General features: G+C 43.5%; 2 protein-coding genes and 1 long non-coding RNA gene across 3 annotated transcripts; all 3 read left to right on the top strand.

The window, feature by feature from the left end:
- The first annotated feature begins 4974 nt into the window (after positions 1–4974).
- Positions 4975–9367, top strand: LOC118093810 (TLR adapter interacting with SLC15A4 on the lysosome-like). Its single transcript, XM_035133542.3, has 2 exons — positions 4975–5249; positions 8084–9367. Exon 2 carries the CDS (start codon positions 8135–8137, stop codon positions 9047–9049), a length of 915 nt encoding a protein of 304 aa, XP_034989433.1. The 5' UTR covers positions 4975–5249; positions 8084–8134; the 3' UTR covers positions 9050–9367.
- An 11243-nt stretch (positions 9368–20610) lies between these two features.
- Positions 20611–26333, top strand: LOC132591495 (uncharacterized). The gene is made up of 2 exons (XR_015948663.1): positions 20611–21381; positions 23625–26333. It is a non-coding gene; the product is annotated as an uncharacterized LOC132591495 (long non-coding RNA).
- Positions 26334–34348: 8015 nt separating this feature from the next.
- On the top strand, positions 34349–64312 carry LOC118084295 (sodium/hydrogen exchanger 2-like). Its single transcript, XM_035113670.3, has 12 exons — positions 34349–34730; positions 38490–38953; positions 41204–41454; positions 43092–43309; positions 45051–45247; positions 47126–47215; positions 48616–48686; positions 51643–51807; positions 53992–54103; positions 54950–55084; positions 61943–62009; positions 62980–64312. The coding sequence occupies exons 1-12, from the start codon at positions 34469–34471 to the stop codon at positions 63117–63119; spliced, it is 2172 nt and encodes a 723-aa protein (XP_034969561.3). The 5' UTR covers positions 34349–34468; the 3' UTR covers positions 63120–64312.
- Positions 64313–64515: the final 203 nt, after the last annotated feature.

The raw sequence follows: 64515 nt of genomic DNA, 5'->3' as shown, positions 1-64515 counted from the left end.
CAATAAATGCCCAGTATTCATTCTCTCTCTCATCCAACTAATCTGAATTCTCCAATGCAACCCTGCCCCTGGATGTCTCACCTTTCATGAAAGTTGAGGGTACTTACGGTAGCATTGATGCCAACAGTGGAAAGGAGAAGAAAGTAAGACAATATCTGTGGGATCAGGCCGGAGACCCACTATTATCGAGTGGCTAATCAGATGTCTGTAGGAAATCTGAAAACAGAACTCAAGTGCAACAACACCCCCTCCCATTTGATTTCTAACATAGCCATTGTTGCTAGTAACTACGGATAGTTTTATCCTCTATATAATATCTCTTCCCTTGGGTGAGTGAATCCAGGTGGAGCAAACAACAGCACTCATAAGAGAAATCATATTCAAGCAAAGCCCAAGAGCTTCAGTGGAAATTAGAGTGATCACAGTGCTAGTTCAAGAGAAGCCCAAAGGAGGGTCATTGGAAAGTAAGATGAGATCCTTCCTGAGGAACCTTCTGCAAGGGATTAAAAGTGACCTGGAATCCCAGCTACAAGTGGGGTTAGTAAAGAATCAGTGTGGATGGACACCTGGCTACCTTGGACTCTAGAGTCTTTCAGTTAGTATCTGGAATCAAAAGGCTTTGGCTAACCCAAAACAGAAAAACAGACAGTAAAAAGATATCAGGAAAAGAAACTGCAAGTAGTAACAGTCAACACAAAGTGGTAACTTGGGGTGGGGCCAGCTGCAATCTGGTGAGGGAAAACTTCTTACTATGCAAACTGATGCATTCAGAAGACATTCTCCATGTGTTCAGGGGAGCTTACTACCAGACCCAGTGCAGGATTACAGACTTGTAGACTGTTTGATCCTGTGTTCACATTGTAAAGACCTTAATAGGAGGAAGCTAGGCATTGCAGTTTGTTTAGCCTGGAGATGCAGCTTTTTCAGAATGCAAAATAGAGGTATAGAATGGGAGACACTCTTGTTGACTCAACTAGCTGCATTTCAGGACTAGCCCGGGTAGTACTGGAGAACATATTCCCCACACAAGAGACAAACCCCGTTTTGGTGACAGCCAGTACTGTATAATATGGAATAGTGGGTTAGTTGGTGAGGCTCAGTTCAGAAGTCATGGGAGAATACTGTTGTAATGGAGCATTTAGTTGATCTGAAAAGGAAACAGCTCCCTGGGAGTGAATAACATCTAGAAAATGAGGGAAGCATTACCTTGCGAAAATGAGCCTCGGCTAGAAGGAAATGGGAGAGCCTCATAATCAGAATGGAAACCTCAACTCTATTACTACCTATCTGTGACTAAATATCCAAGTTTTAAAATAGCTTCAAGCCAGTCATCTTGATTTAGGAACACAAGTGATCAAAGTTCCTCCTTTTCTACATCCTCAGGATGATACAGGGAACTGGCAGTATTCAAGAGCACTAACAATGCCCTTGCCCACATCCTAAATAAATAGTACTCACTGCCAGGATGAGTTTTTGCTGCATAACGTGGAGCCCAAATCTTTCCACCTACACAAGCAAAAGTCTTGCTGTACTGTTCAGGTACCAATTTGCGCCTTCATCTATTTTGCTGCCCCCTCCACTCCGCACCAATCATGCTTACTGTTTCCCCCTGCTTCATGGTAGGCAGTGGAGGCTGGTCCTTTTAGGGCAGATAGGGTACTGCCCTGTCCCCCTCAACCTGCCTTCTTACTTGCAAGCTGTCCAGGAGGTGTTCTGTGTGCCACCTTCCTCCTCCTCCATCTCAGTGCTGCCTTCATAAAACCCAACAGGGAGGAGGAGGGGAAAGCTAGAACTCTTTGGCTCTGGCTCCACCTACTGTTGGCCTCCCTGCCTTCCATTCTACCAACCCCACTGGGCACCAGCCACAATTAGTGGTAGGGCTGCCACTGGTAGTACTGCAGCAGAAACATCCCAAGTAAAGCCATTCTCCATTTGCTGATTCTTATGCAATAAAAACAGCAGCATCTACATGCAAGAGGGAACTATTCACAGGCTTGCTACGGGAGTTATAAGATTTGCAGCAGGCCTTTTTTCTTTTTGGAAGGAGGAACCCCACCCCCCAACCAAACAGCCCAGACTGAGCATACTCAGTGGGCATTGAATTGACTGTTGAGAGGAAGAAAATGGAAAAGGGAGCAGGGAATGGAGTTTCCTGGAAAAGGATTAGAAACCTGAAAAGGAGCATTGTATGCAGCAACATTTTATTGCAGAGCCCACCTGCAAACACGATAGACAATTACCACTCTCTTTCCCTGTCACAATAATCCAGTCACAGCAGGTATATAAGCAACACATCCCAGCAGCAATTCCCACTTTGCATATAAGAAACACATTGTACTGAGAAGAGTGAAGTGTAACTATTGTTTCAGCAGTCTTCTGTATTCTGCACAGGGCAAAGACAAAAGAACTGGGCACAAATCCAATATGAGAAACAGCAATGCTCAGAAACCGGTGGAAGAATATGACTTCAAAGAGAGACTCCAACATGTAAAGGCTGAATTCATCAAGAAGTTCAGTTCTATCATCTGTGGCCTACATCAAGAAAACAAGTTTTTATTCTACTACAGGTATTAATTGACTAGTTAGAATGCATGAGCATCCACACTGCTTTGTGACTGACCATTGTCTTTATTTTGCAAATACATAAGCTTTAATTTTAGTCAAAACTTTGTGCAGAATCCTGTGGGCGATTCAGTATGAACCTGGCTATGGGCCCCTCTAGACATCCTTTTCGTTGCACATTCATGATGCTTTGTGCTCATGATGCTATTGGGTCAGTCATAAGCGATCCTGTTTTCAGTACTGTTTGTGCTTGCAAGGGTTTTGGGCCAGTCACACTGCTTCGTTTCCAATCAGTGCATATCCTGTAACCTGCTGAAATGTAACTTTTTATACAAATGTTGTGCTTTATTTTAGTTTCGTTTTTGTTGTATAGCTCTTCCAGACGGCAATAATGTGGTAAAAATAACATACAGTATTCCTCAATAATGAGAAAGCATCGCAGAACAAACTAAAGCAGAACGTGTTTGCAACTAATGCATGATTATTCTGCCAAAAATATGTTGCAGAGTATACCCCCAAAAAAGCACCCGTGTGGACAGGCTCTGAGACTAACTTTAATTGTCATAATCTGCAGTTCTTGCAGTTCATATTCCTCTGACCTCACTGCTTATTCACTCTCTCTGCTGACTTAGCATTCCTTGCATCTGACAAATTAGACCTAGTTCACTAAAACTTCTGTCACAATAGATCTGTTGGTGCTCAAGGTGCCACAAGCTCCTTTGACGTATTTGCTGGAACAAACTAGGCACAGCTACCCCTCTGAAAACAGGAACTGCAGACATTGAGAAATAAAAGATTCTACATCTGAATCCATTGAATTTGGAAGTGGCTGAGTGAACTACCAAGGTTCTTGGTCACTGAGTTTGTACACAGTTCACAGCCCCATAGAAAACATCCATGCGGACCATGTAACAGAGATAAATGAGATTTTAGACATTTGTGGTAAAGAGCAAAAATGAAGGATGTAAGAAATATGCAGATATGAAATAGAACTAACTTAACTTGTGTTAAGAACATGTTCAGCTAAGTCATCTGATTCAGGTGTTATATTTTTAAACTAGGTCTAGACGTGGGAAAGATGCACAGATGCTCCAAAAGCTGGATTTATTAAGGAAAAGCTTGGAACTAAAGATCAATCAAAGTAAGGAAAAGGCAAGCAAGAAAAGATGAAATATGAAGTTGTCCTCCAAGCTCCGGTGCTTAAGTAAAAATCTAATAAGCAACTCTTCCATTATACAGTAGTAATGAATTCTACAGACAGGATATTTATTAATAACTTATTATGAAGAAGATTGTGCATAAACCATACACATAGAAATGTTAATAAACATTTTCCTTACTAACTAGGTTTTTCAAATATGCAATTTCATTGTGTAATTTATATTTAGTTATTAGTTTTATGCATTTCTCTAAAAACAAACATCCATTCATATCAGGAGTGGCTATACATTGGGTATTTACATTCAATTGGGTATTTACATAGCAACTTGGGAGGTGGGGAAGGGAGAGAGGCGATAACTTCACTAAAATGCTACAATGGCATATTTAACACAGTAGATATACTTTGTACCTTTATGTGTCCATATTGAATACCCACAGTTAAGAACTACGGTGGTACCTTGGTTCTCAAACGCCTTGGTACTCAAAATGCCGAAAACCCGGAAGTACCGGAAGTATTCCGGTTTTTGATCAATTTTCAGAAGCCGAACATCAGATGAGGCTGTTGGCTATTTTTTCCAGGGCACCTGCACCAATCAGAAGCTGTGCCTTGGTTTTCGAACATTTCAGAAGTCAAACGGACTTCCAGAATGGATTAAATTTGGCGCTTTAGTTTTTGCTATTTATTTTGCTTTTTTGTTTTTGAGGCTTTTTCAGTTAATTTGTTTTTGTGACTGTGTGGAACCCAGTTCAGCTACTGATTGATTGACTGTGTGACTGTGGAAATGGATAAAAGCCCCCCATCTAAGCAATGACTATAATCAGTGCAGGTAAGATTTAATTTTTTTTTTTAAAAAAATCTACAATACTGTCTTATTTATTTTATAGTACAGTACATTGATTATTGCTTTCATTTTATGGATCAATGGTCTCGTTAGATAGTAAAATTCATGTCAAATTGCTGTTTTAGGGGTTGTTTTTAAAAGTCTGGAACAGATTAATTCATTTTGCATTGCTTTCTATGGGAAAGCACGCCTTGGTTTTGGAATGCTTTGGTTTTGGAACAGACTTCCAGAACGGATTAAGTTTGAGAACCAAGGTACGTACCACTGTACTACTGCACATTGGGCTTGCAGGTCCAGCTTCTTGTAGAGCAGAGCAATGAACTCAGTTCACTTTCGTTATTGTCTGGTTCCCATTTCCATGGACTTACGAAATTACTCAAGTAGCAACCGTCACTTGGAGAATATGAGTTTTGTTTGACTTGTTGCCCAATACAGTAGTCCTTTGCTTTAAATAATAATAATCATATCCTCTTTGGGGTATGTTGTCACTGGAGGTTAGAGCACATATTTTTCCATGTGGGTTGCATTCTATAGAAAGAAAAGGAGAACAGGATAGCTCACTAGACAGTTAGTACTCAGAGGATCTTTGAAGAAGGTAGAGATTAAGGAATCCTCTGCCTCCAGCTTTGCTTCTGTTTACATTACTGATTTTACAGAGCATGTAATTTTCGCCTTCTTGCAAAGGTATGTTGTGTACTTTTATCACTATTTATTCTATTTAAAACAAAACAAAACAAAAAAACATTTATTGTACTTACAGTACAACACTTCTGTTTGGAAGAATGTCCCACCTTTTCCAATGGATTTTACTCTCTGGCCATTTGATTTAGTTTGGTAATTTCATCTGCTAAACTGTGTTTATGTTTGTACCTTTGTACACAAATTGCAGTGGCAAATGGCTGATGCATATGTGTGTGTGTGTGTGATTTTTTTTCCTGAAAAGTGTGTTTAGGACGGCAGCTTTCAACATCTCAAGGTTGTGATTCTATGCTCATTTCTAATTTTGAGCATAAGTACTGCTTCATTATTTTTAATATTCATTTGTCGACGTGTAACTGTATCGCAGGAGTATGAATTAGTTTGATTTGCAGCTAAGATTCAGTTTGGAGCTAAGATTGTTGCTTCTTATGTTCATCAATGAGAATCTTTTTCTTTCCTTTGGCTTTGCATGCATATTTTAAAATGTATACATACTTTTAAGGAATCCTGGGAACTGTAGTTTCTTATGGGTGCTAAGAGATGTTTGGAGACCCCTGTCCCCCTCAGAGAGCTACAATTCCCAGAGTTCCCTGGCAGTGGGATTGATAGTTAACCCTCTCTGGGAATTGTCGCTCTGTGAGGGGAACAGTTGTGCTTTAACAAACTCCCAGTTCCAGTTCCCTTAACAAACCACAGTTCCCGGGATTCTTTGGGGGAAGCCATGACGGTTTAACATGGCAAGATACTAATTTAAATATATAGTGTAGATGGGGCTTAAAAGTATTTTTATTTAAGGATGAGAAACTGGGCAGAATCTGACGTTTCATGTATTTATTTAGTTGCTTATATTTTTATATCCCACCTTTCTTCCATTCATTTAACAAGGATGTGAGAAGCCCAAGTTCAGGTCCTGCCATGGCCCACAGTGTGGTTTAGGCAAACTGAATATTTCTGGCCTCAGTTTCCACAGCTGATTTCTTTTTAAGGGAACTATTGTGACTTACCTTGCAGGGCTGTGGTAAAGGTGAAAAAGACAGCAGTTGTGATATTTGCACTGATGGTTCCCCCCTAGTTTGCTTCACTGTTTTTAAGGTTTACACTTGACCAACAGTAGGGTAAAGGGGGACCCCTGACCATTAGGTCCAGTCATGACTGACTTGGGGGTTGCGGTGCTCATCTCGCATTATTGGCCGAGGGAGCCAGTGTACAGCTTCTGGGTCATGTGGCCAGCATGGCAAAGCTGCTTCTGGCGAACCAGAGCAGCGCACGGAAACACCATTTATCTTCCCCCTATTTATCTACTTGCACTTTGACGTGCTTTCGAACTGCTAGGTTGGCAGGATTGACCAACAGTAGCTGGGTATAAAGGCTGCAATCCTTTACCTACTTTAATGGGAGTAAGCCCCATTGAACTCAGCGAGACTTACTTCTGAGTCCACATGTATAGTGTCACACTGTAAACTATTGTAAGATCCAGTTGAAGTCTACTGCTGTTTCCCCGGAGGTGTTAAGAAGATCACAGGGAAAATACTGGAGGGTATCTGCCAATTGTTCTGGGCAGAAAGAGTTGGGGGAAAGTGACCTTTTCAAATGAAAGAGAGTATTGGATGAGTGTTATTTAGTACCAGGCAAACTAAGTAGTAGAGCTGTAGCTCAATTTCTATAGAAGTAAAAAGGCAACAGCTTAGGGCAGGTTTCCTCAAACCGGATGCTCTCCAGTTGAAGAACCACTCTCACAACCCCTGATTATTTGGCTGTTCTGGCTGGACCTGATAGGAATGCAACAACATCTGGGGGGCACCCAGTTGAGGAAGGGTAGCCTAGCATGCAAAGCAATTTTCTCCAACCTGGCAACCTGCCCCAAAGTTTTGGGACAGGAGCTATTGTCAGCCCCATCCAGCACGGCCAATGCTTAGCTTAGAGGTAATGTGAGTCAGAGCCCAACAACATTTAGGAAGCAAGTGGGTTAGGGAAAGCTGCTGTAGAGCATTTTGCTGCTTGACTTCACCTGTGTGCTGCAGGACTGGGGAAAATGTTTGTTTTATATTTATTGAAAAATAAAAAGTACATAATCACAAGTACACAGAGTAAGATAAGATACAAAGAAGAAGAAGAAGAAATAGTACCCATGTAAAAACAGAACAGAAAAAGAAAGAAATTGTATAAATTACAAAAATAAAAAAAATAAAAAAATGTTATTGTAGTTAACCAGACCTTAACCTAATATGGTATTTATAAAAATGAATTCCAAGTACTGTATCATTAAATTTGTCCATGGCAAGTCTATGTTTGTTTGCAACTTGTTCATAGGTAGTGAGTACCTTTAATCCAATCATGGAAAGGAACCACATTTTTGTTTCCCCCCCAGTTCACCAATACCTGTCTTTTTGCTGTAGCAAGGGCACAGAGAGTCCATTCATATTGTCCCTTTGTTAGATTCCATGTATTGGGTATATAATTCAAAAGGATATTTTCCGATTATTCTGTACAGTCACGTTGATTTTCTCTTATTACCTTCCGCCAAAAAATTATCAATATAGGACATTGTACAAACATATGTTTTAGTGAAGCATTATCCCTGTTACATCTCCTGGAGCTATATGTTTTAGATAGTCCTTTCATAAACAAGTGTAATGGAGTCGAATCCAGTAAGTTGTTGTTGTTGTTCTTCTTCTTCTTCTCCTTCTTCTTCTTCTTCTTCTTCTTCTTCTTCTTCTTCTTCTTCTTCTTCTTCTTCTTCTTCTTCTTCTTCTGCATGAGTCTTAATTTCCAAAATGACTTCATCTGCCACTCACTTTTTTCTTTTCTTTTTAAAAAAGGAATATTATCTATACTACGAATTTGACAGCCTGCCTCAATTCTCAGCCAGAATGCTAGCAGAAAGCATCCTCATCAATGTTGCCTACCAAGAGGAATGGCGAAACAAGTCCCACCAGTCCCAGGCACTAAGAGAAGTTGGAGAAGACCCCTGGCAAAAGCAGTTTAAAGATACAGATGCAAACGGAGACTTTTGCACAGAATTCAAGAAGCAGTCTGCTGAGAAGGTGGCATTGATGTGCTGCGACAAGGAAAGAGGCCAAGAGGTTCCCCAGCAGAATTCTCTACAAAAGCCACCTGCAAAAGGATGCAACAATATCCCCCAGTCAACTCCTCAGTGCATACCAAGACAGGAGCAACACTGTGAAAATGAGCTGGATTTGTATAGATCTTGGTCATGCGAAAGCCTTTACCAGAATTATCCTGATCTGCATATTGGAGGAGATCACATAGCTGACCATACATGTGATTCAGGTTGCATCATGGACCAAACCTATGATGGATCGTCTGCTGGCCCTGTTTTGTTCTCAAACGATATCCCATTAGGACATTCCCCTCTAACTGAACCTGTGTTGAAATTCAAGTCTGTCAAGTTCTGGCATGGAGAAGACATTGGGGAGAAAAGCATGACTTTCCACAAGCAGCCTCTTTCAAACTCCTTACTCAACAACTACATGGAGGCAAAAGTCCAGGAACTCTATAAGCAGTTTTTGGAAGAAAAGCTGACCAGGTGCAGTTCTCTAACTCACTTCCTGACATCAAATATGCTGGTGAATAACATCAGTGAGGTGAACCTCCAGCTGCCTCATGAAAAACATGGTGAAGCATCCAAAGCAACACAAACTCTCTTCCAATCCTTAGCTCGGCTTGGTTTGCAAAACACTGGCAGTGGAAACAGCAGTGAATTTAGCACTCCAAATTTACAAATATCAACACCACATTGCAGAAGGAAGCCCTCTGTGGTGTAGTACCGGTATGCATCATGACAGAAATACATGGTAGAACTGTTGATTTGTAAATACCGTTTGGTTTAAACAAATTAGCCTTTAAGGTAGCAGAGGGCTCTTGCAACAAAACCAGCAACAGGCTGACAATCACTGCCTGTTTGGTGCTGAATCTCCAACCATTTGTACCCTGGCCATTGAAGATGAGCTTGTGATACATGCAGAAACTAGTTACACTACTGGAGTTTTCAAACAAAACATATTAAAACCTCTGCTTAGCCTATTAATGGTTGATTGTGAGCTGCTATGGAATTTCAGTGCTATTAAACATCTGCTTTATACCATTTATTGTTATCCAACTGAGGTTTCTTATAAAACCCAATAGGTTGAAATGGCACAAAATCCAGCTTCTAACATTCTGTTTTCATGTTGCTTCTGTCTATGATAGTGATTTATAAAGGGCCCCTCCAGACATCCTTTTTTTGCCCTTTCAAGATGGTACCAGGGCAGTTATGTTTAACCCTACTTTCAATATTGTTAGTGCCTGCAAAAGTTTTTGGGAGGACATACTGCTTTGTTTCCAACTGGTGCATATCTTCTAACTTTCTGCTGAAATCCTGTATTTTTTTCTCCTACCACAAATGATCCAGTTTATTCTTTGTCCTGCTTTTCTTAGGCTATAGTGTAAGAATACCCCTCCAGATAGAGGAAAGATCGCAGAACAGCTTATAAAGTGGAATGAGGTGTTGATGGTCCAGTATAAATCTACCACTAGTGCACTATTGTATCACTGTCATGCTTCAGAATGCATCCTTAAGAAATACTAGTCTTTAGGAGCCCTTGTAATGTGCATGGTGTTTTGAAGAATACAATAAAACAGGGTCCTGCCCTGAAGTATCTACAATCTAAAATTCAACATAGGAAAGACAACAAAAAGAAGGGAAAGGCAATGGAGGCAGGGGTAAATGTGTATTGGTTCACTTCAGTTACGGATACTCACATCATTATAGACTGAGAGTCTGTGCTACAGGAAGGCTCATTCAAATAATACTTCTAGATGTAAATGTTTTACTAAGGATACCCCAGCAGGTTGATTGGGTGAGTTTCCCAGGTTTTTTTTAATGGATGGCAGATAGGACACCCTTCCACTCATAGATCTTTTTCTGCCCTCTGCAAACCTCTCCTGCAGCTGCTTGGTGTGTGGCAGGGAAGTGATTTCAGTTCAGTAGGTTTTAAAAACAGCCTTGCTTAGGGCATCTGGATTTGAGGGAGATGATTCTAGGTGGACTTTGGAAGCAGTCATTGCTGCCAGTTTCCACTTAATTTGTGTTATGTAAAGTAATAATGGAACTTTCCCAAGAAGCCCCAATGTGCTTACAAATAAATAAATCCGAATTGTTCTACTGAAATATGCATGCTTCCCCATCATGACATGTTCACATATATATTTATGGAACAATTGGACTGCTTAAGGTCTTGTGATCTTTACAGAAAGACAGAGGAACAGAAACAAACCAGGACTTCTCCTTTCCATAGCTGATTTTGACATGCCATTTTCTTGTCACTGTGGAAATCCTTTTTTAATATATAATTATTTTTATTAAAGATTTTCTTAGGTTACAAAGGTAGTGCAATGTCTCATTATTTTTTTCATGCATCATTTTTACACATCAATTTTACTTGTTGAGACATTATGAGGAAGGGGAGGAAAGAGGTAGATGGAAATCCTTTTAATAGAGCTCTTCTGCTCTTGAAATGCAAACCTTTTTCTCCAGTGGGCAGTATTTAGTAAGGATGTAATCTTTCTGGGCACTGTGACAAAACAGCAGCTGGGAAGTGTTGTAGGTTAGTGTAGCAGAGGTGAATTTAGGGCAGCACGACCAGGGCACTGTGCTGAGGGAGAGCCTTCCTGTCTCCTTCCCAAAGCCCCATAAGCGCTTGCCCAGCTTTAGGGAGAAGACAGGAGGACCAGAGCCTCCTTCCCCAAACCCAGCACCTTGCTTACCTGGTAGGGCTAGGTGATATCTGGTTTTCAACTTGGCAATATATCACCAGCTAAACATTGTGATATACCAATATATTACAATGTCTGAAATAAGGATGGAGACATCGGCTGGCTCCACGGTTTTCCCCGCATTGTGATTTTGGCATACACACATCATGATTCACAGTATAGTGCCAGGTCAAAAATTATGAAACAGATATTATGATATGGACTTCAAACCAGTTTTGGACTGTTAACAGGGGCGTCGCAATGGGGGCAATGGGGGTGGTCTGCCCTGGGTTCCACTCTGGGGGGGGGTGCCACTTGGCGCCTCCACCCCCACGACTCCCAAGCCAAGCCTCCAGCCTCCCAGTAAAAAGTCTGCTCGGGAGCGGGCTTTCTACCTGGAGTTTGTAGCTGGAGGTGCACGGCTTTTGAGTTGCCGGGCGGCGGCGGCAATACCCTGCTATGTAAGACGCATAAAGCCGCGTAACTACGTAACATGCAAAGCCGCGCGCCTCCACCTACAAACTCCAGGTAAAAAGCCTGCTTGGGCTTTTTACCTGGAGTTTGTAGCTGGAGGTGCGTGGCCTTGGAGGTGCGGGGTGGGGTGGGGGTGGCGATACCCCACCATGTAACGATGCATGTGTCGTTACGTAGTGACGCCGCGCCCCCCGGGTGCATGGCAATTTGCCACCCCAGGTGTCGCGGTGGCTCGCTACACCGCTATTGGACAATATATTGTATATTGCCTAGCCCTATTATCTGGTTTTGGGAAGATAAGAGGTAGAGGTGTGTGTAAAATTTTGGCTTTGCACAGGGCGCCATATTACCAAGGTCAGCCGCTGGTGCTAGAGATCATTTGCTTTGCAATTGCCTGAGGTTCATTCTTCTGCATTTCTTGATAGGGGTGGAAATGTCCCCTGTCCAAAATCCCGGAGAGCAGCTGTCAATCACTGTAGACTATACTGAGCTAGATGGACATTACTGGACTTGGTATAATGCAGCTTCCTATATTCCTAGCTGGTATTCTGATTGTGCATCCAACAAATTGATCTATGGTTGGATGATGCACTTCTGGCCATATGTTTTAAAGGGGAGGACCATAGATCCTTATAAAGTTTTTAGCACAGGTTTGGGAGAATTTTAAGAAACATACAGTACAAGAACTGCAAAATTGAATAATTCCTGATCTTAATGGATGAAAGAATGTTGAGCATGTTAAAGAGAGAATGGAAGTTCCATAAGGACCGATTCAATAACCAAGAAACCACATTTAAGAGTCACAAGTTATAGAAGAAAAGTAGGTTTTAAAAAGTTTTATTTTATTAATTTCTTCATTCAAAATATTGATTAAATGGACTTTAGCAGGTAGATGATACAAAATATACCCCTACCTCAGAGTAAGCCTCAATAAACCCATTGACCCTTGTTTCCTTCTAGATTTCCAATCTGGCTGAGATTTATTTACTTACTTAATGTATTTGTATATCGCTTTTCAGGCAGACCTCACAAAGTGGTTCCACGCTCCAAATAGAGGTGGATGGTCACTTGTAAAGTAGGTGAGGAGGTTACTACCTTATGCCGTCCTTTGTACGTGGCTGGAATTACTACTGATCCTAGACTGGTAAACTTTCTCTGGTTTAAATAATTAATTTCACTGTTTTCATGGCCGATGAACTTTGGCCTCCTCTGTGTTGTTGATCTCTCCATTGATGAGTGTAACAGAAGTCCCCGTATCTATTTCCATGGCTACTGGATGATTATTGGACAAAACAACTATTTTATAAGGCTCCACTATTTTTTCCTTTACACCAGGGGTTCCCAACAAAAATTTCTCGAGGACCCCTCATCGAGCCGCTATTGTGACAAGGACCCCCATTAATTCCTAATCCTAAAATTAAAAAGTGAGAGCCAAATTAAGAGTCTTTTTATATTTTATATTTATACGTTTTTTACAGTTACAACAGAGTACTCCATCAGTATACAGTTAGTTTTAATTTTCAGTTCTTAATGAGATGAACCACTTTTTAACCAACGGTCCATTTTTAACTACACGAACTGTAGCTTCCGCGAAAAACAACGCTTTGTTTACAAACATTACTGTTTTGCAAAGAGGCAGCGTGCGCCAGGGAGGAGGGAGGGGAATGGAGAAGACAGGGTACCTGCGCAGTAGCGCACAAATGAAGCCGACGCGCGCAAAGCATCTTGGGGAAGTGAGCGTTAGTAGAATGCGCGCGCTGCCTCTTTGCAAAACAGTAATGTTTGTAAAGCGCCACCTAACGGCATACAGCAGAACTACTGCCTCTATCTAATTCTAGTTTTGCGCTAGACTCTGCTCATGCAGGAAGCGGCCAAAACAAAAAATCTGTTATCATACGAAATATATTTAATATATTTTTTATTCTAATAGCATCTTGCGGACCCCTCTGGCATAGCTCGCGGACCCCTGGGGGTCCGCGGACCACCTGTTGGGAACCACTGCTTTACACAGTAAACAGTGTGCTTCCTCTCCCTCTTCCTCCTATAAATGATAGGATTTTTGTTTTCTTGCATGTCTCTTGCCCTGACTTGGTTGTGCAATCAAATGTCTGCCTTGATTGTGCAACCAGATATTTCTCTTGCTAAATGCCCAGTTTTCCTGCATTTCTATCACTGGGACATTTTGTGTCTCTAGAGGATGAATGCATTCCACAATGACAACACCACTCCAGCTCTCTGTGCTTTCTGTTAAGGTCTGTGCACTTGGTTTATAGACTCATTTTGAGAGCCTTTATTTTCAAGATCCGAGTATTGCAAAAACCTCACTGATGCATCCATGGCTCTTGCCACCTTATAGCTTTGTCCCAGGTCAGATCCCAAATCAGCCTATCATTGCTTTTGAATTTAAATATCTCCAATCTGACACACAAATCTCACCCTCTCCTCCAGAACATCCCCCAAAGTAGCGTCCAGTAAGCTTTTTGAGATGAGCTGTATAGTCTGATAAAGATTCAACTCCCTCCGTCCTCCTGTTATGAAATTCGAAACAGCCACAGTCATGCTTGGCCTTCAGATACGGTGGTCAGACAAGATTTTTTTTGCAACTCCAACCACTTTTATCTCCTGGTTTTTCTGGTTACGCTGAACTTCTTAAAAAGATGTAAGTTTCACTGCTGCCCAGACAGTGAGCGTAAATACTTCCCTTTGTTTTTGTTTTTTTAAATATATATAATGTATTTATTAAAGATTTTCTCAAACAGCAAAACATACAAAAATACAAAACACACAAAGAAAATTACAAAACATAAAAAAGAAAAAAACAAGAATACAAAAAAAGAAAAAATACAAAAACAAAAATTCTAACTATAACCCTTATTTCCAATCTATTGACTTCCTCATTCCACCTCCTTCTGCTATTCTCTACATATCCTCCGTAGTAAACTCTAAATCTTATATAAATTCTAATTATTACTTTAACTATACCTTAATTCTTTAATCTTTTATATCTTATCCTTTTATATTCTATCTAGATCTTAATTAAATTGTCCTTAACTTCTGTCAATACTCATTTCACACCATTGTATTATCTACAACCTCTATTTTATCTCCCTCACTTCCATTAATTCTAATCTATTATACGTTTATTCTTTAAATAAATTTTAAATTTATTCCAATCTTCTTCCACTGCTACTTCACTCCGACCCCGAAGTCTCCCAGTCAGCTCAGACAGTTCCATAAATTCTATCATCTTCTTTTGCCATTCATCCACTGTTCCTAGGTATTTCATCTCCCGTTATCCCAAGTAAGAAGGCCTCTGGTTTTTTAACAAAGGTGTTTTTCAACACTTTTTTAAATTCATTATAAATCTTTTCCCATAAGTCTCTCACTTGGGGGCACATCCACCACATGTGGAAGAAGGTTCCTTCTTGCTTTTTACATTTCCAGCATTTATTATCTTGTTTATGATAGATCTTTGCTAGTTTTACCGGTGTCAGGTACTATCTATACATCATTTTCATCAAATTTTCTTTTAACACTGTACACGCGGTAAATTTCATATTATGCTTCCATAACCTTTCCCAATCTTCCACCATGATGTTATGTCCTACATCGTTTGGCCATTTGATCATAACACATTTTGTTTGTTCATCTTTTGTATGCCATTCCAACAATAGATTATACATTTTTGACAAATTCTTACTTTTTGAATCTAGCAATTCCATTTCCAATTTAGACTTTTTCATTTGAAAACCAACTTTTTTATCCATTTTATACATTTCATTAATTTGATGATATTGAAACCAATCATTTACCTTACTCTTCAACACCTCATAAGATTTTAACTTCATCTGGTCACCTTCCTCCATTAGAATATCACTATATTTCAACCATTTTGTTGACATATTCAATCTTTTCTGTGTCTTAGCTTCTGTTGGTGAAATCCACCTGGGTGTTTTTGGTTCTAACAAATCTTTATACCTAATCCATACATTATACAAGGATTTTCTAATAATATGACTTTTAAAGCCTTTATGGACCTTAACTTTATAATACCATAGATATGCATTCCATCCAAACGCATTATCATGTCCTTCCAAGTCAAGTATGTCATCATTGTCTAACGCAAACCATTCTCTTAACCAGCAAAAGGCTGCTGCTTCATAATATAACTTCAGATCTGGTAGGGAAAAACCACCTCTTTCCTTAACATCCGTTAAAAGTTTATATTAAATTCTTGGGTTTTTTTCCTTGCCAGATAAATTTTGATAATATTTTTGCCATTCTTTAAGACAACCAACATTATCAACAATAGGTAATGCTTGAAATAGAAATAACATCTTTGGAAATACAGTCATTTTTATAACAGAAATGCGGCCCATAAGGGATAATTTCAAATTTGACCATCCTTCTAGATAATATTTTATCTCTTTCCATAATTTCTCATAATTGTTTTTAAACAAATTAATATTCTTTGCAGTCATAGTCACCCCCAGGTACTTCACCTTCTTCACAAATGTCAACCCTGTAATGTTCTGTAATCTATTAATTTCCTCTATTGATAAATTTTTGCCTAAGACTTTAGTCTTTATTTTATTTAATTTAAATCCTGCCAACTGTTCGAGCTCCTGAATCACTTCCAAAGCACTAATCACACTTGTCTCTGGATCTTGCAAAGTTAATACTAGATCATCAGCAAAGGCTTTTAACTTATATTGCTTTGAACCTACTACAATTCCTTTCACTTCCTCATTTTCCCTGATCATATTCAATAAAACTTTCAGGACTGTTATAAGAAGTAGAGGGTATAGTGGACACCCTTCCCTGGTGCCCTTTTCAATTCTAATTTCCTCTGAAACTATGTTGTTTATTATAATCTTTGCCTTCTGGTCAGAATAAATTGCTTTTAAACCATTGATAAAGCCCTGCCCCACCTCCATGCTTTCCAAATTCTGTACTGTATCATAAAACTCCAAGAGACATTGTCAAAAGCTTTCTCTGCATCAATGAACATTAATACTGCTTTGGTGTTGATCTTTACTTCTAATTGCTCTAAAATATCAATAATATTTCTAATATTATCTTTCATATGCCTCGCAGGCAAAAAGCCTGCTTGATCTTGATGAATCTGATCTTTCAGTACCTTCTTCAATCTTGCAGCCAATATATTTGCAAAAATTTTGTAATCCACATTTAACAGGGAGATGGGGCAGTAATTCTTCATTTGCATTCTGTCCGTATCTGGCTTCGGTACCAGAGTTATAAAAACATCTTTCCAGGTATCGGGTGTTTGGTCCCCTCCTAAAATGTTATTACACACATCTTTCAATGGCTCTACTAGCCAATCCTTCAAAACTTTATAATATTTTGCTGAAAGCCCGTCTGGTCCTGGTGGTAAATACTTCCCTTTGGCACCCTTAGTGATTTCATTAGCAAAGACATAGTGGCCCAGTCATAGAATCATAGAATTGTAGAGCTAAAAGGGGACCTGCAAGGGTCATCTAGGCCAACCCACTGCAATGCAGGAATCACAGCTAATCTTTCCACCTGTTGCTGCCATTCTTGTGTTTCCTTCATTTTCCCATAGGCTGACATGGTCAGATTTTTCTCATTGCCTCCTTTAAGTTCCTATTTAATATAAGGCAAGGCTATTTATTTTGAAGGCCCAGAACAAGAGACTATTTACTGTATTGGTGTGTGGCGAATTTTTTTATAGGGGAAACGTTAGGGCCAGAGGTGCCACCTTGTGAGGGTGATTGGGGCAGACATGAGCATCACTACTCCCTCCCTATACCGGGCAGAAGCTTCCCAGGCTTTGGGAAGGAAGCCCCAGGCTTTCATACTTAACACTCTAATTTACTGGGAACATTTAGGGGACTTGCGAATAATAATAATAATAATAATAATAATAATAATAATAATAATAATAATAATTTATTATTATTATTATTATTATTTATACCCCACCCATCTGGCTGGGTTTCCCCAGCCACTCTGGGCGGCTTCCAACAGAAATATTAAAATACAGTAATTTCTTAAAGATTAAAAGCTTCCCTAAACAGGGCTGCCTTCGGATGTTCTCTAAAAGTCTGGTAGTTGTTTTTCTTTTTGACATCTGGTGGGAGGGCGTTCCACAGGGCGGGTGCTACTACCGAGAAGGCCCTCTGTCTGGTTCCCTGTAACTTGGCTTCTCGCAGCGAGGGAACCGCCAGAAGGCCCTTGGCACTGGACCTCAGTGTCCGGGCAGAATGATGGGGGTGGAGACGCTCCTTCAGGTATACTGGACTGAGGCTGTTTAGGGCTTTAAAGGTCAGCACCAACACTTTGAATTGTGCTCGGAAACATACTGGGAGCCAATGCAAGACTGGGAGTCTTTCAAGACCGGTGTTATGTGGTCTTGGCGGCTGCTCCCAGTCACCAGTCTAGCTGCCGCATTCTGGATTAATTGTAGTTTCCGGGTCACCATCAAAGGTAGCCCCACATGCTTGGTTCTCCCTAGTCCACCGAGCACACACCACTGGTTTACTGGTGAACAGGCTAACATAGAACAACGTAGGAAAATGAAAGCAACCACAAAAGCAAGCCAAAGGGTGGAGCCTTAGCTCCAACACATAATAACAAGACACAATATTTAATTCTATGATTATCAGTTACTACATTAAGCCAACCTGCTTATGCAGGTTGCCACTATTTCCCCGCTTAGCACTGAGATTTTCAGAGTACTGTATACTCCATGGAAGGGGGAAACTGTGGAACAGTCAAGAACATCTATACTTGGCCCTGCCCTCTTTTGTTTTTTAAATGACACAGTGCAAGGCCATTTTGATCAGGGATAGATTATTGAACAAGCTTACAAAGCTCTTGCGTAGGACTTGTGATAAGCAGTGCTTTTTTCTTAAAAAAATGTTTAGGCGTACTCTCATTTTGACTCAAGAAAATCACTATTTTATAGTTCAAATCAGAAAAAAATAAATACAGTAAATGGACAAAAGTACAAAGATTCACAAAATGCTTAGGGCTATGCGTCTCCCCAGAAAAAAAAGCACTGGTGATTAGCATAATAACAGCACCAGGCTGGTGCTTGGTGGTGTTGCTAGAATGTATTATGTATGTGCTTGATTTGCTTAGCAAAAAAGTTCATTAAGTGATTTGTTCTGCCACCCAGCAAATTTCAAGTGCTCTGTAATTTAAAATAAAAATAAAAATTGGAGAACCACCATTCTAAGCACACTCTTGTGAACAACCCCATTTATTTTGCAGAAGCAGATGTGGTTTTAAAACACAAGAGGGCAGCCAACGATAATCCAGAAGAAATCCCATTCCCTTGTATTTCAGTGTATTTTCTCCTAAAAGGAAGGCAATATACATATCAGCTAGGATCTAAATTCCATTGGATCCAGTCCTGCCCAGAGCTTGGAGAGTTCATTTTAAGAAGGACCTACTTCTAGTCCAAGTCCAATATGTCCAAAAAGGAATTCCAGTACACATTCAGCTATTGATCTGCCCTGAATATTCCAATATTCAATTTCATTTGCTGGTCCTGAGTTCTGTCACAAGAGAGAGAAAACCTCCAGTTTCTCCACCACATGCACAAGCTGTTCTGCAACCTCTGAATGATAGTTTGTGCATGTGATTGTGTGTGTATTCTAAACAAACAACCAGACCAGAGCACCACACTGCTACCAGCAATGTGATTACAGTATACAAAGAGGATTATGCAAAGGTCCATCAAATTTCCAACAGTGGCCAGTCAGATACCTCTGGGAAGCTCACATACAATGGCACAACAATCTCCTCTATTCTTTGTCTCCAGGTTCTAGCAGCCAGGGGTATACTGCACCTGATCTTGAAAGCTCCATTTACCTGTAAGGGCCAATCGCCAGTGTGGGGCAGTGGTTATGAGTGGAAGCCTAGGTTTGAAACCCTTCTCAGCCTAACCTGCCTCAAAGTGTTGTTAGAAAGGATGAAATTGTGGGAAGGAGCACGAAAACCTTCTTGGAGCAGGTTACAGGTAGGTAGCCGTGTTGGTCTGGATCGAAGTAAAATAAAAAAATTCCTTCAGTAGCACCTTAAAGACCAACTAAGTTTTTATTTTGGTATGAGCTTTCGTGTGCATGCACACTTCTGAAGAAGTGTGCATGCACACGAAAGCTCATACCAAAATAAAAACTTAGTTGGTCTTTAAGGTGCTACTGAAGGAATTTTTTTATTTTACTTCTTGGAGCAGAATGAGGATTTTAAGGGCCACATTCCCTTCTGGGCAGCCTTCTGGGGGCCACATGCCACTGGTGGGTGGGACCAGAAGCTAAAATAGGCAAGGGTCTCTGTATTCCATCCAGGCAAGCAAGAAGCATGATCAAGATTCAAGGTCACATTCCAGCAGAGCAAAAGCCAGCGAAATCTGGTGCGGTATTGGACTAGGGCCTAGGAGACTAGGGTTCAATCCCAACTTGACAAAGAAGCTCATAAGGTGACCTTGAGTTAGTCACACTGTCTCTCGGCCTAACCTACCTTACAGGGTTGCTGTGGGGATTAAACAAAGGGAGAGAGAACCATGTACACCACCTTGAGCTCCTTGGGAAAAAAGGTGGGAAATAAATGTAATAATAAACAAACAGATAAAAAGAAGGTGCAATGAAGGTGCAAAGCAATGAGGGCTGGGGCTGGGGAGGGTGCATGTGGCCTTCAAACAACCCCCGAGGGCCAGATAGAGAGACTTGGTAGACCACATTCAGTGCCCAGGCCTGAGATTCCCCACCCTGTACCAGATAGCAATATAGATAATGGTAATAAAAATAATAGCTGTCAATAGACTTGTGCTCCATCAATATCCTCCATCAATTCCTTTTGAAGCTGCCTAAATCAGCGGTCATCTGGTGGCATGGCAGTGAACTCATTTAGATAATTATGTGCTGTGCAACTGACACTGGGACTCTCTTTACAGGCACACCCTGTAAGATGCAAACGAGGGACTAATTTTATTTATATTAAACAGACCGACTGAGTGCACAAACATTGGTTAACAGTGCTGACAATGAGCTCTCTGATTAAAATTACATGGTGCAGTATGGAATGTTTACATTTTCTGCGACAGCACATAACATCCCCGAATAAGTGCCTTTATAGGGTGGCAATGACCAGGGCCAGAATAATCCTGGTCAGGCCACGCAGGAGAGCAAGAAGAACTCCATTTTGTATATTCAATTCTAAATCTCTCTGTTTACAGGCACAGCATGTTTGCACATCTAATGCAAAGATCTAACCACACACAGCACTTCTAAGAAATTCTAGCATAAACCACAAGAGCAAGAGGATGTAGCCCACCGCAAATTATAAGTAGAGCACAACCACAATTGTGCCTGTAAAATTCCACATAGACACGTGTATGAAGGTACCAGGTACATAACGCCACCTAGTAGAGTTGGGCGGGTGACTTTGCATCTTGGGGTGCTCTCTCTTGATTGGTTGATGAAGTACTGCAGAAAGGCTGATCTTCACTTCACTCTGTCAAAAAGGTATAAAAGCACTCTGTGTATGCCCATGGGTCGGGCAGAATGAGGAATGGTTTTTTCCCTACTGCTCCATATTGTTTTGCCGACAAACCAATAATAAAATTGTTCAACTGCCTGAGATTTCGTCTGGTCAATTTGGGAAGCCAGTCATCCACCTTACATTTCTGGTGCCGTGACTCGGATGAGGGCATTTCCCTGAACCAGAGGCAGTCCCCTTTTGCCCCACTGGACAGGGCGCAGATTCCTAACGGCGCCTCTGGTCTGGTGCACACCGGCAGACTTTTTCCGGAGGATCAGAGGTGGCCCTTGAGTTTCCGTGCCCTGGACGAAGAGGCAAAAGGACCGAGGTTGGAAGGGAAGAACAGGAAAAGCCGGCTGGGGTAAGTAGAAAGGGAAAAGGTACCTTGAAGGGAATTGGCCCACTTTAATGAGGGGAAGGGAGATCCTGATCACATCTCCAGCGTGTTGGTAGTACTCAGTTAATCAGAGGTCAACTGGGGAACCAGGCGCTTTGGGTAAGAGGCAAAGGGAGGAGGAAAATGTGTATGTTAGTAGTCAGTAGGGAGGAGGTCCCCTGACAAATAGACACTTAGGAAACAAGGAAAAACTGGGAGGTAGAGTGTGGTAAAGTGTCCAATGCATGGTATGTGTGGCAAAGTTTGCAGTGTGTGCTGTGAATGAGGGGATACTTTACAGGGCCATAAATGGGAGGAGTATGGTCAAGAGGAGGGAAAAATGTGATTTCCCTAGAATTCATGATAGATAAATTCAGAATGCTATAAAAGAAATTTAATTTACAAGTCCTGCCAACAACAAGTTCAGAGAAAAAAAAGGTGGTGGAAACCAGTATTCCCCCAAAGAGAAGAAAGGCATTGTGAGAAAGAAGATGAAGAGAAAGGCAGTGGTTAAACAGCAACAAATGATGGCTCAAGGACCAGTGAGGAACCAGAAGGGGTTCAAATGTCACTGGTGAAGGTCAGTTGCTAGGGAAAGGAACCACTGGACCTTAAAGGACGGAGATGTCTCGGTCAATGTAAAAGAGGAAGGAAGAGTGTTCGGAGAAAGATGGGACAAGGGGGTCCCAGCAGAAGAGAGTTCATCGGTTTGGCAGGCATGGCAAGGAGCCATGGTCAAGGTGACTTAAGAGTTACCTGCATCTGGACTTTGTTATAAACATAGGCACCCAGTATTCTGTTTTTAAATATCCTTGAAACAGCACCAAAAAGCCAAAAGAAGCATCAGACTGATTTTATGCCTAAAAGGGCTGTACAAACAGACAGCGGATTGGTTCAGAAAAATCATCTCTGCAACCTTTAAAATGCTATTCACCACACTAGAAATGAGGCTACCGCCGCACAGGATACTGACAAAATGCCAGTAACGGTGCTCAGAAAATGTTTTCATATGCTTCAGCTGGCTTCAAAAGAAAAGAAAAGAAAAAAATCATGTACTTAAGTAGTTCACAACGCAAGAGACAATAGATTTTATTTGAACAATTAACATCTTTTCCCAAGTCCTGTTGGAGCTGTGCAGATTTTAATTTTGGGGAAACTTACAAGAATGGGGGAAAAGAGACACTTGAGTCCTTCTAAAAGCAAACTATGTTTAAAGGGTTTTACCCTCCTACCTGCAACCCCATTTCATATGTTTTTGTGACAGCAACGTTGGAAAATTTGTAGAACTACATATTTTAATGAAATGAATGTTTATCAACTAAAGAATTCAGGATAAGGTAGAAGGAAGTTATACTGAATGGAGATTTGTGTGTAAAGACATTGTCTGTTTGAATCTAACACTACCATTGGAAGACAGGCTGCGAAAAATCTCAAGCAGTCTCTCAAACCTCCGGCAGAGATGTGTGGCGTAACCCCCCTTATTTGGTTACACAAGCGATTCTGCATGATTTGTATTTGCACAACTTGCTTTCTCCTGCAACCTGCACTTAGAGACTGTGGCTGTGCCTGGCTGGTGTTGCCATTTCGGACATTCTATTGTGTGACATTGTGTGACCAAGACCGTTGCTGTGAAAGTAGGGAGAAAAAGATGTTATGCTTTGGAGGTCCACGTTTCAGCTTACAAAAACACTACTGCTCTAAATGCTTTGACTTTAAAAAATTTTATGTCTCACGGAAACAGCCCGTTGCTACAAAGCAGCTGTAAGTTTTTTCTTCTTCTAGAAACCACAAGACTTTGCATAATTTGAAAAACAGGCTTCAGTATCCTAGCAGAACTCAGCCGTCGGCAGCTGGATGGGAGGCAAATACGGATTTAAAGGACCCCTCCTTAACCCTGCACATGCATGAAGTTCTGTGGAAGGAAAGAGAAACCACGAGGAGATCCTGAAAGATGGACCAGACGTGGAATCCTGTTGCAAGCCTTGTGAAATTCGGCAAAGACTGCTGTAAGGCACTGCTGCTATATCCCAGAGATGACTTCTCAACTAACTGCTGCTACATCCCAGAGATGACTTCTGTGTGCCAGACACACCTCAATGTCCAATACGTGGGACGCACTACCTCGGAGAGTTTGGTGGTGGACTAACCAGCAAGAAGTTCTAAAACAGCAGCGGCAGCTACAAGGACAATATCTCTCTCCCCCCCCCTCCTTTGTTTTTTATCTACAGGAAATCACTCGAGCGAACAGCGTGTAGCCTTGCGGAGCCTGACACGATGGTTCCAGCCTGACGCTAACGAGTCCCTGAGTGAATCCTTGAAGGAAGGGAGACGAGACCCTCTTCATTCCTAGGTGGTGAGGTATCCATTCCATCCGGTGAAAGTGCCTGAGATGACCCCCTGGATCCACACCCTGCTGTACCTAATCAGGAGTGGGTACCCAGCGCACGGTGCACCAGTTTCCCCTTGCAGCGTCTGACCGGCAAAAGACGCCCAGCGCATGGGAAACCGAAGTAGCCCCTGCTGTGACACTCCGGACGCTGTCACTCGACGCACGGGTTGAGGAATGTCCATCTTATGCAGCACCAAACATCAAGGAGACAAGGAGACGCAGTAAATCTTAGACCCTTATATATGTATGTATGTATGTATGTATATTTGTATGGGAGGCATCAATTGAGTGGGACCCACAGTAGAAGTCTACCTGCCCCCAAAGCAGTATCCTTAATTTGGAAGGAAGGGCAGTGTACCTGCCTCACTTGAGCGAACAGACCCAAAACAGTTTCAGAAATTGAACCATGGGGTGGGTTCCAGCAACTCCCTAGGTCATACAGATATGGGGAGGGTTCCAGCAACTCCCTAGGTGATACAGGGCTATAGCTGGGTTGGGGATGTAACTGGAAGAGCTGGCCAGGTGCACCCCTCAGTTCTGGCTTTGGAAATGATGGGAGAAGCTTCTGGTAGCCCACTGATATCTAATGCAAGCCTCTCCTGATTCTGGCAAACTGGAACAATAGCCATTCTTTCTGTAGCCAAATGCTCAGCTAGGACAAACCTCCAATTGTTATATATATATATATATATATTCCTGGCCTTTAGAACTGTGTAGGAACTTTTGAAACCCACTGATTTGCATTGAAGCCCAGTACTGAGCTGAGAGAGAACTGTGTATTTTCCTGCTGACATAAAGTTTTGGAAACAGTGGCTAAAGCCCCTTGGCTTTTAGATTTCCAGCAACTATAGTATCCTAGTATCTCTGAAGACTAGTGTGGCCATTATAGATTCATGGCCCACCTGAGAGAAAGAACCCTTTGTTGCCAAAAGTCTGTATTGCGATTTTTTTGTTGTGCCTCAAATGGAAATGCAATGTAGTAGAAAGTGGCACTTGTGCTTCGACAAAAATGATGTTTGTATAATGCAAATATGTGTTCCCAGTTAGGTCTAACACGAAGGCTAAAAACTTCAACAGAAAATGCTTAGGAGTTATGGAAATAGATTAATCAAAAGCTGAACCAGGCTTAAATTCAGCAAGCATTTTTACTCTGCTTTATAGCATCAAGCTGAAGCAGGAAAAAAAAAACTTTCATGGTTATTTTACACTGACAGTTCTGCAGACTGAATGCCTTAATCTACAGGCTCTCAGAGTTTGTGTATAGCCCTATGAATTAGCTGATGGTGTCTATCCTAACAATGAATTATTATTTCCCCCTTAGGAAAGATTTCCAACCTCATGTGTATGTGTGGTAGCACTTTTAAGAAACTGTTTAGTAATGCACGTTATTCATTTGTTTTAGAAACACTAGCTTGTATACCTTAAGTTAAGAAGTTTCAAAATGAAGGTCTGAATGTGCCAGGTAACAAAATGTAGGTCTGTTTGTGAAATATTTTGCTATTTGATTTAAGAAAAGCAATGTACTAATGTCTTTAATGACTGCTAGTTCCTGATCACAGCCGGAGGTTCCTAGGTATTTTAACTGTTCAGTAGAAAAGGCAGCCCCCACCCCGAAGTTATCTATCTGCCTTGCACTATTTCCCTGGAAGTCAAAAACCTAACATTTGAGCAAGCTTCCAGTTAGCCTTCTTCTGCCCTACATACTTCTTTGAAGCCCAGCAATCTTCTGAGGGCTCTTAAGTCTCTCAATACAGCTTCTGGTAGCCCTTCTGAGACAAGCTGAATAACAAGCTGGGAAAAGTCAGCAGAAGCTTCCTCACTTACTTTGCTCTCTGTTGCCCATCCTTTGGCCTAACATTGGAGCATGGGAAGCTGCTGGCTCCTCTGTAGAATCATAGAGTTGGAAGAGACCACAAGGGCCATCCAGTCCAACCCCCTACCAAGCAGGAAACACCAGGAAACACTGTAGTGTGTTGGGTCAATCAAATGGAGATGCAGAAGCAGACCTGTTCTCCATCTCCATATTGAAGAGGAGGGAATATAGGGTGGCAATGACCAGGGCCAGAATAATCCTGGTCAGGCCACGCAGGAGAGCAAGAAGAACTCCATTTTGTATATTCAATTCTAAATCTCTCTGTTTACAGGCACAGCATGTTTGCACATCTAATGCAAAGATCTAACCACACACAGCACTTCTAAGAAATTCTAGCATAAACCACAAGAGCAAGAGGATGTAGCCCACCGCAAATTATAAGTAGAGCACAACCACAATTGTGCCTGTAAAATTCCACATAGACACGTGTATGAAGGTACCAGGTACATAACGCCACCTAGTAGAGTTGGGCGGGTGACTTTGCATCTTGGGGTGCTCTCTCTTGATTGGTTGATGAAGTACTGCAGAAAGGCTGATCTTCACTTCACTCTGTCAAAAAGGTATAAAAGCACTCTGTGTATGCCCATGGGTCGGGCAGAATGAGGAATGGTTTTTTCCCTACTGCTCCATATTGTTTTGCCGACAAACCAATAATAAAATTGTTCAACTGCCTGAGATTTCGTCTGGTCAATTTGGGAAGCCAGTCATCCACCTTACACCTTGACGAGCGGATGCAAATCAAGCTCTCAGTGTTGTTTCTTACCATCTTAGAGGCAGGAGTGTGTAGGCTGTGGGGAAACCAGACTCAGAGAGAGGAAGCTTGACATCACAGGGAGAAGTCCCTAACCAGAGCTATGCAGTGGGGAAGATAAGGATTTGGCAATCTTCCTTTTAATGATGTGTGTTGGTTTGATTGGCAGTAGCTGAAAATAAAGCATCTGAGCCTGGCTGAGACGAAACACTGCCACTCCAACTAACTGTGTTTACTTTAAACAGCTACGAACACTGAACTCAAAGTGTTCCTTCTCCTCTCGCGTGCCTGGGTTGAGCAGAGGCTTTCTGGTTTGTTAAATCAGCTTCCTGTGGCATTGATGCTGGGGAACTGTGGTTTAAGCCCCAATGCCAAGCTTTTAAAGGTTAGGTAGAGTGACCTCACTGATGGGACTCTAACACCCTACAAATCTGCTGCTACTCTCACACACGTATGGTTCATCTGAGTGGGCACACCTGATTCCACCTGGGCAACAGGACTGTGTTGTGCCCCTCTGGATTCAGCTCCATTGCCATCTTCTCCTGTTCAGCCCCTACCTGTAGCTAGTCAAAGCCCTTCCCCATCCCTCATAAGGCTATGTGCTCTGCAGGTGAGAAGGCCAGCAAATCTGCTTCCTGTGCTCTGGCACCTAGAGATAGAAGGGAGGACTTCTCCCCTTCATCCCTGGGTGCCTGCCTCCTGGTGCCTCCTTGCCTCTGCAGTTGCCAGGTCCTGCTGTAGGCAAGGGGCACACGACACCCAGGTCCACCGCTGGTTATCTTCTTGAACAGCATTTTTTTGGGTGTGTGTGTGTGTGCTGTTGTTACACTGTATGTGTTGCTCTTGATTTTTTTTTTGAAGTTTTCATGTTCAATATCATTGTTGGCTACCTGGGATGATCTTTGTGCTGGAAAGGTGAAAATGTCAGTTCCTGGTCTGCAGGGCTCGTTGGCAAAGTTCCCTCTCATTGACCTCTGTCCACAGGCATCTCTGGCAGCTGTGTGGGGTGGTGGTGACTATTTTATCCCCCCCACCCCGCTTAGAAATACCTGACATGGCAACACTCTGGAGTACTCTAGGAAATTTGAATAGCCTCAGATTGCTGCCAAGTGAGACCACAATGATCAAATCAAAGTACTTTATTCGACCGATAGTCAGGAAGAAAAACATTTCTCAATACAAATATAATAATATAAAACTGAAGGCATCAGAGGGATACATAAATGAAGTATGACCGCTCTACTGAACCTCCTACAGGTAACCCACATCAAGGCATTCGATTATACGTTTCCGACACTTAAGCGCTTCTCGGCCATTTGGCTAAGATCAAGTGTGAGACCACAATGAAGTGCTCAGTAGTGCAAATGTCAGGGCTGGGTGGAGTCACAGGTGGAGAGAGTTGCTGTTGCTCTCTGATGCTGTTCACAGGTTTCCCAGAAGAGCAGAGCTAGCCCAAGACATTTTGGCAGCTGAGGCAAATCACAATACGGCGCTTCCCCACCAGGTAAAAAGGGGTGAGCGAAGATCTACATCAGGAACCATGGGAGAATAAAGATCTACATCATAAACAAGGGTGGGAGGAGACCAGCAGTGCCTCCTATTTGCCAAAGAGGCTGTAGAGATGGCATGGGGGAGGGCTGCCAAGGAAGCAGCAGATCTGGCCTCCAAGTAGCATGCTGTAGTTGTTGTTGCCACTATGACAGCGGCGACGGCAGCAGCAGCATAGGGGGATGCTTTCCTTGGAGGCTGCATCTCCTGCCCTATAGATCCAGCTGCTTGAGGCAGTCACCTCACTTTGCCTCTTGGCCCTGCAGAAGAGGCATCTTGGTTGGCCACTGCAATAAGTTGAATTAGATGTGCGCCTTTGGCAGGGCTCTCTTGTGTTCTTACGAGGATTAGACAAATTCTCAAAGGATAAAACTATCCCTGGCAAGTAGCAGGAATGGCTATATTTCTGCCTTCACTGCTGGAGGGAGTATGCCTCTGAAGATCAGCTGCTGGGGATCACAAGTGGGGAGGGGTTACATTTAGGCCCTGCTTTTTGGCTTCCCACAGGCACCTGGTCTGCTGTTGTGAGATGGGCCTGATCCAGCTGGCGGTTCTGGAGAAAAGGGTGCCAGGTGTGGACACTGGCCTGAAAGGCGGGAAACAAATATGTTGAATGAACAAATAAATGTTACTTGGACTAATGTACTACTTGTGGCTTAGAGTAGTTTTAATCTGAGCTGTAAACTGTCTCTCCTGTCTCTGTTTCAATGAAAGGTGGGCTTTTTGCTGCCTTGCTGTTGATTTGATTCACTGCATATTGTATTTTTAACATTGCCTTTTGTGAAAGAGAATGTTATGTGGCTGCATACAAATGCCATTTAAAAACAAATAAGATTAAAAAGTGAGGGTTTTTTTTTTTTGGAAAGGCATCCATATCAATCTTAATAGCAACAGGAGCAACACTAACAACGATCTGTTTGTTACTCCTATCCTCTGTTTTTCTTTTGAAAGTATTGTTAATATGATATATTAACGCTAGCTAATATACTATTTCCTTCTTTTATTTGCTATTGTTGACAATATACTTTGTAGATGCATTTATAAATAATATAATTACATGTTTAATTAACAACAACACTCCAAAATGATAATTCATATTTTGTCCCTGTTTACAGCTTCCCTGTTCTACCCTTTTATGCACCACATTGATCAAATGGCTATTGATCCAAATGGTTCCAGACCATTACACAGCTTTTCCTTTTAGCCCTCCTTCCTTCCAGAGAATCCAGTTCATCCTTTTGGAGGAAAGGAAAATATGGAAGGAAACATAGCTCACAAATATGTTATACTAGCTGGCCCTGCACGCGTTGCTGTGCGTTAGTCTGTGAAATGGAGGGTAATAGCCCCCCTTCAGATCCCCCTGAGCCTCAGAGTCCCCCTGAGTCGAGGGGAGATATTGTGGAGAGGGCAGGTTTCATCCCTGTGTCTCCCCCCACCCTGTTCTGACCCATTACGTATCCCTGCCCTCTATTCGCCCCCCCTACCTCCACTTGGCCTAGTCTGGAAAGCGGCCTAGTCTGTCTGATAATGGCCTTGGTGGTTTCAGTTGCTTGGTTGATGATGATGTAGAGCTGAGGCCTAGTCTGTAAAATGGAGCCTTGGCCTCCTGTTTTACAGGATCTCGTGGCAGAGGCAAGGTTTGTGGGTGTGGTGCGTTGTTGTGGCTAATCCCTGTGACTGGCCCCATGTGTCCCGATCCATGACCTATTCAGTTTGTCCCCCCCCCCCAATGACCGGTGTATCTCATGACGTTTTGAAGGATGGTATTTATTTTTGTTTTGTGGATTGGGGGGGGGTAGTGTTGCTAAATGGTAAAGTAAAAACCCCTTGCTGTGCAGCGGCCTACATAAATCAAAGGCCGTGCTGCGTTCTGTACCAACCCCCCCCCCGGCAGGCCCCGACCTCCACTTGGCAATGTTGGTTTTTTGGTGTTTTTTTTTGGTGGGGTAGTGTTGCTAAATGGTAAAGTAAAAACCCCTTGCCGTGCAGGGGCCTACATAATTCAAAGGCTGTGCTGCGTTCTGTGCCAACCTCCCCCGGCAGGCCCCGACCTCCACTTGGCAATGTTGGTTTTTTGGTGGGGGTTTTTTGGGTGGGGGTAGTGCTGCTAAATGGTAAAGTAAAAACCCCTTGCCATGCAGGGGCCTACATAAATCAAAGGCCGTGCTGTGTTCTGTGCCAACCCCCCCCCTCCCAGGCAGGCCCCGACCTCCACTTGGCAATGCTGGTTTTTTGGTGGGTTTTTTTTGGGGGGGGGAGTAGTGGTGCTAAATGGTAAAGTAAAAGTAAAAACCCCTTGCCGTGCCCCCAAGTGCGTTGCTGTGGGTTCTCCCCCTCCCCGGGCCTGTCGGGCCTACATAAAACAAAGGCCTAGTGGTCTTATAATGGCCGCCTTGGTGGTTTCAGTTGCTTGGTTGATGATGATGTCATTTGGTTTGTGGGTGTGGCTTAGATTTCACAGGAAGGAAGGGGGTGTACTGTGGGAGGAATTCCACTTGAGGGCGCTGTTTGAGTTGGTGGAAAACCAGGTCTGTACCTGCGCAGGTGTGCTATTTGAGGGATTTTTGCCCCCAACAACGTGCGGGGAGTGGCCTGGATCGTTGTGTCAAAATTTCAGGACGATCGGTCAAGCGGTTACGGAGAAAAGTGGAACCTGGATTTTCACGATTTTTACATTTATATATATATATATATAGACTAGCAGCCGAGCCCTTTCTCACTCCACTCCCCCCCCCGCCATTCCCCCACATTAACCCCCAGAGCTTCCCTTCCCACCCTATGCAGCTACTAATCTTGTTTTCCACCTTCCCAACCCCATTTCCGAAGCCACTTCTCTCTTCTGTTCTGAACCTGTTTTTACCTCCATCGCCATGTCCTTGCCTCCCCTCTCCTTGTGTGCAGCCCCCTTGCACACAGCCACCCCATGGTTACCTTCTGCACCTTCTTCCTCCCCCCAATTGCACCACAACTATTAAGCTGCCTTTTCACCACCAGCATAATTGTGAAGCCCCCAACCCTCCTATTCCTAGGCCCTTTCATGCACCAGTTTTTATCATCAGCCCCATTCACAAGGCAACTTCTCCCTCCTCTCTTATTTTTTCAAACCTCTGCTGCTGAACCCACATTTTCCCCTTCACATCCTTTGCCCCTCCTCCCCCACCTTCCTCCTTTTCTCAGCTCTCTGTTGCACACAGACCTGTTTCCATCCCTCCTCCTCTCCCTCTCCTTTCCTGCAGCCAATTGAAGTGGCTACCTCACTCTGCCTAACGCTTGGGCCAGCACAGATAGCCCACCACCTATCAATAAAGAATCATCTAGGCAAGAGTGCACATGACTAATGCATCTCTAAGTATTAGCTACATAAAAAGCTGTAGGGAAAAATGTTGTTTGGCCCTTTGATGGCCAAGGTGCTGCTGAATGTAATAACGTAATCCTGCAGAAGGATTTCTCGTTGCACCCTTGCTGTGTGCTAAAAATGGCATCAGAAAGGGGATTGTGTTTTGCTGGTGTTGGCAAGCAGTTTTGGATCCCCTGACCTCTCTTGATTTGAATTAGAAGACAAATAAATAGATCACTAATTTGCCCTTAGTTCAGGTCTGGTGTCATTTAGGAAGCTGGTGCCAAAGTGGGCCATTGATTTTCACCCAGCTGTATTAGCCTTGGGCTTCCACATTTTAATTAGCAGCGCCCTTTCGAATTCCAGCCATAACATTACTGACTCCAGTGCACCAAGTAGAGCCCTGTGCACTACGTAGGGCTTCACATCATTAATATACTTGATAACATCAGCAATTGTGCTCCCTGCCTCCCAAAATGTGTAGGGTGGCCCCGTGTCCTTTATAGAAGGAATTTCTGTATCTGAAGGAACAGGAAAGAGTCTGGCGGTACCATATAAAGGCTAACAAATGGATCATGGTATTAACTTTTGTGGGTCATTGCCCACTTCATCAGAAAGTATTAAACCCGAGTTTCATACACACAGGGCTTATCCAGATTTCCCTCTGTGCTGTGTTTCTAGGCAAAGGCTTTAAAGTGGTGTCCAACCACTTTTTGCTTTGCCCTGTTGCTTCCCCCCGAAAAGCTGCTTTTTACTGCTGCAAACAGCAATCTGCAGAAAACCCAAATGGTTGTTTGTTCCGATTCAGCATTAAAGAGTTGCTTTTTGTGTTGAAAGTGCTGGGGCAACAAGGACAAAAGCTCTTAGACACAGCGCTTTAAAGCGCCTAGAAAGTATGGGGCAAAAGGTATATGTGGATGACCCCACCTCCACCGCCTTCCTGCTTCTGGGGAAGTGGGCAGTAACGTACAAAAGCTTATGGCAGGATCAATATTTCAAACAATAACAGATATGAAATCTTGAGGTGCATATGCAGAAGGTTGGAAGATGGGAAGAGTGAATGTACATTGCTTCATTTACTTCAAAGTATAAGCTGGCTTTTTTGCATTTAGGACTCTCTCTGCACACTTCCCTCCCTGATGGTGCCACTGCATGAAAATCAACAGCTTGTTCTCTGCCACCCCAACAGGACAGGACGAGGGGAGGCTTGTAACATCTCTGGGAGGCTTGCTAATGCTTTTGCTCCCCTGGCGCCTCCTGCATCTGTCACCAGGGCCAGGGTCTATGAGAGGCATCAGCAAACACCCTGGGAGGAAGTGCTTGGCCTGTGTGGAGGAACACTGAGCTACTCCAATAGTCAGTTCTAGGCCAGGAGACTCAGCTGCACAATGTGTATGGTGGGGTATGGCAGGCTCCACCTGCCCACCTGAAAATTTTCATTTTAACACCTGAGCCAAGAGCCAGACACACATCAATGGCTCAATTCAGGAATTCAGATACACATGCTGAGTTACTAAACCTGTGCTTTTGTCAGGGAAGCCCTACTATGACCTAGTTGATTTTGGGTTGCTAAAAAGGTAAAGGGGCCCCTGACCATCAGGTCCAGTCGTGTCCGACTCTGCGGTTGCGGCGCTCATCTCGCTCTATAGGCCGAGGGAGCCAGCGTTTGTCCGCAGACAGCTTCCGGGTCATGTGGCCAGCATGACAAAGCCGCTTCTGGCGAACCAGAGCAGCACACGGAAACGCTGTTTACCTTCCCGCCGGAGCGGTCCCTATTTATCTACTTGCACTTTGATGTGCTTTCGAACTGCTAGGTGGGCAGGAGCTGGGACCGAGCAACAGGAGCTCACCCCGTTGCAGGGATTCGAACCGCCGACCTTCTGATCAGCAAGCCCTAGACTTTGTGGATTAACCCACAGCGCCACCTGGGTTGCTACATTGCCCCTAAACTGACCCCTTTGCACAGGAACATATTGCTTTGCTTGGACTATGAGAAGGATCTTGTGGGAACACACACACACAAATATGTATATATGCAGGTATTTGTCTATGTATAGATAAATATCTTGGATCTGCTGCGATGGCTATTGTCTAATTGTCTATCTCATTGTGTTTTAAATGTATTGTAAGCTATCTTGAGAATGTTAGGTAGTAGGCAGCATGTATAGATCCTATTAAATGAACAAACATATTGTCTTCAGTGATAGGGAAGTAGATTTCGGTTGAACTTTAGGAAGAACGAATGATTAGTAAGAGCAGTTTCACAACGGAACCAATTTTTTGGAGCCAGGAGCGGACTTTGGTTATTTTTGGTAATATGGTGCTCTCAGTGAGGCTAAAATTGGGCACCCCAAAATGGTTTTTCTCAATTATGAATCTTTTTGATTGTGCACCCCCTGGGCACAGTGCAAGGGAACCGCCTGTACTGCCCTAAATCTGGCATTGCTGGAACTTCCCCTCAGGTTGTTGGGCTAGAAGGCCTATGAGGCCTCCTTCAACTCTGTGACTAGTGATGGCTGGTAGGGTGGAAGGCAAGGAGGCCAAGAGTAGTTGGATCCAGAGCCAATGATGGACAGAGACTGCTAATTCCCATTTTGTCCCCATCCTCCTCTTTCCTGATGAGTTCTTTAAGGGCCACACTAAGAAAGAGAAGGAGGAAGTTGACAGGCAACACTACTCACTGGACTGGTAGAAAATAGGAAGATAGACAAGCAGGTAGGAGCTAGCTGAGCATAGATTGAGGTTTGTGGGGCAGTGTCCCATGTGCCCCTAATGGACCATCCACTACGAATTGGTTCACATCAGGCTGGCCTGCTTCGCAACCTGAGTTTATATGCCTTCTTTGGCTTGTTTTTGTTTTGCAAAATTAGAAGGATTGCTTAGGTTAGGCAGCATAGTTTAGAATGTCTTGATTTGGCTAAGTGGAAAATGCATTTTCCAAGTGACGTAGGGAGTTGCTGCTGGGTCTCTTTCTCCCCTCACTCCCTGCTCCAGCAGTGGCTCTTCCCCTTTGCACACCCATCCATATAATTTACAGCATGCAGCAGGGTGCATTAAGTAGAGCAGCCTCCAGAACGCTCAGGCAGAAGCAGCAAAAGAGCTGGGCGGCAGCCAGCCAGCCAGCTTGCCAGCCAGCTTGGCACTTCCCCTGACAGTGAGAACTCCATCTGGCAGATGGAGGCTCTGATCCTTGGACAGGAGGCCATGTCAGGACTTTGGCTTCTGGGATCCTCTGCCTCTGTCATCCTCTCTCTGCCACTAGCTGCTGCCTTCCAGAGTTCCACGATGCTGGAGTCTCTTGAGGATATGGATTTGGAGACAAGCCAAGCGAATGAGTCTAAAGCCCACCCAGTCTTCTTCTCTCTAGACTATCAGCATGTCCAAGTGCCCTTTGAGATTACCTTGTGGATCATGTTGGCTTCCTTGGCTAAAATAGGTATGTTTCTCCAGGCAGGGGTTGTTGGGCTGGGTAGTAGAGCATCTGCTTTGCGTGCAAAAGTTCCCAGGTTGGGGATACGGATTTAGAAGAAAAGACAAGCAAATGCACCTAAAGCCCACCTAGTCTTCTTCTCTCTGGACTGTCATCCAGGTAGGGAAGGGAGAGACTCATACTTGCAACCCTGGAGAGCCACTGGAAGTCAGTGTTGACAATACGAAGCTAGACAGACCATTGGCCTGACTTGGGATAACGCAGCTTTCTGTGTTAGTCCCAGCGAGTGGGTTGGGATGGTGGATAAATTTGGTTTGGTTTGCACTGTAATCTAACATACCTACAGTAATACAAGCTTCCCAAACGTATATGTGAGTTGAAATGCAGCTGCACTTTGAAATTCGCTGTATTTTGTGACGTGGTTCTTCAGCCAGATAATGCGAACAAACGTGCATAATGTTAGGGGGAAGTGTGTTGCAGAAAAATGCATATTATAGTGAAAGTACAAAAATGCATCATATTAGGCATAACTGCTTGCAACAATTTGTATATTAGGATAAATTCACACTAATATGTTGGTGAATTTTCATGACAAAAAGGTTTGCAAACTGATGCGGAAATGTGGAAAACTGAACTTAAGATTGGAAAAATGAAAGAATTTTTAAAGAAAGTCTGATCCATTCATCTCTAGGGGTGAGGTATAATTTACGAGTGTTTATTGGGCACCTAGACACTTGCGGGTACCGTTTTGAAATGCATGTGGAGGCTTTTGTTTAACAGCAATGCCAAATGCCAAAACTGTACACTAACGTCCTGTGAAACAATCAAGAAAGTTCAAAGAAATCAGACCACGTCCAAATCTTTATAGAGGCATATCAATGAGTTATTTTTAGGAATTTAAACTGTGACATAACATAATGCATGGTTTAAATTGTAAACAGTGCTTTTTTTCTAGGGGGAAAAAGGTGCTGCCAGGAAAAAAAGCACTGATTGTAACCCTTTGAAGCTCTTGTTTTGTCTGTACTGGGACTCTGCAACAGGCCTCTCTGATTGCTATCTGTCTATATATATATATATATATATATATATATCCAACCTCCTCCAATCCATTTGTTTCCTTCAAGAACAATAAAGCAGCTGAATCTTTCCAATGAGCCAGTAAGAATCCCCCCATTAATGTATTATTCAGATGCACAAATTAGCCGTCTGCATTGTGCAGCAATATGGATGGAGGGCTTTAGAAGGCTGCATTGATGTTTTCCGTTCATTTGAAGTATGAATGATTCACATACATTTAAATTGAATTCTCCACAACTAATAAAGCTGTCTCTGATTACAGGCACTCAAAAGCTTTTTGGAATTGCAGACAATAAACCCTGAGTATATATATATATTTAAAAAGTTAAATGTCTTTCTGAAAGATTATGTTGAGTTGACCACATCACATATTTTGCTTGGAAAAGTATTTAATGAGCAGCTGTTGAAATATAAATACCTCTAGCTATTTTTAAAGGTAGGGCTAGATCCGAAAATGTTTGGGATGCAGGATTTTACCCCCATTGTGCGTCCCTTAATTTTGAGATTGCTAAGGGATGTTTATGAATGTCCTTTCATTCTATATAGCTTGGGCCCAGGTGAGCGGAAAGATCTTATCTCCCTTTACTAACCCACCTGAAGGCTTAGATTCTTGGGTGAGCATATTCTCTCGGTCCCATCCACATCAGAGGCACAGTTGGTGGTGCCACAAGAAAAAAGCTTTTCTCTGGCTGCTCCCGTATAGTCGAAATCCCTCCCAAGAGAGGTTAGACTGGCTGCCCCCTTGTTATCTTTCCATCTGCAAGCCAAGACCTTATTATTCTGACAGGCATTTGAAAACTAAGGTGCAGGCAATGCTGACCACTGGGCTGCTGTCAGGACAACGTGTAATTTAATTGCTGGTCCTATATGTGTTTCAATGCGTTTTAACCATTGTTTTTAACGACCTTGTTTTTATTACTTCGTATTTTATAATGATGTTTTAAAAAATGTTGTAAGCTGCCTTGAATCCCAGCTTGGGAGAAAGGCAGGATATAAATACATTAAATAATAATGAATACATTCTTAAAACCATTTAGTTAATGGTCTGGACCATTGGACCCCCCCCCCCTTTCTGCAATTCAGTTAAATTTCTGAAGCTATCATGAGGTATCTCCTTCCTAGGGGGCTTTTTTAGATCAGGAAAAATGGGCAGCTAGGGAGACTGCAGAGTGCTGGAGAAAGGCTTACTAGAAAGAAACACCTGGCAGTGTGCCAGAGGCATAGCAAGCCCAGGTGGTACCCAGTGCAGACATTTTTTTGTCACCCCCTGCCACATTGACAGCTTGGGGTAGGCTTGGAAGTTGCAGGTGGGTGCCAAATGTCACCCCCTCAGCAATGACACCTGGGGTGGCCCACCCCCTTCCTACACCTCTGTGCCCCCACCCTCGCCGCTCCCAAGTACCCGGAGCTGTTGGGGGGAAGGGGGCAGCTATGCTGCTTTGCCGGGGTGCTGGCAAAGCTGGACAGCTTGTCCTCTTGGGAGCCACAGATCCTGTGCGTCCCCCTCCCTCCCTCCCTGGCTCACTGTAAAGCAGCAAAGCAGGAGCTGCTTACAGCGAGCTGGGGAGGGAGGGAGGCTGGGAGGGTGGCCCCTTGCTCACCGTAAGCGGCTCCTGCCGGCAGAGGAGGCATCCCACTGCCGTCCGTATGGCACTCCAGCGGCACCAGTGGCAAACTGCTATGCACAGCGCATGTGCAGTGTCGCTACGCACAGCACATGTGTGCAACACCGCGCATGCATTGTATGTAGCGGTTTGCCCCTGGCGCCGCCTGAGCGCCGTATGGACGGTGGTGGGATCCTCTGCTTGTGGCTGCAGCCGCGAACGGAGGATCTTCCACATGCAGCTGTGACGGCGTGATGGCTGCTCGCGCCGATGTGGCCAGGCTTCTTGTCACCCCGCCAGGCATGGAACCTCGGGTGCACCGCCCCTACCTTGTGACGCCACTGTACACACCTATTTACCCTGCATCCACTGTGCTCCCACTGCTGGTTTGAAAAGAAGTGTGCACATAATTTTAGCCACAGTCCATCTAGCATAGACAGCCACACTACCCTCAGCTACCTTTATGATAAATAAAAAAATTCCTTCAGTAGCAGGATTTTTTTTATTTTTTATTTTACTTCGACCCAGACCAACACGGCTACCTACCTGTAACCAGAACTTTATGATAAAGTAAGCCAAAAAAATGCACATCCATTGAAATTAATCAAACTGAAAGTCCCTTGAGTCTCTGGATAATCCCCACTAGCATTTTAGTGAACATTTCTCCTAATAATCACATTTTTACTCACTTGGACCTTTTCCCCCAAGCAATTTTCTCCACTTTACTGCATGTGTTATGTCCACCAATATCTTCATTTTTTTTTGCACCGTCTCCCCTAACATGCATTTTTGTAAATGTCGGTTGAAGAACTGCATCACAAAATTAGACAAGTACAAATTTTGAAGGATAGTGTTTGATTTCCCATATTGTTTTGGAAAGTGGGAATTTGATAGGTTCAGCTTTAATGCATACTAGTTCTGACTCCAGCCCACCAGGTGATTAGATTCTGCTTCCTGACCCACAATTCACACAACACTTGGTTTGGTGGGGACAGGGGACGGGGCAAAAGCACATAAGCTGAAATGACCACAAAGCAACAAATGCTTCTGATTTCCCACTAATGTTTCCTCTTGACCTTCGCAGGTTTCCATCTGTTTGAGAAACTACCTTCCGTTGTCCCCGAAAGCTGCTTGTTGATTTTCGTGGGGCTTATCATGGGAGGGATCATTTATGGCTTAAACGACAAATCCCCTCCGGTCATGGACAGTGACATCTTCTTCCTCTACCTCCTGCCACCCATTGTCTTGGATGCTGGCTATTTCATGCCCAGTCGCCCCTTCTTTGAGAACATTGGGACGATCCTCTTATATGCTGTTGTGGGGACGATATGGAATGTCTTTGGAATTGGATTCTCACTCTATGGGATATGCCAAGTGGACACCTTCCAGCTACGTGATATATCTTTGCTTCATAACCTCTTGTTCAGTAGCTTGATTGCAGCTGTTGACCCTGTTGCTGTGCTGTCTGTGTTCGAAGAGATACATGTCAATGAGAAGCTTCACATTTTGGTATTTGGAGAATCTCTTCTCAATGACGCTGTGACAGTTGTAAGTATGTCTTCTTGAGACCTTGATGTGCATGAAAGTGCTGTTTCTAGGGTAGGGATGGGAAACCTCTGGGCTACATTCCAAATGTGGCCCCCCAGGGCTTTCTATCTGGCCCTCAAGTCTCTTCCCAAGCCTCACCCCTCTACCTAGTTACACCAATTCTCTACAGGCCACATCCCACACCAGACCTGTATTGTACCCTCCTTGGGTACATTTTTGCCTGGCTAGATTGTTTCCTCAAATTCTGATAATGCTTCTTGCATGCTTGGATGGGATTTTTGTTGGTTGCTAGGAAAAATAGGTATATAAAATGATAATTCCCTGGATGCCAAGAACCAGGTTTGGGGCAAATACTCTTTGATGAGAGAACCCCAGCAGAGATTTAAAATCACAAAATATACAACAAAGTAAAGCATGAAAAATTGGCTGTTAGACCTTTAAAATATGCCCTGCTAAGTACCTTTCAAAGTTCCGCTCTTCCCCAACACAGAAAAACACCACACATTTGGTAAGTTAATTTTTTATATAAAGGCATATTAGAGCCATGCAGTTTGAGTTTGGAGCAACCAGCTCAGACCTCTTTACATGCTGAGCTTCTCAACAATAGGCCTGATTACCTTCCTCCCAAGGTGTGGGGGAGTGACCTAGCTAAGCTTGGCAGGACAGCTCACTCTATGGCAGGCATCCCCAAACTGTGGCCCTCCAGATGTTTTCGCCTACAACTCCCATGATCCCTAGCTAACAGAACCAGTGTTGGGGAAGTTGGGAATTGTAGTCCAAAACATCTGGAGGGCCGAGGTTTGGGGATGCCTGCTCTATGGCATTAACCCCATTCATGTATTAATTAGACATGCTGGAAACCCAGCCAGATGGATGGGGTAGAAATAATAATAATAATAATAATAATAATAATAATAATAATAATAGAGGCTGGTTGTCCCACAATTATGTGTTGGTAGTTTATTGAAGGCATGTGATGCACCAACCCTATTGAGGGCTGAGAGTTGGAATGGAGTAGTGGTTGCAGTAGAACTTGGCAGGCAAACGTTTGAATCCTTGCTCAGCGATGGAACTCACTTAGTGGCCTTGGATCAGTCATTGGATCAGTCATTGTGTCTCATCCTAACTGAGTACTGTGGTGGCAAATACAGAAGTGCAGGGTCACTTCATGATAGTCACAGCCCAGAGCCACGCCCCCTTCTAAAATTATACAGCCCCAAAGACTTTAAAAAGTCCTACAATGATAATAATTAGAGAATGCATTGCAGTGATCAATGCAGATCTCCATGTGTTGTCTTTCAGCCAGACCTACTATTTTCTCTGTACATAGATGAATAAATGATTTGAAGTGCTCCAATATCTTCTTTCAGAATGACTTGTGTTTTCCTAGAAGTTCCTTTGCACAAAGTATTTCTTGAAACTGAAGCACCTTGTGTTTTCAGTCTTCATAAATTCATAGCTTTGAAGCATAGAGAACAACTCCTTGGTGCTCTTCCCACATGCCTTCTCCAGAGTGACCCTGGGAGCCAATCCTCAACGGCTAACTAGCTTCATTTTACTCTGATGGACTCCAAGCAGCCCAAAGAGTGTGAAGACTTTTTCCCAGCGGTTAAAAAGCTGCCCATTTAAGCTGACTGGGCAGCTGGTGACAGGGACCCTGTTGGGACCCTGCTGCAGAAATAGCAATGGGTCTTTGATGACCTTCCTCCCGCACTGCACAACCCTAGACTACTACACCTCTGTTCTAGCCTACCTCCTAGAGTTGTTGGGAGGATAAAATTGTATGGGGGAAGAACAGGATTGGATATGTGGAAATCTGGATATGGTCAATGCCTAGATGGGAGACAGCTGGGAATGTCTATATCAGGCATCCCCACACTGCGGCCCTCCAGGTGTTTTGGCCTACAACTCCCATGATCCCTAGCTAACAGGACCAGTGGTCAGGGATGATGGGAATTGTAGTCCAAAACATCTGGAGGGCTGAAGTTTGGGGGATGCCTGGTCTATATGCTCCATGTTGGGTTCCGCCATGCCAGAAATGCAAAAGATAAATGCAACACACCTATGGTTTCAGTAATCCTGCTTAGACCAAAGGTGAAAGGACCAGAATAATAAGCAAAAATGGAGATTAATTTGCCACATATTCCATCACATGGGAATCCCACCTTGTAAAGATCTCTCTCTCTTTTTCTCTCTCTCTCTCTCTCCATTAAAACCTTTCTGTTTTGTTCATCTCTGTCTTCTTCTTAGGTCTTATATAAGCTGTTCAGGTCCTTCTGTGAAATGCCATCAATTAAAACAGCGGATGTGTTCGCAGGAATTGGGAGGTTTTTTGTGGTCGGAATCGGCGGGGTCCTGGTGGGCCTCCTGTTTGGCATGATAGCCGCCTTTACCACACGATTCACCAAAAATATTCGTGTGATCGAGCCCCTTTTTGTCTTCCTCTACAGTTACCTGTCCTATCTCACGGCAGAAATGTTCCACCTGTCCGGTATTGTGGCGTAAGTAGATTGAGGGACTTCAGAGTATTTCAGGCTTGAATGGCTCAATGTTGAACCAAACTGGGCCTAAAGTGCAAGCTTTCAGAAGTATTGGCATGGTGGTTAGGATTATGAGGGTGGTGGCAACAGAAATCAGTGTGGTAAACAGAAAGTTTTGGGAAATTAGCCCAGTGACAAAAACCTATTTGTTGTGGCTATATGAACAGGCAGAAATTGGGATGTGATTTCTTTCAAATGTAGTCTGATGGGGCCAGGGCCGTCTTAAGCATATCTGGCGCCGTGGTGCAAAGATCCCTCCGGTGCCCCCCGTATATATAAGTGCATATATAACAATGCACTTATATATACGAAACCACCACATTGACCGGCTCCCCCCGCGGACTGAAGGGCGCATTGCGGAAACACCGCTGCCTCCCCCCGGGGCCCACGGAAGGACCCCGCACCCGGCGTCCCCTGCCCTGCACCCAGCGCCCTCCCATTCACCCTGCTAGCTCTGCCCCAGAGGCCTGTTGGTGGGGCGGCCGGTGACCTTCCCTCCCTGCCCCTGCCTCTGTCTGCCTGTCTCCCTCGCTCTGTCCCTCCATGGGTGCGGCGAGCAGGGGGAGACTGAGCCCCGCTTACATTGGCAGCGGCGCTCCGCGCAGCCCCAGCCCAGCAGCTGCTTCGCCGCCGCCACCCGGGTGCCCATCAAGGAGGCAGCCACGATCCACCTCCTCCCTCAGGCCTGGCCTCACCGGCAGTGCGCTCGCGCGGCGGGGGGTGCAGACGTGCTGGGTCTGGCGGGCCGCTTCTCTCCACGCTGCAGCCCAGCCCAGGCTGGCAGGCAGGCGGGACGCGCTGACAATGTTCGGCGCCCCTTCTGCGCCCCTGCTGGGCGAGCGCCATGGTGCAACACGCTACTCAGCCCTGCCCTAAAGACGGGCCTGGATGGGGCTTATCCACACTTACCTTTCCTTTGCACTTTCCAGCCTGTGCTCTAAAGCTTCATGTCTGAACACCCCTTTAATTGTTCCAGAGCTTACCTTATGAAAACCTGTTCTTTAAAGCTGAACAGAAGAAAATGGCAATCTGTGGAAAACCCAAATAGCTGTTTGCATTTATTCAGCTTTAGAGAGCAAGTTTTTGTGGGGACATGTCTGGAGCAAACATTAAAGGGGCACTCTGACACAGAGCTTTAAAGTGCAGATCTTAAAATGCCTGAAAAGAGGTGGATAAGCCCTCAGTCCATGTATTGCATTATGATTTGAGGATTGGAAAGGTAAAGGAATGGGAAGAGCCATTGTTCTGTGGCAGATCATCTGCCTTGCATGCAGAAGACTACATGTTCAATTCCCATCATTTCTAGGTAGGGCAGGAAACCCTTGTATGAAATCAAACTACACAGGCAAAGGCACAGAGCATTGCAAGGCTCTGTTGATCAGCTGACTGTTGACCCTTGCAAAGCCCTATGCCTTTGTGAACGCCAACAATCATAGCAGAACATGCAAAGGCACAAGACTTTGCAAGTGGCAATCGGCTGATTGTTGGCACTTGTAAAGCCCTCCTGTGTGGTTTGGTGGCTTTCTGTGGGTTGGAGATTCCCCACTGTTGCCTGAAGTGGAAAAGTGTGCAGAACTTTCTTTTATTTTCTCTTTCAGAATTATTGCATGTGCAATGGGCATGAAACGTTATGTGGAGGCCAACATTTCTCTGAAGTCCCACACGACCATTAAATACTTCATGAAGATGTGGAGCAGTGTTAGTGACACCCTCATCTTCATCTTCCTAGGAGTCTCCACCATCGGTGACAATCATGAGTGGAGTTGGACGTACATTTGCTTCACAGTCATTTTCTGTCTCCTTTGGAGAGCACTAGGTATAGAGCCCTTGAAAGATGGCATACGCTCATGGATGGATCTGATCACAATTGCAGTGTTTGTTGAAGGGTGTTACATACTTATCCCTGTATCTACCCACCACAAGTGCTATCTGTTCTGCTGGGAAGAAGAATGCAAGCATAGTGCATATACAGTGGTGCCTCGCTAGACGAATGCCCTGTTAGACGAATTTTTCGCTATATGAATAGTTTTTGCGATCAGAGGTTGCCTCGCAAGACGACGAGGTTTTCTATGTCCACCACTTTGTCTTGCGAAGCATGGCCATAAAAACCTCCGATCACAAAACCTATTTGAAAAAGGCATTTGTCTAGCGAAAGGGGAACCAGATGTAGCAATCAGCTGATCTTCCTTTGCCTTCTTTCCGCACTGCAGCTGGTTCCCCTTTGTGTTCCGCTGGTCTCTGCCAGTTGCCACGAGCAGTGAGGGGCAACCGGCAGAGACCAGCGGAACACTAGCGCGGGAAGAAGGGGGGAGAAGCGGAGGAATGGATCCGTTCCTTCCTCCGCTTCCCCCCATCGCCTGTCCGATCCCCGCTGTGTGACAGGCAGGGTGGGGGGTAAGCAGGTGAGGCGGTGGCGGGGAGAAGCGCTTCCCCCCCGCCTTGCTGCACACAGCCGGCATGGGACGCAGCTTTGGAGACCTCCAAAGCCGCGTCCCATGCCAGGGAAGGTAGGCGAGGCGCCGCCAGGGAGAAGAGCTTCTCCCTGCCGCCGCCACGCACACAGCTGGCATTGGACGGGGCTTCAGAGACCTTCTCCGAAGCCCCGTCCCATGCCGCCACCAGTTCCCCAGAGCCCATAGGAACGCATTGATTAAGTTTCAATGCATTCCTATGGGAAACTGGGACTCGCTAAACGAATTTTCCGTAGGACGAATTGAGTCCTGGAACGAATTAAATTCGTCTAGCAAGGCACCACTGTATATGTGCATGTGTTTGTATTTTTAATGGTTAACAGCAGCTTTTGGGGAGATGCTTAGCCTGGAGAAGTGGCACAGGAGGAAAGGATTAAATATCCTCTCCACCAGCACTTGTGTTCCTTCCCCAGTCAAGCTTTGCAGTAAAGAAAAATAATGTCCAGAGGCAGGTCTCTAAGCCTTCTAGACAGGGCCTAGTCCTCCAGCAAGCACTCAAGTGCCACTGGGCCTTTTCATAGTCATCGGCTGGGGAGCTTCCTGAGGCTCCATCTCCTTTCTGAGAAATGCAGAGCCTTAAAGTTGCAGTCCAGCATGTTGCTGCCTGTCCGAAGATTTTTCACTGAGTATGTTTTCTGTGTCAGCAAGCAGCGTTGGTGGAGTTTGTGGCTTTTAGGAATGAGACTGTTAACCCCCTGATGGGTTTGGAGATCCAGGTTCTGGGCTTTCATGCCTGGGGATTGTCCATTAGTGTTGGGCCTGGACTGTGTGTTGAGTCTTGTGTGTACTGACTTCTTGGTCTCCATCACTAGCCTCTTGTCCCGTGTTACTGCTGGAGATATTACAGAGCATTGGGATTGGCCTTTACTAGGGATGTTGGAGAATTCCAATGGAAACGGGAGTAGAAACTGCTGATGTTTTCTTATTTGTCCCATGTCCAGAACGGACTGTTGTTGCTTTCAGTCCGCAAACAATATGTAATTGATTTCCTCCCACCATTGTATTTCCTTTGCATTGAAATACATGGGATGGAATAATACAATGGCGATGCAGTGATAACTTGCCAACTTACTTCATCTGTTTTAGGAGTTCTTGTCCTGACTTTCATCATAAACAGATCACATGTCAACACCGTTACACCCAAGGACCAGTTTATTATTGCCTATGGGGGGCTTAGAGGAGCCATCTGTTTCTCCCTGGTTTTCTTGCTCCCTGACTATCCGAGAAAGAAGCTCTTCATCGCAGCAACCACTGTTGTGATCCTCTTTACTGTGTTTGTACAGGTAAAATGAGGGCTGTCGCTGTAATTCTCCTCTGAGTAGATTTGTAAACTACTACAGTCATACCTCGGTTTAAGTACGCTTCGGTTTGAGTACTTTCAGTTTAAGTACTCCACGGACCCATCCACTCTCCATTACTTTCAATGGGAAAGTTTGCTTCAGCTTCAGGTTAAGTACGGACTTCCAGTACCAATTATACTCATACTTTGGGTTAAGTATGCTTCAGGTTGAGTACTCCGCGGACCCTTCTGGAACGGATTAATCCACTTTCCATTACTTTCAATGGGAAAGTTCGCTTCAGGTTAAGTACGCTTCAGGTTAAGTACAGACTTCCAGAACCAATTGTGTACTTAAACCGAGCTACCACTGTATTGTAGTTTACTCGTAGACTTGTAAACTACCGCACTATTCTGAAGTCCTTAGATGAAATTTTCACACAGATCTGATTCTAGACACTCTCTCAACATACACAATTATTTATTTAGAGCACTTCAAAAACTGCTTAATGAAAATGAAATCAAATCTCTTAAGTGGTGTGCTTAAAACAGCATACAGTGTAAAACAGATATAATGTATATATTTGCCTTGCACTGCCATCTTGTGGCTAACCTACATCCTTAATTCTAGCACATCTGGGCCCTAAATATATTTTTAAATATCTATCCTGAAACTGGAAAGTTGGAACTGGGTACTGGGGTTCATTGGGATTTCAGCAGGCAGGAATCCACCCAGCACTCATGGGAAATTGTTGCATGATAAAAGTCTGTAATTTTATCAGGATAAGTTATTTGTTATTTACTGTTGTAACAATTGTTTTCTCAAAATAAATAAAAACAGCAAATGAAAAATAGTGGCAGCCCATTTTAACTGATGGGAATGCAAATTAAGGATAGATATGTTTATTTTTTGAGGCTATTTTAGTTCTGGCATATTATACTAGACTAAGAAAGCAGGTAAAAAATATGAAGGTTGGCCTTACCTTCTGACTATGAGTGATCAAATTTGTTTGTTAAATATTCTGCCTCCTTCAGCACCTCAAACGTCTCACCTGAGGTTAGTAAAGACAAAATGTAATTTTGCTTTAATAAATTCATTTTATTATATTGAGAGGGGAACCCCCAAAAGCTCTCCTTCCCTGCTGTGATCCTTGAGGGGGGGAAAACCGTCCTTCTTTAGCTGGTATTTAAGTGGGTGAGAGCAGGGTTTTCTTCCCAGTGCAAATAGCTTCTCAGGACTACAGCAGGAGAGAGAGGCCTTAAACCCCATCTCTGTACATGCTACATTGCCAATAAAGTTCATCATCCCAGCTGGTCCAATTTACATTACTGAATCCTGCATGTTAAATGTAAAGACGCATTTGGCCCACAGTTTCATTCCTTGTTGAACTTCATGACCTCCTTTAGTGGGCAAACCCCCAAAAGAGGAATAGAAAGCCACTAAGTGGAACCTGCAACAAAATGTTGTAGTGTTAAATTCTCCTGCTTGGTGTGCCTGCCAACCAGCCATGCCTCTTTACTGAATGCTCCATTCCAAACCCCAAACCCCCAGGTTTTCTGCCCTCCTTCCCCAAAGTCAACTGCATTCTATAACCAAGCATAGTCAGCCCCCGTTTGCCTGTTTTTGTGTTTCTTCCACACTTTAGGACTCCCTCCCCACCACAAGATCTTCTATATTACTTGTAAACATTGTAGTTTTCAGAGGCCACTGACACATTCCTTTTGTGGATGGTGTCAGTTGGCTACATAAGCAACAGCACACATTCCTGAACATCAGAAACAGAGAGAATGCCCTGTGATTAATATAGATTTTGAATGAAATGTGCAAATTCTCCCTCCCTCTCCCTCTCTCTTCCCCCCCTCTCATTCTTGTACTCTGCGGCAGGGCATGACCATCCGTCCTCTCGTTGACTTGTTAGACGTCACTAGAGAGCAAGAAAGTGCTCCCACAGTGGGAGAACAAATTCATATTCGGGTAAGTTCTCCTCTCTGGGAAAGCAAGGATGTTTGGAAGAGGGTTGGTGGCTACCAGTCGTGATGGCTGAGTTCTCTCCCCACTCCTGGAGACAGCATGCCTCTGGATATTAATGAATTGGGCACATAAGTTGGGAGAGAGTGCTGTTGTGCTCGTGTACCAGATACCAGGCTTCCACTGTGAGAACCTGGACCTGAACTAGATACTGTAGGTCTTTAGTCTGATCCAGCATGGCTCTATGTATTTATACCACCTTGAGCTCCTTGAAAGAAAGTACAATAGTAAAAGTAAGTGTAATAGTTATTTATTTATTTAATTTTTATTCCACCCTTTCCCCAGAAGGAGCTCAAGGTGGAGTACATCATTCTCAGCCTCCTAATTTAATCCCCACATCAACCCTGTGAAATAGGTTAGGCCAGGGGGTCCCCAAACTAAGGCCCGGGGGCCAGATGCGGCCCAATCGCCTTCTAAATCCGGCCCACGGACAGTCCGGGAATCACCATGTTTTTACAGTAGAATGTGTCCTTTTATTTAAAATCCATCTCTGGACTATTTGTGGGGCATAGGAATTTGTTCATATTTCCCCCCAAAAAATATAGTCCGGCCCCCCACAAGGTTTGAGGGACAGTGGACTGGCCCCCTGCTGAAAAAGTTTGCTGACCCCTGGGTTAGGCTGAGAGGCAGTGACAGGACCTGCCCAATAGTTTTTGGTGCCTGAGGTGAACCCCAAAATGGTGCCCCCCAACCTCCAGGGAAGAAGGGCCGAGTTAATATCTACATGAGGAACAAGGGGTGGGATGGGACTAAAAATCAGCATCAGGATATGCTGCCCCTGTGGATCCTGCCACCTGAGGTGGTTTCCTCACCTGGAGATGCCAGGGATCAAACCTGGGACCTTCTGCATTCATAGCAGCTGCTGTTCCACTGGAGCCCTTCCCTGGCATTTTCTGAGGGTGGTGTGGTGTGGTGTGGTGGGTAACTGCATAAATGGCAGCTGAGTAGGTGTCATGTTCAAAGTAAATTCAGAATCTACTTCTGCACAAGGTCTTAACTGGTGATTATGGTAAGACATTCCAGAACAGGATGTTTACAACACTCTAACTGATGTAGTGCTTTTTGTTATGTGGTTTCCCCCTCCCACCACCAATTTGTTATATATTTAATAAGTGAACAAAATTGAGCATTTTAAGGAAAGGCAGTTGAGAAGATATCTACCAGTGGAGGATTAAATGGGGAAGCTATATAGGCAAATTTCCTTTTAAATTTTTTGCAGTTGTCTCCTTTGCTAAAAATGTGGTGTTTTATCTGTGGGCTGATGTTTTCTTGCTGTCTCTTAGTGCATACTTCATGGAACAGCAACACAGCTTTATGTAGCAAAATCCTCTCTCTCTCTCATTTAGTTCTTGGATCATTTGTTGGCTGGCATAGAAGATATATCAGGACACTGGGGACAGTATTATTGGAAAGACAAGTAAGGATTTGATAACAATACAAGTCTCTACATGTGTAAGTGTAAGAAATAAAACTCACAAGCCTGATTTCTGTTTTCACAAAGTCCCTGCTAGGGATGGCTCAGCACTGCTTGATGGCTGCACCACAAAATGGGACAGCTTTTCCCTTTTCTTCCTCTTTTTCTTTCAACATAAAACACAAGACCCGATTGTTTGGAAGATAAGTTTCTTTACAAAGGAAAAGAGTTTCCCCATTGCTAGGTGTTGCTCACCCTCTGAGCATTAGAACATTTTTCACAGTGGCACCATCAAAGAGTCAGTAAAGAAGATTCTTCAAAGCCAAGATGGTTATTGCAGATGGGTTTCTTCCACACTTTCATGATAAAATACCAATTTCCTTCACTGGGTTTAGGAGATCTAATTCCTTTTAAACAAGGGAGGAGGACTACATGCATGGGGATCAAATGTGGCCCTCCAGGTCTCTCTCTGTTTGACCCCATGTGAACCTCCATTGGCCACACCCTCTTTCCTAGGCCATGCCCCTCAACAGCCCTACTTAATCACAGAATCACAGTTTTATAGAGTTGGATGGGACCATGAGGGACATCTAGCCCATCCCCCTGCAATGCAGGAATCTTTTCCCTAATGTGAGGCTTGAACCCACAACCCTGAGATTAAGAGCCTGAGCTGTCCTTCAGGTCCATCTCCCTGAGTGTTTTTGCCTGGCTGGGATGTGTCATTGAATTCTGGTAACCCTTCTTGCTGGCGTGAATGGAGGGTAGAGAGGGATGTATGGACAAATAAATTAGCGTTCTGCACATAGGTGAAATTCTCATTTCTTGCTCTGTTCACTCTTTGTCTCTGGTTCCACCCAACACTGGCATGTGGCCCTTGGAAAGTTTCCCAAAAAGGAATGCAGCACTCTGATGGAAGAAGCTTGCCAGCCTGTGCTGCTCCTTGCCACTTTGGTTTCTTGAGCTTGGGAGGGAGGGAAGGGGTTGGGTTCAGGTGGAAACCAACTGTTCCTGCAGCACCTTCTAGAGCAGGCATGGCCAAACTTGGCCTTCCAGCTGTTTGGGGACTACAATTCCTACCATCCCTGACCACTGGTCCTGTTAGCTAGGGATGGTGGGAGTTGTAGTCCCCAAACAGCTGGAGGGCCAAGTTTTGCCATGCATGTTCTAGACTAACTAACTTGCCTGCCAAGGACCTCAGGGCCTTGGGCATTCCCAGGTACACCTTCTATCTGTAAGCTTTACTTATAGAACTTGTTCCAAAACAGACATAAAACAACCAATGTTACATCCAAATAGCTGCATAAAATCATGTGCTTATGCCACCATATTCTTAATTTCCAATTACCGTATATTCCGGAGTATAAGCCGACTAGGCGTATAAGACGACCCCCAACTTTTCCAGTTAAAATATAGAGTTTGGGATATACTTGCCGTATAAGAAATACAACCCGGCATATAAGACGACCCCCGACTTTTGAGAAGATTTTCCTGGGTTAAAAAGTATACGCAGGAATATACAGTACTTAGTTTTCCCAACAGACTTCCGTCTTCCTCAATGCATGTCTGCATTATCTTTTTGTTAATCTGCTTCTTTGGTCATTTCCCCATTTTCTCTGTTATCTATATGCTATTCTTAGAATCTGTCTTGTAATTTGTGAAATTTAATCAAAGCATGTCCAGGTTTTGACTTGGGGACAGTGTTTTTTAAATTACAGTGGTACCTCTACTTACAAATTTTTCTACTTACAGATGGAGCTCCGTCCGCCATCTTGGATGCGGTTTAGATAGGATTTTTTCTACTTACAAATTTTTAGATAGGGTTGCTTCGACTTACGAATTTTTTCTCCCAATGCATTCCTATGGGATTCAACTTACATTTTTTTTCGACTTGCAAATGTGTGTTCGGAACGCATTACATAAGTAGAGGTACCACTGTATTCTTAATAATAATAATAATAATAATAATAATAATAATAATAATAATGTATTTATACCCCACCATCTGACTGGGGTTCCCCAGCCACTCTGAGCGGCTTTCAACAGAACTATTAAAATACAATAATTTATTAAACATTAAAAGCTTCCCTAAACAGGGCTGCCTTTAGATGTCCTCTAAAAGTCTGGTAGTTGTTTTTCTATAAGTTTCCCACTCCTTTTCGAACTTTTGGTTTGGCTGTCTCCTAATTGTCTCTGTCATTTTAGCCAATTCTAGATATTCCAATAATTTATTCTGCCATTCCTCTTTTGTTGGTACTGATTCTCCATTCCATTTTGGGGCAATCAGTATTCTCACTGCTGTTGTAGCATATAGAAATATTCTCCTTTTTTCATTTGGAATATCTGAATCTAAAATGCCCAAGAGGAAGGCTTCTGGTTTCTTTATAAAAGTTTGCTTAAACATTTTTTTCAATTCCTCATAAATAACATCCTAGAAATTCTTAATTTTTTGCAGCCCCACCATGTATGAAACAATGTCCCTTCTGCCTGTTTACACCTCCAGCAAGTATTAGATCTCATTTTATACATTTGATACATTTTGGCCAGTTTGCTGGGAGTTATATACACCTTCAATAAATTTTCCTTTAGTGTATAACAGGCTGTAAATTTCCATTCTTTGTTCCATAATCTTTCCCATGTCGACAATTGGATATTCGTACCAAAATCTTTTGCTCACTTAATAATTACTTCTTTCACCTCTTCATCTTTCACCTCCCACTCTAAAAGAAGCTTGTATATACTTGTATATTACTCTTTTCTTGTGTTAATTCTTTATCTAATTTTGTTTCTTCTGTTGCAAACCTTTTTTCCTATCTGTCTTAAAAACCTCATTTAATTTGTAATATTATAGCCAGTTTGTTAGGTGATGTCTGATTTCTTTGAATTAAAGAAATAAAGCTTAATTCTCTCCCTCCCTCCCACCCTCCCTCCCTCCCTCCCTCCCTCCCAATTCCTTTGACAGATTGGAATACTTCAACAGCAAATATCTCCAGAAATTTTTGCTCCGGGAATATGTGCAGCCCAAGTCGAGCATTGTGCTCCTATATGAGAAGCTGGAGAGGAAACATGCCATTGAGCTAGCTGAAGCAGGGCAGCTCATTTATGGTCCAACCCATAGCTCATTGCTGTAAGTGGATTTTAACAACAACAACAACAACAACAACAATTTTTCCATGGCAGGAATGTAGGAACCTGCCTTATCCTGAGTCAGATCACAGGCTCGCCTGGCCAAGTACCCTCTACTTATTTTTATTTGTTTATTTATTACTTTTATACCCCACCTTTATCTTCCAAGGATCTCAAGGTTGTGTTCATGGTTCTCCCCCTCCCCATTTCATCCTCCCAACATCCCTGTGAGGTAGGTTAGGCTAAGAGATGGTGACTGCCCCAAGGTCACCCAGTGAGTTTCAGGGCTGAGTGATTGTTGGACTACAACTCCTGGCACCCTTGACCATTTGCCATACTGGCTGGGACTGACAGGTCAGCAACATCTGAAGGGCTGCAGGTTGGTCTACTTGGACTGCCAGCAGCTCTCCAGGGTCTAGGGCAGAGGTCCCTTTCCCAGCACTGCCCATACCCCAGACCATTTTCCTATCAACTTGTTGCCATGTGCAGAGTATTTTAATCTCCATGTGTGCCAGGCTATTACTCAAGCTGCGATTGTGGCCATTGCTTCCTTGCTTGTATGTTATAAGCAGGTACTTATATAAGCAGGGAGGAGGTATGGATGGATGGAAAGAAAGATCACTCTGTTTCCAGTTCAAGCACATCAGTGGTAGAACATCTGTTTTGCATTTAGAAGGTCCCAAGTTCAACCCCTGGTTTCTCCATGTAAGCCTGGAAAAAAAACCTCCTATCTGAAATCCTGGAGAGCTGTTGCCAGTCAGTATAGACAAGATGGACCAATGTTCTGACTTAGTATAAGGCAGCTTCCCATGTTCCAATGTCCTGTTTCTGCATTTAAGGGTGATTGCAAATAAATAACTCTGGAGAGAAATTCATATTTAAATGCCTACTTCTAAATGCCTTTTCTCTCAAAACACTGCATTTAAAAATGTACTTTGATATGTGTTTTGAGTTGAGAACTGTGCTGCAGTGTTTGGCAAAGTACAAATGCCAATAGACAGCTATGTTCCAACCCCCACATGAGTCCCAGAGGTACAAATGAGATTGGTTTGTGTTGAAATTGAGAAAGATCGAATGCCTCAAGCATCCCTTCCATGTGAAATGTTGGGGAGAGAACACAGTTTGGATGTAGATAATATGTCTTGTACGCGGATGAGCCTAGGTTCAATCCTGCAGTTAAAAGGAACAAGCAGCTTATTATTTTGTTAGCAGGTGTCATGAGCCCTCTGCCCTCTGGACACTTCAGTAGAAGTAATCTGAGTTTTGAAAAAAAAATACACAGAGCTGAAGAAGTTCCCACAGGATTCTGTGGGGGAAACATGCACTTTAAATGTACAGTGGTACTTCGCTAGACGAACGCCTAGCGGCAAGAAAAAATCACAAGACGAAAAAGTTTTGTGATTTTTTTTCAGACTCGCAAGACAAAGTTTTCTATGGCCGTGCCATAGAAAACTTCGCAAGATGAAGAAGGGCAGGGGTACCACGAGGAGGAGAAAGTCAGACCGAGCCTCCTCCGGGCAGCCCACCCGCCTCACGCTCCCACCACCAATACCACCACCCGGCTTCCACAGGGCGCCACACCGAAACGGCCGCGGCAGCCGAGCAGCAGCCGGATCCCCCCTCCCTCTCACCTGCAGAACCCCAAGGGAGTGGAGCCCCTTCTTCGGCTGGGTGCATGGGAGAGCTGTGTGTGCACGAACGGGAGAGGCCAACCAGACAGCCTGGCTGCCTGCCTGCGCGCGAACGGGCTGTCTGTCTGGTTGGGCGCAAGGGTCCGGCTGCTGGGGAAGGAGGAAGGGAGCCTCTCCCTGGCCCTTCTCCTGCTTCCCCCTCCCCAGAGCCTTTAAAACATCCGGCTGTGAGTTGGCACCTTTTTTGCGCTATCCCCCCCCATAGGTACGCATTAATGGGAAACTGTGCTTCGCAAGACGAAATTTTCACAAGACGAAATGACTCGTGGAACGAATTAATTTCGTCTTGCGAGGTACCACTGTACTTTAAAGGGGTATGTGCAGAAAGACCAGAGTCTCTCCATGTCCTACAAAGCACGCTACAGCAGTAGAACAAAACTTGCTCTGTCCTTCCAGCTTTAATGTCCATTTTGAAGGTCAGTAACTGGTTGTCCTCTTGCCTCATATAAAGTATCTTTATAATATTCTGTTTCTCTCTTCCCTGCCCACTGTAGCAACAATGACAAACACCCCACCACAGTCAATGACTCGGACAGTCTCAATCTAGACGTGGTGGATGATATCCAGAAGATATTGGAAAGGAACCTGTACAAAACAAGGAGAACCGTGAGCTTTTTTCTTTAGTTGATAACAACAGCTGCGTAAACTAAAATGTGGCTGGGTCTGTCTGAGCCACCAATGCTAATTTCCTACAGTTGCCTTAAAGTGACATTCATTTCCCCCCAATGTTACATTGTTTGAGGGAACTGTGAGAAACTTAAATGGCGGTTCAGATAATGCGACCATATGCTAATGACGCCACGGCTGCTGCTGCTCACTTCAGCTCAGTGGTGGTTAGTGCCCATTGGGACTGGTAGGGTAGAATTCAGGGAGGCCAACAGTAGGTGGCGCCAGAGCCATTGATAGGTGGAGCCAATGAATTCTAGTTTTCTCCCCATCCTCTTCCCTGCTGAGTTCTCCAAGGGTAACACTGAGACCTAGGAGGAGAAAGGGATCACAGGCAGTGTTGCCACCCCCTGGAAGGTTGTAAGTAAGAAGGCAGGCATGTGGGGGCTGGTAAAGGGCAAACTAAGGTTTTTGGGGGAGTGCTCCATTCACACTAATGAACCAGCATTTACTGCTGCCACTATCACAAGCACAGTTGCTGTCCACTGTGGTACACCAACATAGAATCATAGATTTGTAGAGTTGGAGGGGACCACAAGAGTCATCTAGTCCAACCCCCTACAATGCAGGAATCTTTTGGAACCTCCCTTGGAAGTGACTTGTAGAAAAGAGTCTCTGAAAATAGTCTAAGGGTCCTGGCAGGCATGCCTTGAACTTCTTGGATAAAGCAGGATATAAATATAAAATATAATAAATGAACCAATCTACAATAGATAGATGAGTCGGCTCCACTGGGGAAAGAAGTGTTAGCAATTAATATGTCTTGCTTGCATTGTATATTACCAGGTGCCAGCATACAACAGGCACACTCTGCCTGGAGAAACAGAACCAGTGGAGCAAGCAAAGGAGATATTGATCCTCAGGCACAAGAGCTGGCAGATCCACATGAACAGAAGTGACTCGGACCGCTTGAGCAAAGAGGTACAAGCCAGGGTGGGAGCTGGGGGTGGGTGGAGCATTGAAACAGATTCAAATTAAGGGCAAGATAAGTAAGCTTTTACTCCAGTTACAGTTCTCAGTCTTCCAGACCTTATGGCAGGGGTGGGGAAAATTTTTTCATCCTGGGGGCCACATGCCCTGATGGACAACCTTACAGGGGCTGCCTGGCAGTGGTGCACAGGTAAGTTTAAAAAACGGTTTACTTAACTTCTCAAAGGGTCAGGTTAAAATGCTTCAGAAAATTGCACAGGCAGTAAAACTTGGCTTAGTTACAAAGTGGTGACAGTTCCTAATTATTGGTATAGGTACCCAAGAGTGGCTTGTGCGAGCCTTGTGGCAAACCATCACAAACCACCTCACATGCTGATGAGATGCTCATTTAGTGATACCTTGGGTGCAACCCATTATATGAATCAGCCACATGATATGATATATGATAAGAATCAGCCACAAGGCATTTGCTTGACACAATTAGTACTGAAAAACATGTTTTCTTAGGCTTAGTTCTAAGCAAGGCATTAAACATGTGCCTGATTTGTAGCACCAGAGCGCATGTGGAGCTCACATATCAGAGTCCTCTTGCGCAACACTGCACTCCAAACCTTGCTCCTAGAAAAAGGGCACATAAGGATGAATGCTAGGCTACAAGCCTTTGCCTTGATACCTCCTTTTGTATGTGCAGGGATATATTATTTTTAATAACATGACCATGATGTTTTTCCCATCCCCTCCTCACTGGTAGTCTGCAGTCATATACACCAGACATAGGTTTATTCATTTGGTGACAAGTCTCAGGAGAATGTAGCACAATATTTCGGCGTGGCTAACTCTTCATGATAACTCTTCAGTGACAACCAGGCCCTGTTTCACATGGGATGCTAGTCTTCATTTCTCCACTAGATGGACCCATTACAATTATTATGCTTACAAGAAGAAAAAACACAAAGAAAGAATCTTGGGAAAACCATAGGGAAATAAATGTTAACTGTGAACTAATAAACTTAATGGTTAGGAGCGTCATGTGTAGTTTTTTTTTATAAAAAAAAGTTGCAAGAATGGAATGAAATACCTTATTTTGGTTTGTGAATTATTTATTGTGAATTATTTTGAAGTTGTTATCTCGGTCATTTCTGGTTGTACTGTGATTTTAAATTATTGTAAGCTGCCCTGAATGGTGCATGGACACGGAACAGATAAGGAAACAATACTTATTTTATATAAAAAATTTAAAAGGACTAGCCAACCTATAAAAGTGTGTGTGTGTGTGTGTGTGTGTGTGTGTGTGTGTGTGTGTGTACTTAAGTGATGGGTGGACAGACTGGGTAAAGCTACTACATTTTATGGGAGCCCTTAAACTTGATCGACTTTGGAAAGAACCAAAGCTTTGGGAGTAGAACATCTGCTTTGCAGGCAGAGGGTATGAAATTCAGTCTCTGGCACCTCCAGGTTGGGCTGGGAGAGCCCTTCCTGAAATTTTTTGGGGGCTACTACCAGTCAGAGTGGACAGTACTGAGCTAGATGGACCAATGACCTGACTCGGTACAAGGCAGCTTCCTGTGTTCCTTGTTCCTTGTACACCAGAGTCAGGTTCAAAAGACAGGCAGGCAGGCAGGCAGGCAGGCAGGCAGGCAGGCAGGCAGGCAGGCAGGCAGGCAGGCAGACAGACAGACAGACAGAATTAAAGAACAGGGTGCTTCTGTGCACATTTTGAGTCTGGGGATTTGCTGTTGGAGTCTGAAGGGAACTTGCACTCCTTTCTGTCACATCCACTCCCAGTTACATCAGTTCTTCTAAATTTCACATGTCCCCTTCATACATCATTTTTATTGCCCTCTTGCACGCTATCCCAATCTCTGAGTGGTGGGAGATTCTAGGGCTTCCAGGCGTTTAACCAGTGTTTGGCTTCCTTGGAATGAGGGACAGCAGAGATCGCCATGTCTTTAGGATATATGGCCCATTGACACATATATGCAATGAGCATATATGTAACGTGATGGAGGGGCTCACAGCATTAACACTCCAATAAGGAGTGTTCTTCCATAGCCACAGTCTTGAATTTGAACAGGAATCAAGCATCTCTCTCCCTCTCAGGTTTTTGCCTGCCTTCTGCTTCTGGTCCAGCTCTCTCTCACACACCTGAACTCCATAGACTACTTTGTTCCCAGTTAGTGTAAGTCTCATAACTTCCTGCTGAAATACTGTTAACTTTTTATCCTGCAAATTTTCCAGTTTATTTATTTTTTGTCCCACTTTGGTTGTGTTGCCGTGCAAGAGTGCCTTTCCAAACAACAATCATGTTCTCACTTTGGGAAGCATTGCAGAACAACCAGTGCTTTTTCCCATAGAAAAATATTTAGGTGTACTCTCATTTTGACTCCAGAAAATCACCACTTATAGTTCAAACTGGGAAAAATAAATACAGTGAATGGACAAAAGTACAAAGATTCACAAAATGTTTAGGGGTATGTATACCACTGCGCCCCCCTAGAAAAAAGCACAGAGAACAACTAATAAAGGCCTATGGGAAGCCTTATACCAGGCCTTATACCCTTGGTTCATCTAGCTCAGTATTGTCTACACTGACTGGTAGTGGCTCTCCAGGGTTTCAGGCATGGAACCATTCCCAGATCTACCTGGAGATGTCAGGGGCTGAACCTTCTGCATGCAGAGCAGGTGTTCCACCACTGAACAAAGGCTTCATGTTTCTTTTTTTCCTACTAGGAAAAAATATATATTAAGCGCCATATAGGTAACTCTATTGCCCCTCCCCAGGAGAGTTTACAGAAGCTGTGTGGTCTCTAGGTCAGGAAAATGACAGAAAACAATCTCTCTCCCAGTGCCACTTCTTTGACCAACACCAGAGTCTCCCTCTTCCTTTAAATTATATCTATAGAAAACCCTCAACAACAGTTAAAGCCCAGGAGATCTAATGACTCACCTTCTGCATTATATCTGCTTTTGGGTCCTAAGTTGAATAATTCATATTTTTATTGCTAAAACTATTACCATCACACAAAACCGATTCCATCTATACATACAAATTTAATGAAATCATACAAATAACATGGGACAGGTTTATTTGATATCCTATTTCTGATATTCAGAGGAGTCTGATTATGCTTAGGTTACCAAAATGGCAGGGTCCATGAACAAAAGGGAGGCATCAGCAGGCTTGTGGGAACTCCAGCGTTTGCTGAAGGGCATAAAAAAGTATCTAGGAAGAAGGGCGAGGTGAAACTCAAAGTACATATTCTCCAAGTGTCCCAATTTTCCAGGGACAGTCCTGGAATTGTGAAAGCAATCCCTGCTTCTGATTTGATCCTGGAATGTCCTTATTTCCTTTGCCACTTAGCAAATACCCTGTTTCTCCTATTTTAAGACGTATTCATAAAATAAGCCATAGCAGGATTTTTAAGCATTCAAGGAATATAAGCCATACCCCGAAAATAAGACATAGTGATAGGCACAGCAGCAATACTGGCCGCGGCAGGAGGAGGAGGAGGAGGAAGTTTGCAGACCATTAACTATGTCAAATTGCATCAAATGAATCCAAATGCTAGAAATCCCCAACATTGCAAACCGGTTTCTTTTTTAAAAAACACCCAACAAATAAAACACATTTCACCATAAACTTCAGGTTTGATTATTTTGCCCGTTGAAAACACAGAGGCATAGGAAGGTGCACTTACACTGAATCAGACCACTGGTCCATCTAGTATTGTCAACTCTGGAGGGTTTCAGCTCTGCTTGCAGATGCCAGAGATGGAACTTGTGTGCACAGCAATGGTTCTCTCAGTGAGCAATGGCAGTTTCCCAATAGATCTACACTGAACATATGAAGCTGCTTTTTTGGGTCCTACCAGTGGCCCTCTAGCTTTGTACTGTCTATGCTGACTAGTAGTGACTCTACAAGGTTTCAGGCAGGGATCTCTCACAGTCCTGCTAGGAGAGGCTGGGGATTCAACATAGCACCTTTTGCATGCAAAACGTGTTCTACCACTTCCTGCCAACCTAGCAGTTTGAAAGCATGTCAAAGTGCAAGTAGATAAATAGGTACCGCTACAGCGGGAAGGTAAACGGCATTTCCGTGCGCTGCTCTGGTTCGCCAGAAGCGGCCTTGTCATGCTGACCACATGACCTGGAAGCTGTACACCGGCTCCCTCGGCTAATAATGTGAAATGAGCGCCACAACCCCAGAGTTGGTCACGACTGGACCTAATGGTCAGGGGTCCCTTTACCTTTACCACTGAGCTATGGTCCTTCCCCAAACTGGAGCTTAAAGAAAGAAGGGGGAGAATGACTAATTTTTTAACATACTTTCTACCATTGATGACCTTTTCAGCTTGAAGAGAGAGACACACACAGAGAAAGAGTGAGAGTGTGCTACTCAGGAACAATCAAAATGGGATTTGCAAGGCTTATGCCCTGCATGGTGCCTTGTGTGTGTTTTATTTTTTGCAATTGTATCTCCATAAGAGTCCTTTTGGGACCTCATTTGGATGACCTTCTCAGGAGTCATTCAACTTCTGTACAACCGTGAATCCTATTGTTATTACAATTGCAGAGACATTGAAAAACAATGGGCAAAGAGCACAGGGTCCCTTCTTACAAGTGAAAAGAAACAAAAGCAACATGGGGAAAAAATGAATTGGGAAGTATCCAGACTTATTTGGCAGCCTGGACTCTGGGGCCCAGCTGCCAGATCACACGTCTATCAGAGGCTTACACTCTGCTTTAGAAACATAGCAGGCATATTCAGGCTTTCAATGTTGGAACAATAGTTCTTGAGGAATGCAGATTAGTGTTTTAGCAAAAGGACATGGCACTCATTTGCACGAGTCTCTCTCTTGACTAGCAAGCCCTCCACCGGCTTCTCGTCACAGAGCCAAGGAACACCTCTGCAAAGATACTGGTAGGCCAAGTTTCTGTACGATTTTGTGTGGATTGGCAAATCTGCTGCTTTCCAGATTAGGTTGGACAACTTGTGTCCAAGGAAGATTGGAATTTGTGCATCACCTTAAAAATGTATGATCTGTAAACATCACTCCTTGTAAAATGTGGGTCTTGTGCATTTTTAGAATTCATTTTCTTATCTTGGCGAAAAAGGAAAATAGATGGAAACAGGCTGGATGGGAGAGTAACAGATGGATGTTTGTATGATCCAAATTAATGGTAATCTTCAGGCAAATGTAGAATACTGGAGTTGGAAGGCGCCTCCAGATATTTCTTGGACTTTGCTCCCATCAGCCGTAGGGAGGGACACAGGTTCCCCATAGTTGCCATAGATTATCAAGCTCCCCAAAGCAATCCATGTGTGCCCTTACTTCCAGCCATTGATGTATTTGGTTACTGTATTTTGCTCTTCGTGGGGCTGCCTATGGAAACACACTGAAAGTTCAGTGCATACCTCTGCTAAGATTCTGAATGGGGCAAAGTGTTTGGATGATGGACCCACGTCATGCCAGACACATTGTCAGAGGTATACCTAGGGTCCCTTGCACTCTTGGCAAGAAGCTGTATTGGCATTACTCCCCCCCCCATCACCTTTGTGTAATGTTTGATCTTCCCGCAATGGCAGCCGTGCATTGCCACACATATATGCCATACACTGCCTAGTGATAGGTGATTTTTGTGTGTGTGTGTGTGTCCCCCTCCCTTGGCCTGTGTCTCCAGCAGGGGCTGGTTTTGCTAACCCCTAGGTATGCCTCTGCACATTGGCTTTTGGTCCAATGCAGATTCAGTGACTGAGGTGATTTTCCAGAGTTCTAAAAATGTGTGAGGTGCCAGCCTCCATGGGAACAACAGGCTCACTCCTGAGACCGTCCATGTGTCATGCATTGAAATGAATAATGGTAAATTTATTGTTGTGGACACCCATCTGTCTCAAGAGACAACAGAGTATGCCTCTGGGGGTGACGTCAAACGTCTGCGTTAGCAGCACCAAAGTGACTTCCCTGGGGTGCACACACATTTAATGCATCTAGAAGAGTTTTAACACCACCAGGAAAAGCAATATCAGCAGAATAAAACAATAAACACATAAAGCATATAAAACAAGCAATAAAAAACAATGTTTTAAAGCCTGCAAGAGTAAGTCCCCAGTGTACATTTCAATTAAAAGGTGTTTGGATTTCTAAAAAGGGGTTTCTTCATGCAAATACAGACCCTCCAAGTATCCCTATTTTCCAGGGACAGTCCTGGATTTACAGAAACCGTCCTGGTTTCTGATTTGATCCCAGAATGTCCCGCTTTTCCTTCAGATACCCCTATTTTCATCAGAGAAATGTGGAGGGAATGGAGTTGTGAGACCCCCCCCCCAAGCCAAGGAGATCGGTAACTATACAATCATTAGAAGACATCTAAAGGCAGCCCTGTATAGGAATTTTAAAAAATGTTTCATGGGTGGCATATAATTATAATTATTATTATTGAATAGTATGCCCCTATTTTCATTGGAGAAATGTTGAAGGGTATGCAAATATGTGCTCTTTCATATTGCTGGCATGTTCCCTTGGAGTCTTCTGTGGGGTATGCTTAACAGGAAGGCGCGAAACTGTATAGGTAGATGCACAACAGACCCATTTAAGCATATTACACTGGGGACGTGGAACCTGTGGCCTTTCAGATGTTGCCGAACTACACTCCCACCATCCCTTACTGTTGGTCACACTGGTTGGGACTGGTGGGAAATGGGGACTCCCTAACACAGAACGAGCTTCTCCATCCCTATATTCAGCCTATTCTCTTAAACTTGGAATGTTCAGTTGCAAAAATTTTGGGTCTATTATTTCTAAATGGTTAAAGGATCAGACTGTGAATTGTGTTCCTTCTTTATTGCAGAAGGATGATTCTTATTCATCAGAAGGTGGGACTAACCCCAAACCCAAGTTGTGCAGGTCCCTTACTGGTAAGTTGGAAAACTCTGAGCCTAAGTATCCCAACACAGGTTCAGTTTGAGTTCCACATGTTTTCTGAATGAGAAGATTTCAGACCCTAGCCATCAGATGCTTTTTGGTAAGTGACAGGAAAATCATTCTTGCTGAAAATGGAAAAGGACAGCTGCTGGAAACTTCAGGTGGGAAGAGTGCTGTTGTTGCTTGGGTCTTACTTGTGGGTTTCCCAGAGGCATCTTGTTGGCTGCTGTGTGAGCTAGATCTACCTTCTTGATCCAGCAGGCCCTTCTTAGGTTTTTATGTTCGGATGCTGGTATGTGAGTTTGGCAATGTAATGGTGTTTTGATGTTGTTTCACCTCCTTTGACTAATAACAGTATAATTGCAACAGGTTTTTATACCTGTGTAATGGTTTTGTACTACTACTTAGAAGCCTACTTTGGCATTAAGTAGTAGTAGTAGTAGTAGTAGTAGTACAGTGGTACCTCGGTTTAAGTACACAATTGGTCCCGGAAGTCTGTACTTAACCTGAAGTGTACTTAACCTGAAGCGAACTTTCCCATTGAAAGTAATGGAAAGTGGATTAATCCGTTCCAGACGGGTTCATGGAGTACTCAACCTGAAGCGTACTTAACCCAAAATATGAGTGTAATTGGTTCTGGAAGTCCATACTTAACCTGAAGCGTACTTAACCTGAAGCAAACTTTCCAATTGAAAGTAATGAAAAGTGGATTAATCTGTTCCAGATGGTCCGCGGAGCACTTAAACTGAAGCGTACTTAACCTGAAGCGAACTTTCCCATTGAAAGTAATGGAAAGTGGATTAATCCATTCCAGACGGGTTCGCGGAGTACTTAAACTGAAAGTACTCAAACCGAATCATACTTAAACCAAGGTATGACTGTAGTAGTAGTAGTAGTAGTAGTAGTAGTAGTAGTAGTAGTAATGTTTCTAATCAGGCACATATCTTTCCTTCTTTCCTACAGCCAGACATTCTAGAAAAGCTCCGAGTGTGAAATCTAACAGATCAAAGTCAGTTGGTTTTATTATACCTCTGCAGCCAAGTACTACCCGCTGGGTTAATGACGAAGAAACTGGGAAAAGGCCAATTTCAGAGGAGAAGTAACACCATGTCTTGGCTTGCCCCCTGCACTCCTTCTGTACCTGTATTATTTTCCTGACTCTGTAGAAAACAATAGAAAGTGCTTGAAATGTTTGGGTGACTCCTGTGTTATCACATTTCCTCTTTCAGTACATTGGAACTGGTTTGTGATCATGTTAAACACTGTATTTATTTATTTAATTTTATTTAGGCAATGTATATACCGCTTAATTACAGTCATCTCTATGCAATGTACAAAGAGTGCAATACATTGGCAGGAGGTGGGGATCAGCTAAAATTATAAAATCAGTTAAGATGCCTGCTGGAATAAAAACAGTTTTCAGGAGGTCCTGGAAGCTCAACGGAGATGGGGCATGTCTCAAATGGAAGGGGGCTCCGTAAAATAAAAGAAGCATGTTCAAACTTATCCAGTTTCATGAGGAATTCTCAAAAAACTTTTTAAAAAATCCATATGATCATTTTAATTTATTTAACAACATTTAAGTTTACACCAATTTTACATGTCTGAGTAGCCTTGCAGAAAGATAAAATATTTTAGCAGGCACCTCCCCAAAAACTACAGCAAAGACTCCTGGCAAATTTCAACGGGCTATTTATTTTTTTTTGTTTACCAACCTTTACCAATCATACATCATGAGTGAATTTTAAAGTGATTGCTTGAGACAGTACATTCAGGAAAAAGAGACTGTGTGGCACAACCCTTTCAGAACAACACATTTTCAGAAGGAGAGGGTGGGTTGGTGGGTTTCCTGCCACAAAAGAGCTCTTGTGTTGCACTGCTTGGAAGTACCTTCTGTTGAGTTCAGGGGCCTCATTGTCACAGGTGTATGCATAAGGATTGCACCTGTAATCTAGTGTTTTAGTTGCCTATGCCCAGGGAGCTTTCTATGAGATGGGAGCAATAAAACGTGTGATCACACCTCTTGCTTTCTGAACTAGAACGGCCAGAAAATGGCAGAACCGTGTGTGCTTCTTTTCCTGAGCATAGACAGTAGACTGGCTCTTACGGGCAGATTCTTTGGAAAAGAGCACTTTAGCAGTGCACTGTCTTAATGGGAGCAAGCATTTAATGTAAACTCGCTTTAAATGAAAAATATATATTAAACATTTCTGTATTTTGTCTGTCTGTCTTGCTATCTATCAGAAATAAAAATGCAGTCTGTGCAGGAGAGAAGGTTTGCATCTATGTGGAGTACAATAGTGTTGTCGTAATATTTTTACCACCATTGGTACTTTCATGACTATTATTCCTTCTGATTAGGATACTCTGTGTGTGTGTGTGTGTGTGTGTGTGTGTGTGTGTGTGTGTGTATCTATACACCATCCCATTATATGGCTGAGTCCACTGAAGCTGTAAATCAGGAATGGGGAACCTGTGGCCCTCCAGAGTTCATCAGAT

Source organism: Zootoca vivipara, chromosome Z2 (assembly GCF_965207765.1).
Source record: "Zootoca vivipara chromosome Z2, rZooViv2.hap1.1, whole genome shotgun sequence".
NCBI classification, from domain to species: Eukaryota; Metazoa; Chordata; class Lepidosauria; order Squamata; family Lacertidae; genus Zootoca; species Zootoca vivipara.
The sequence above is the reverse complement of the archived record's forward strand: the minus strand, read 5'-3'. Positions and strand labels throughout refer to the sequence as shown.

Coding starts and splice junctions, on each gene's coding strand:
- LOC118093810 (XM_035133542.3), top strand. CDS start 8,135: ATGCTAGCAGAAAGCATCCTCATCAATGTTGCCTACCAAGAGGAATGG.
- LOC118084295 (XM_035113670.3), top strand. CDS start 34,469: ATGGAGGCTCTGATCCTTGGACAGGAGGCCATGTCAGGACTTTGGCTT. Junction 38,954..41,203: donor TCAATGACGCTGTGACAGTT/GTAAGTATGTCT, acceptor TCTTCTTCTTAG/GTCTTATATAAGCTGTTCAG. Junction 41,455..43,091: donor CACCTGTCCGGTATTGTGGC/GTAAGTAGATTG, acceptor TTTCTCTTTCAG/AATTATTGCATGTGCAATGG.